The sequence below is a fragment of the Dama dama genome, chromosome 18 (assembly GCF_033118175.1).
Source record: "Dama dama isolate Ldn47 chromosome 18, ASM3311817v1, whole genome shotgun sequence".
Lineage (NCBI taxonomy): Eukaryota > Metazoa > Chordata > Mammalia > Artiodactyla > Cervidae > Dama > Dama dama.
In genome coordinates this window covers 84,767,908-84,839,996 of record NC_083698.1, presented here as the reverse complement: position 1 = coordinate 84,839,996, position 72,089 = coordinate 84,767,908, and the positions used below count along the sequence as shown (strand labels likewise).

General features: G+C 39.7%; 1 protein-coding gene and 1 pseudogene across 1 annotated transcript; one reads left to right on the top strand and one right to left on the bottom strand.

Moving 5' to 3' along the window:
* The first annotated feature begins 13,284 nt into the window (after positions 1-13,284).
* GPR37 (G protein-coupled receptor 37) lies at positions 13,285-31,022 on the top strand. The gene is made up of 2 exons (XM_061166398.1): positions 13,285-15,392; positions 29,720-31,022. Exons 1-2 carry the CDS (start codon positions 14,364-14,366, stop codon positions 30,536-30,538), a joined length of 1,848 nt encoding a protein of 615 aa, XP_061022381.1. The 5' UTR covers positions 13,285-14,363; the 3' UTR covers positions 30,539-31,022.
* A 21,192-nt stretch (positions 31,023-52,214) lies between these two features.
* LOC133073045 (large ribosomal subunit protein uL22-like) lies at positions 52,215-54,788 on the bottom strand (annotated as a pseudogene).
* Between the last annotated feature and the right edge of the window lie 17,301 nt (positions 54,789-72,089).

The window sequence follows — 72,089 nt, the reverse complement described above, 5'->3', positions numbered from 1 at the left end:
AATTGAAAACTAGAATTCGGTGACATGAATAATATTGGTTATATTGCTATATTATTGAAGAAGGCAATGGCAACTCACTCCAGTACTCTTGCCTGGGACGTCCCATGGACGGAGGAGCCTGGTAGGCTACAGTCCACAGGGTCACGAAGAGTCAGGCACAACTAAAATGGCAAAAAAGGATATAAGTGCCATCGGCTGGGTTCTCTTTATTGCTGAAGTCACTCATAACAGTAAACTATTATTATTATTATTTTATTCTGTATATTATTGTTTAATATACTGTACTTAGGGTACATTCAGATTTCTTATATTCCCAACCTCTTGTATATTTACTATATCTTGAGTTTCTTAAAAACGAACACTTCATCTTTGAATGTAACTAATATTGGTAGTTATATATTTTATTCATTCTTTTTTTTCAGGAACAACAGAGTGCACACTTAAAGGTGATTATTCAATTATTAAATTGGTTTTATATGAGCTTTCTCTGTAAGTTCTTCATGTTAGGAATAGCAAACTATACTATTTTTGAATGCAAATCATACATTAGAAAGCCATTCAATTGCATTACATTACAAATGAAACATGTTAAGGTTGTGATAGTGTTTTTACATATACTGCTTTAATATTTTCTTTATATACAATGCCATATTTGTGTTTTCCACAATCTGGATGTAAAACCCTGGTCGCTCATCAGGTAAAGAATCCACCTACAATGCAGTAGGTTTGATTCATGGGTTGGGAAGATCTCCTGCAGAAAGATAGGCTACCCACTCCAGTATTCTTGCCTGGAGAATTCCATGGACAGAGGAGCCTGGCGGGCTACAGTCCATGGGGTCGCAAAGTGTCAGACATGATGAGTGACTAAGCTCAGATATAAAACCACTTTATATTCAACTCCAATTTCTCTTATAATGTAAAGAAACAGTTAAGAAGGACTGTTGTCTGTTGGTAAAATTAGGAAGTGATGAAAGTATAGAATATGAATGCAAATCTGAACATGCCATGCCACTCAAATAGCATGACATCTCACTACCAGCAAATACACAGCACTCATGGACACACACAACTGAAATGTTCCACTGGCTTTATTTATTTATTTATTTGTAATAATTTTCCTCTGCTCTTTATTTGTTTTTTGCTGCATGCAGGATTTTCATTCCCTAACAAGGAATAGAACCTGCAACTCCTGCTTTGTAAGGGTGGAGTCTTAACCAATGGACCACTGGGGAAGTCCTCTGTTGACTTTATATAGCTCTCAGGATAGAGACAAATCTCTTTACTGTGCCTATAGGGATCTTTCGGGATCTGGTTCCATCACAGCTCTTTAGCCCCGTAGCATTCAACAATGCCTTGGCACTGTCAGCTTTAGCCACGGTGACCTCTGTCTAGTGTCTCAACTGATTATACCCTCTCCTGCCCCCATGCCTTTAAGACATGATGTTCTTCTGTCTGAAGCAGACAGAAGAGTTAACTTCTGTGAGTAGTTAACTTCTAGGAATTCTTCACAGTCTCTTTGTAGAAGTTTTCTTTGACCTTCAGGATTTGTAAAAGTACTCCAACCATGGAATCTAAGCATCACACAGCTCACCATCAGATTCATCTCCATGGCAATTTCACATTTGCTTGTGCAAACACCTCAGTGCCTGCCTCTCCATCACCATTAGACTGTGGGGTTGATGAGGGAGAGTCTTTGTCCGTTTCTGTTCACCATTACATCTCCCCAGAGCCCAGCACTGTTTTGGAGTAGTACAAGCTTGATGAAAGTCAAAGTGTTAGTTGCTCAGTTGTGTCCAACTCTTTGCGACCCTATGGACTGTAGCCTGCCAGATCCCTCTGTCCATAGAATTCTCCAGGCAAGAATACTGGAGTGGGTAGCCATGCCCTTCTCCAGGAGATCTTCCTGACCCAGGGATAAAACCTGGGTCTCCCACATTGCAGGCAGATTTTTGCCATCTGAGCCACAAGGGAAGCCCTAGGAGCTTGATAAATACCTGTAAAAAGGGTAAAAAGTAATACAAAGCAGTGAGTGAAAGCATGTAATGTTGGCCAGATTTCAAGCTCATGTATTAGTGCAACTGAATGTCAGAAGATGTTAATAGAGGGTTTATGTTTGGAATATTGAAATGTAAAGATTTCCATGAATGAAGTGCAATTTGTTCCTGCCCCTCTTTTGATTCCTTGGGGAAGCATTTGCCAAGTGCCTTTGATAAAAATATTTGCATTTTGCTCAATTTTTGTTTGTTTTCTTGTTGTCCTCGGGGAGCGGAATGCCTGTCTGACTCCCCCTGACAGATCAGCTGTGGCAGGTCGGCTGTTACAGAAAATTCTCCACCTCAAAGGCTATAGATCTCCTACAGGGAAGACTCTGAGCAAATGCTGTCATTAGCAGCCATGCATTGCTGCAGACATGCAGTGAGAAAAATATGTCAGGCTTTGTTTCAATGTACAGGTTTTAGTAAAAAAAAAAAACAGGAAGAATTTTCAGGATATTGATTACAGATTAAAACAGCAAGCTTTAATTTAAATCCTGAGAATTCCCCTTGTCATTTTTGTTTTCTTATTTTTCTTGCCAATTTTTAAAGTTAATGCATTTGCCCCCCTTATTTTTCAGGGAAAGGTGATTTCATCAGATAAATTTTTTAGCTATATTATTTCATTTCACCTTTTACGTAGTCTATTTCATATTTCTTGGTTTAAAACCACCAAACGCAACCTTTTCTAAACCTAGGACAATAGGCATATTGAGCTTCCATTATATAAAATCTCTTTTTTCTTTTTTTAATGTACATGGAAGCACACTGCACTGTCTTGGGCATAACAATCAGAATATTTGTTGAATTAGTGAGCACTAAAAATAGTTCTGGGCTTCCCAGGTGGCACTAGTGGTAAAGACCCCGCCTGCCAATGCAGGAGACAAAAGGGATGCAGGTTTGATCCCTGGGTTGGAAAGATCCTCTACAGAAGGAAATGGCAACCCACTCCAGTATTCTTGCCTGGAGAATCCCACGGACAGAGGAGCCTGGAGGGCTGAAGTCTGAGGGGTCGCAAAGAGTCAGACCCTACTGAAGCGACTTGGCAAAAATAGTTACACAATCTGTATGTGTGCATGCATGCTAGGTTGCTTCAGTTGTGTCTGACTCTCTGAGACCCCACAGACTGTATTCCGTCAGGCTCTGTCCATGGGATTTCCCAGGCAAGAATACTGGAGAGGACTGCCATTTCTTTCTCCAGGGGATCTTCTTTAGCCAGGGATCAAACCCACATTTGCATTGCAGGTGGATTCTTTTACTGCTGAACCACCGGGTAAGCACCCAGGTATTTGTGGAATCTGTCTGTTTCAGTTTTGGGCATGCCTTCTGACCACATCTGAGAGAGTTGGTATGACTATCTGACCATGTTGGGTCCTTTACTGGAATATTGGAACTAAAAAAGGGAAGTCAATAACTTTCTCCTTCTAAAGATTGACTTATCTAATGTGTAATGAGTCAGCAGGTGCATTTTATACTATATTTAGGTGCAAAAATAGCTGGGATGCTGGAAAGAAAGAAAAAAAATGGTGACTGGTGAAAAGAAGCAGAGACAAAGAATGGGTCAAAGTTCCAATCAGCTTCTGCGGCCTCCAGTCACACCCACTATGCTCTCGGGGCATCCGTAAGGACTCCTTGCAGGGGTCCAACCTCTGAAAATCACTGGCTGTCAAATTTATTCAAAATGCATCCCTTTCTTGTCTCTCTGGCCTGTCTCTCCCCAGTCTACCTTCAACTTTGTTCTCAGCCTCACAGTACTATTGCCACTATTATAAGTCTATTACACTGAATTTTAGTTCTGCCCTAGTTTCTCCTGGATGTCCAACCCACCTCTCCCCTGCGCTCCTTCCTTCCCCACCTCCCCCACATTCACTTGCAGGTCTCAGTGTAGAACTTTCTTCTTCAAAGGCATCTACTTTGACCCCTCCTCCAGTCAGAGTAAAACATCTCTTTATGTTTTCACCCCCTCTTTCCCTATTCTAGAGCTGACTTTGTCATCATATATTCCAATTAAATGCCTGTGTACTTGACTTGACTCTGTTACAGTGTGAGCCCCTTGAGGAAACGATCCTAACTGTTTCATTCACCACTGTATATCTAAAGGTGGCTCAGTGGTAAAGAATCTGCCTGCAAAGCAGGAGACATGGGTTCAATCCCTGGGTTGGGAAGATCCCATGGAGAAGGAAATGGTAACCCACTCCAGTGTTCCTGCCTGGAAAAGCCCATGGACGGGGGAGCCTGGCAGGCTACAGTCCATGGGGTCGCAAAGAGTCGGACATGACTTGGTGACTCAAGAGCAACAACAATACGTCTAGTACACAAAGCACCATTCCTGGTGCAGAGGAGGTAAGCAATAAGTACTGTCTTTTTTGTTTGTTTTAATCTATATTTTTGGTTGTGCTGGGTCTTCGTTGCTGCACGCAAGCTTTTCTCTAGTTGTGGTGAGCGGGGCTACTCTTTCTGGCAGTGCGCAAGCTTCTCACGTGGTGGCTTCTCTTGTTGTGGAGAACAGACTCTAGGGTGTAAGGGCTCAGTAATTGTGTGCATGGGCTTAGTTGCCCTGAGGCATGTGGGATCTTCTCAGACCAGGGATTGAACCCATGTCCCCTGGACTGGCAGGCAAATTTTTATCTGCTGCACCACCAGGGAAGTCCAAGTACTGTTGAATAAATGAAAGATAAATATATATATTTAGATATCACAGAGTAAGTAGATCTCTGAGTCAAATATGCCTAAGTATTGTAATTACACACTCTTCATAAAATAAAATTGACATTGAGCTCTTTTTTCATTATCCCTTGTGGCTCAGACAGTAAAGAATCTGCCTGCAATGCAGGATACCTGGGTTCGATCCCTGGGTTGGGAAGATCTCCTGGAGAAGGGAATGGCAGCCCAATCCAGTATTCTTGCCTGGAGAATTCCATGGATAGAGGAGCCTGACGGGCTATAGTCCATGAGGTTGCAAAGAGTCAGACATGGCTGGGCGACTAATACTTTCACTTTTTTCAAGCTCTTTTTTAAGAACAAAAATCCTCATATTCTGCTCCTAGCAACACTGAACTGCTTGTTCTGTACACTTCATTATTTTTCTCTTCTCCCCATCTTGGCTGGAGTCTGTCCCTCTGCTTACAGCATAGGTTCTTCCTCCTTCACGTCAGTAAATAACTCTTACCATTCTACCTTATAATTATCCACCTCCTTCAGGAAGCCTCTCTGAACCACTGATCTGTGGCCCTTTCTCTTCACTTTCAAAGAACTTGGATTTTAGTCCATAATATAGGGCAAATAACCTCACCCACTTTGGCCACCATTGCCTTATTTCTAAAAATGAAGAGGTTGTATTGGATTATTCATCTTTAAGTTCTTTTTAGCAGTCAAATTCTCTTATTTTTATAAGTAAGATTCTTTTATGAAGTCCAATATATTCATCAATGGAAATCCAGGGAAACTATCCCAGGCTACTTGCCTAAAAGGGATCACCATGAGGAGTCCCTCTTAGACAGATAGTAGACCACTGCAAGGGGCTCGGGTCATATTATCACTTAAATGTCCTTTCTTGATTACAAGAGGAGATAATTGGCTTATTTCTGATCTGAAGTGGAAATGAAAGACTTCCCTTCTCCTAAAAGTGGATGCTCAGAGAAGGAGACTGAGTTCATGAATGGGTGAACCTGGAAATGCAAAATACTAAGGAACTAGTTGGACCATAAGTAAAGCTGAGCACTGAAGAACTGATGCTTCCAAGTTCTGGTGCTGGAGAAGACTCTTGCAAGTCCCTTGGACCGCAAAGAGAATAAACCAGTTAATCCTAAAGGAAATTGTCCTGAATATTCATTGGAAGGACTGATGCTGAAGCTCTAATACTTTGGCCACCTGATGCAAAGAGCTGACTCATTGGAAAAGACCCTGATGCTGGGAAGGGCTGAGGTCAGGAGGAGAAGGGGGAGACAAATGATGACATGGTTGGATGGCACCACCGACTCAATGGATATGAGTTTGAACAAACTCTGGGAGATACTGAAGGATGGGAAAACCTTCTGTGCTGCAGTCCATGGGGGTCACAAAGAGTCTCACATGACTTAGCAACTGAACGACAACAAAGAAATAGTAGCCTCAAATATCCAAGTTTGATGACTTTGGGCCACATCTTAACATTTTATTAATTTGACCATTCAAAATATCTATGTTATCAAGCCAATTTGTTGTAGTGATAATACCCAATCCCACCCTCTCCAAATACTGTTAAAAATAAATATAAAGCAGACCTCCTTCTAAAAAAAGTGAAAAATATCAGAAAGATTGCACTGATAGTCCATTGTTTCTTCTTTGTTGACTAATCTTTGGGGTAGAGTTTTATGACTCTCACAAAGCAAATCTAGTTTTGGCACCACTTGCATTTCAACTACCAGTCAAGAAAATAATGGCTAAAAGTGGCAAGATTCAAGGCTTAGATGAATCCATTGAATCGATTTCTTTGCTGGAGCTAACATTTAATAGCTTGCCAAGAGAGCCAAATCAATGATGCATTCTTTTAAAAAAAAAATCCTTCTAACAATATCAGTGTTTCACTTTTCATATCAAAATGTGTGTTCTTTACTTTGTATAGAAAAATTACATTCTAGTTAGCTAAAAATTCAAATTTCCTAGTATTTTAGCATTTTTATTTTAATTTTAGTTAGAGGATAACCACTTTACAATGTTGTGTTAGTTTCTGCTGAACAACAACATGAATCAGCCATATGTATACATATATACGCTCTTTCCTCAGCCTCCCTCCTATCTACTGCCCATTTCACTCTTCTAGGTCATCACAAAGCTCTGAGCTGAGCTCCCTGTACTATACAGCAAGTTCCCACTAGCTAGCTATTTTATACATGGTAGTGTATATATATTAATGCTACTTTCTCAATTTGTTCTCCTCCATTCTTCCCCTCTGTGTCGACAAGTCCATTCTCTACAATCTGCACCTCTATTCCTGCCCTGCAAACAGGTTCATCTGTATACCATTTTTCTAGATTTCATATTTATGCACTGATAGAGGATATTTATTTTTCTCTTTCTGACTTACTTCACTTACTAGTTTCTTAAAAGGCTAAATCAAGGTTTGACTTGCCTTGTTTTAATATTTGCGTATTATTGAGTATCAATGTTACACAGAAAGCAGATTTAAAGAATAATGCAAGGCCAGAGATGGGGCAAAAGTTGACTGGGGGATGTGATTTGTTTAGAAGAGTCTTAGGAGGAGTCTTATTGATACCAGATACAGTTTGGATCCAAGTAATGGAATAAGGAAGTAAAATATATATCTTTATAATATTACATTTTCTTTAAATAACTGTTGAAATGTTCTGCCTATTGTGATTATTTACAGGATTTAAAACTAGTATGATGTCATTGCTAGGGAAATTGTACTATTTGACAAGTTATGGAGGACCAAAGGAGAAGGCAATGGCACCCCACTCCAGTACTCTTGCCTGGAAAATCCCATGGACGAAGGAGCCTGGTAGGTTGCAGTCCATGGGGTCACTAAGAGTCGGACACGACTGAACGACTTCACCTTCATTTTTCACTTTCATGCATTGGAGAAGGAAATGGCAACCCACTCCAGTGTTCTTGCCTGGAGAATCCCAGGGACGGGGGAGCCTGGTGGGCTCCTGTCTATGGGGCTGCACAGAGTCGGACACGACTGAAGTGACTTAGCAGCAGCAGCAGAGGACAAAAGCCCAAAGCGGTTGGGTCTCCTGCTATTAACATATCACCTTGACTAGGTGCCAGCCAAGAACTTCTGCATCTCAATGGATTTTCACCAAAAGGTGGGACTGAATTTCACAGAGAATTCACCTCTACAGAGCTGAGAAAGGTTAGAGCATTTATTTATATATGTGTCAATGAATCTTCAGTATGATCCTTTTTTACGTTTAAGTTTCTTTCCAATCAAAAAAGACTTGGTCATGCAATATAGAGTAGATTTTTTAAACACATTTTATGTAGCCCAGCGGCTACATTTTTTTCTGTCATAGTTAAAGGACTATTGTTATTATTGTTGATTCATTTAAAATTTAAAAATGTTAACACTGATAGTTGATTTTCAAGATTCTCATTGATTTTCCATCATATTGGTGTTTTATCCCACACAGTACCATTTGTTCCCATTCATCAGATCTAGCTGGGCTCTCAACGGGGCACAGGAACAAGATGGAGCAGGTAGTCGATAGAGGCGTCTAAATGAACAATGTGTAATTTAGGGTCAGAGTTTGCAACAACAAACTGTTTGCAAAAAGACATAGTCTGACTCTCAGAGCATAATCATCTGTTGGTTGCATGTTACAGTTTCTTTTAGAAAGCGGTCCTTTTGAATTGTATGAAGCCAAATAAAAGGAAAGAAAAATTACTAAAGTGCATTGGGTGCTGAGTAAAACTTCTCTTGTTCAGTGATGTATCTTAGAATCTGAAATAGTAATTTCTCTTATTTTGCAATGAGCCTTATTTTAGCACACCAAACACTAAGTGAAGTGTAATAGACAGTACAGAAATGCCGAGGCAGGTGTTAATTTACATGTTCTCTTTTGTATGTAAAGTCAGTATTGTATATTATAAACTCTGTGGGATGCTGACACAGAAAAATCCATGTTCAAATCAGTTCTTGCACAGATAAACTATCTCTGATGTAAACAGACAATGATTAGCCAACATCTTTTCTGATCTATTTTTCTAAAACAGAAATTATAGAAACAGATAAATTGTGACTATTCCCATTTAAAAAATTGTAGTTACAAATGAGATAAGTTTTGGGAAAAAATTGAAAGACATTTTTTTCTTTTTTTGTAGTGAATGCTTTCTAACTTTTAAAAAATATAATAAGCCTATTACTTTAGACCTTTATTTATCAAGTATGACCTCCTTCAAAACTTTTATGTTCTTTGTGGCGTTTATATTTTGCTAATAGCAACAAACAGTTGAACTAATAAAAACAACACAAACATATATTTATAAAGTCTTTTCATACCTTTGCAATCATTATAACAACTTGGGTGGGCAGAGCTGAGAGCACATAGGAGCATCCTTGTTTTGCAGATAAGAAACTTGTGTTTCCCAAAAGATATATGATTGACATTGTTCCAGGTGGTTGAAAGTCTGTGATTTTATTCACGGTCACAGTAAGTCTTTACTTACCTAGCCAATGAATGGCACATCCAAGTTGGAAGGCATCATCCTTCAGGTTAAGTAGGGGCTACTTATGAAGAAGGTATCCTTTCAGACAAGCACAGGAAGCCCCTCCACCAGGATTTTCCTAAACCACTCTCGAAGCTGGCTACCTCAGTTGTTCAGCCTACCACTTTGAGAACAATGCCCATTATGTATTTTCATTGTATTTCTCCTGTCTCTCTAGATATCCTTATTTTATTTTTTCATTTCAAAATGTGTAAAGAAATAGAGAGTGAGAGAATAGAGTAATGGATTAGGAAAGGTCGTCCTTTAAAAAGGATGGTCAGTGAAAGCCTTTCTAATAAGCTGATTTTTGAATACTTATGAGCATATATCCAAGAATCCCAAAGAAAATCTTAACAAATTGAACTCAACACTACCTTTAAAAAAAAAATACTATAGCATAGTATAAGGCTTATCTCAGGAATGCTTAACATTTAGAAAAATTTTAAAATAACTTATGAAACTAAGATAACTAAGGACAAAGATATTTATCTCAATGGATGCAGGAGAAACATTTGATGAAATGTAATCATCATTCATTATTAAAACTGTTAGCAAACTAAAAATAGAAAATAAGCTTCCTTAATATAATAAATATTAACTAATAACAATATAGAAAATACTAATGTCAAAATATCAAAAGTATTCCCTTCAAAATCAAAACAAGACATGGATCACCTCTTTTAGTCAGCATTGTACTGGAAGTACTTAACAATGAAATAAGACAAGGGAAACAAATGGCTGTTTGAAAGGAATAAATTTGGTATTATTTGTAGATTAGTTAAGTCTACATATAAAAGGTGAGGTTACTAACAAATTTTATAGCTATTGCATGGGCTTCCCAGGTGGTGCTAGTGGTAAAAAACCCACCTGCCAATGCAGGAGGCATAGAGAATAGCTACCATACCAGATATTAAGTTATACAACTGTAGAAATAAAAATAGCATGATGTTAGTACAAGGATAGCTAAATAGACCAATGAAACAGAACTGAACACAGGGAAGTGTACATAACTTTATGTGGAGTTTGTTAAATAAGAGGAATTCTCATTACAAATGGTAGGAGTGGGGTGGGCTAGTCAGTAAATGGGACTGAAATTCACAACTCATACGCATGCATGCTCAGTCGCTTCCGTCATGTCTGACTCTTTGTGACCCTATTGACTGTAGCCCACCAGGCTCCTCTGTCCATGGGATAGTCCAGGCAAGAATACTGGAGTGGGTTGCAATGCCTTCCTCCAGGGGATCTTCCCAACCCAGGGAAAGAAACCACGACTCCTCCCTTGCAGGCGAATTCTTACCACTAAGCCGCTGGGGAAGCCCAACAACTCATATAGATAAAAATAAAATTATGTATCTCTCTTCATATTATATATAAAATATATTTCATAATAAAGACCTCAGTATGAAAACTAAATAGTGAAAACTTTGAAAAGCATGTTGGGAAAGATGTGATTATGACATTGGAGTAGGAAAGATTTAATAAGCAAAACTCAAGAAGCAAAAGTATAAAAGACAATAATGGTTAGTATTTCTAAATGTTTTATGTTTCTGAACCAATAAGGACACCATCAGCAAACTAACAATCAAGCCACAAGTTGGAAGCAGACTGTGGTACAGTAGTAGTAAGATCCGTTGTCGTTCTAGGATGGTCTCAGGAATGTCACAAAAGACAAAATCCAGGTACCAGTAAAATGTGGACGATGCTCAACCTCATTAATAAGTACAGGACTGCAAATTATAGTAGCAATGAAATGCATTAAATCTCCACTGGACAGGCAACAATGAGTGAGAAAGACAATATTCAAACAACTTTTTGAGGGGACAGGAAGAAACTGGGGGCTCTCATATCCTTCTCTTGGAGGAGAAAGCTGATGGTGTTAATGTCCTATGAACCTGAAACGTTAAGCTGGCCTAAAAGTTTGTTCGGGTTTTTCTGTAAGATGGCACAGAAAAATCCAAACAAACTTTCTGACCAAACCAATATCATGCCTAAGTATAAACCCTAGAGAAGCTCTTGCATGTGGGCACAAGGAAACTTCTATGCTTATGTTTAAGAGTAAAAAGAATGGAGACAGCACAAATGTTAACCAATATAGGAATGAAAAAATTAATTAGAGCATACTCATAAAAAGGACAAATTAGACTTATATGTATGGATAAGGCTGAATCTCAGAATTATGAATGTAAGAGGAAAAGAGCAAAATTCAATGTCTGAACTGTTCTATGCCGCCATTTATGTAACTCTTAAAAAGCATGCAAAACCATATGTTAATCATATATGATCTATCATAAATGTATAAAATATATGGATGAAAAGATACACATCAACTTCAGAATATTAGTCACCTCAGGTGACAGAGTGATGGGAACAGAGTGGGAGAAATCTTCTACTTTAACTGTAGTACTTCATCAAAAAAAAAATCAGAAGGGGGCAATTCAGGTTGCTTGTGAACAAGAAAAATAAAGTTGCCAAAATAAAGCCAGAGATACTGTCTCCTCTCACATCTCATTAGTTTTAAGTCTGGGTTATACATGTGAGCTATTTCTATATCCTTACTCTAGACCACATTAATGTGTCACTAATTTCTACCTCTACCCATAGCAAGGAATTCAAGTTCAACAAGAAAATATCTTTTTGTACTCTCCCCAAAAACTCCATTGTATTAATAACTGACAGGTGTCTTAAAGTGTTTCCAAAAAACACAAATTCATCATCTTATCATTCTAGAGGTCAGCAGTCTAAAATGATCAGGCAGGGCCTATTTCTTGCTTTTTCCAGTTTCTGGAGATCTCCAGCATTGCTTAAGTTCAGGGTCTCACTTCATTCAGACCCTCCTGCCTCCCTTTTGTATCGGCCCTCATGATTTCAATGGACTCACTTGGATAATCCATGGTCTTCTCCCCATCTCAAGATCTTTAACTGAAGCACATCTGCAAAATTCCTTTTGCCAGGTAAGGTAATATTTTCACAAGTATTAGGAATTAGCATGTGGACATCTTTTGGAGGGCCATTATTCTACCTGCCACCATTGGCATTATTTCTCTTTGTGTTTTTCTCCTGTCTCTCTAGATGTTTTTCTGTCTTCTACTTTTTGGCTTTGTGGGATCTGAGTTTCCTGACCAAGAATGGAACCCTGCACTCACTGCACTGGAAGCAGAGCCTTAACCACTGGACCACCAAGGAAGTCCCTAGATGTTCTTTTCTTTTTTCAAAATGTGTTTATTTCTCCCTCTATCACTTGCTCTCTCTTAATCAAATTGTCTGATATTTGTCTGTTGAATTAGCTATACCCTGACAGCAGTGACCAGAGTGTGGGATTTTATAGTATAAAGGCTGGAAAGGCCTGGTCAGCCAGGCTGAAAGTTCTAAGTTAACTTCCCCCTACCTGTCATCTCCCTCTGCTTCATCAAACATAAGTACTTTCATTGTGCTCTGAGTAGTTCCATTGTCACCCCTGGTAGGATGCCTCCTAAGGTATTAAAATGGTGTTGGTCGCTCAGACGCATCCAACTCTTTGAGATCAGGCAAGAATACTGGAGTGGGTTGCCATGTCCTTCTCCAGGGGATTTCCCCAACCCAGGGACCAAACCTGTATTTCTTCTGTCTTCTGCACTGGCAGGCGGGTTCTTTACCACTAAGGCCACCTGGGAAGCCCAAGATATTAAATGGTAGAATGGTTAAAGGTCATGGGGCATCCTGAGCATCCCCGTTCTGCGTCCCACTCCCCAAACTGCTCATTCTCTGTGATGGAAGCCTCTGAGCATCCTTTCTTTCCCGTCCTCAGTTCTCGGGAATACCTAACGAGGTGAGCGCCTCACCTTACCACTCCCTCGGGGACCCGGTCCTGGACCAGCGCAGGGGCCACAGCCGATTGGAAGCGAACGCACGCGTCTCTCCCCTCTCTCTCCCGCAACCTGGCTCGGGGACCGGTCTGGCTGGTTCCGACATCTGGGGAATTAACATGTCCCGCCCATCCCCAGCCTCGAGCCGCGCAGGCTCCGCGTCTCCGCCCTTGTTCCCTCGCCGCTCCCAGCGCCTACGTGTGAAAGCCGCTACAAAGGGCTTGAATGAAACGTGTGTGGGTTTAGTGAGTCGTAAGCCACCAGGGGATCCCGTCTCCCCACAAACCAGACTCTCTCGCAGGAGGCTGAGGAGGGGGAGGAGGCGAGGAGCGGAGCGCTGGATTTCGCGGGAGCGCGCCGCGGCTGGAGCGGCGGGGAGAGGCCGGGCCACCTCCCCCCTTCCCAGCCATGCACCGCCTCGCCCGCGGCGGTTCCAGGCACCACAGTCTCCGCCCGGGCTGCGCCCGCCGTCGCCGCAACGAGCTCCTGCGGCCACCGGCCCCGTCCACCGAGGAGCAGCGCCAGCCCTCCCCACCCCACCTCCACCGCCGATTCCCTTCTCCGCGGGGACGCGCCGCCCAGCAGCCCGCGCCGCCCCCTGGTCAACTTTGAGCGAGAGGAGAAACAACTTTGGCAGTGGCCGCGGGTTTCCAAACCCTCGCCTCCAGGTCCGCAGCAGCCTCGCGGGTCGCCGGGGTTAGGTGGGGCAGTTTCCCGGGCGCATCTGAGCGTCGTCTGGCAGCTAGCAACCTGTTTCCAGCGAGCGGGATGGGACTGTGGCTTCTAGGCATCCGAAGGAGGGCTACTTGTTTTTCTTTCCCTTGAGCGACCTCGGCTTGCTGCTGGATAGAGCCGCCTCGAAAGGATGTAAATAGGCGGAGCAACTGTTACCGAGAAGGCAACCACCCCAAAGGCAGGGAGGAGCGCGGGGCTTCGTCCGGGCTTCTCCCAGTTGCAACATTAATCATCAAGCAGGTGTTGGTTGCAAGTTTTCAAGGTCAGCCACCCGGAGCAGCGAGTCCCTCCCTGAACCTTGGGGATACGTAGCGCCCGGGTTGGATTTGACTGAGAAATGCTCAGGACGCCAAACAAGGAAGGATCGTAGAGGGGGAGTGTTGTGACCCCAAGACCCATCCCCCAACACCCCCGTAATCTCCCGTTCCCCGCTGCCGGGGCGGGGGTTAGTATGTGACATGTGCCTAACTCTCAGCGGCAACTTAGGCAGCAGGTGTCGGTCCTAAGCGGGAGGCGCTGCTGCTGGGTGCGCCCTCGCCCAGCCATGAGGGCCGCGGGCGCACCTCTCGCCCGCACCTCGCGGCTGCTGCTTCTGCTGTTGCTCAAGGTCTCCGCTTCTCCTGCCCTCGGGTCCGCCCTTGCGCCCAGGGAGGAAAACTGTCTGGGAGAAAGCTGTTCTTCACCTACACTGATCCAGCGTCGCAGCAGGGACGCTTGGGGACCAGGAGATTCTGCAGGAGACCTTCTGCCAACTCGTGCGCCCAGGGAGGAGGAGCAGGAGGCAGTGGAGCGCTCGGCGCCCCCGTGGGACCTACCGGCGGGTCCCGGCGGTGACCCAGGTGTGGGCAGAGGGGCGCAGGCGTCGGCAGCTGAGCCCTCGGGACCTCCGGCTAGGCCACCTGGAGCCTGGAGGTGGAAAGGTGCCCGGGGTCAGGAGCCCCCTGAAACTTTGGGGAGAGGGAACCCCACGGCTCTCCAGTTCTTCCTTCACACCTCGGAGGAGAAGGAGAAGGGTCCCAGAGGCGCTGGCCTTTCTGGGCGTAGCCAGGAGCAGAGTGCGAGGAGGGAACCCGGAGCCAGCGACCTTTATTATTGGCCGAGGAGAGCCGGGAAACGCCAAGGTTCTCCCCACGACCCCCAACCCAAGACGGTCCATGGACCGTCGGGGCACGAAGGGCGGACGATTGCACCCCCTGGCAGGGCGCTGGCTCAGAATGGGTCCTCCCTTGAAGGGGTTCATGAACGCGGGGGTCCCCGGCGGGGGAACAGCACGTACCCACGCTTGCGGCTGAAGAACCCCTTCTACCCACTGACCCAGGAGTCGTACGGAGCCTATGCGGTCATGTGTTTGTCCGTGGTGATCTTCGGGACCGGCATCATTGGCAACCTGGCGGTGATGTGCATCGTGTGCCACAACTACTACATGCGGAGCATCTCCAACTCCCTCTTGGCCAACCTGGCCTTCTGGGACTTTCTCATCATCTTCTTCTGCCTTCCGCTGGTCATCTTTCATGAACTGACCAAGAAGTGGCTGCTGGAGGACTTCTCCTGCAAGATCGTGCCCTATATAGAGGTAATGCCGTCCAGGGGGTCTCGAGCTACTGGCTTTATTCATTGCCGGGATTTATAGCATCAGGACTGCTGCTCCACACACCTACCTGGCCGCTGAACCCCTGCACTTTTCCTGAGTCTCTCCCCCATTTCTCCTGCCAATCATGTATATACATTGGCATTTATACACTGGGTGTGGGGGGCGGACCTGAGCCGGCTTTGTCCAGTCACCTTCAAACTCATCTGCTCCTGAATTGGGAAATAACTATGATCACATTATACATAGGATTGTTTAGGTTTTAAATGTATTTCTCTGAATATGGTGTTTTATGGTGTGTGTGTGTCTATATATATATTGGCGATTGTCAGATTCTAGGGTTAATAAGTAATCAGTCCTTGACTGTCATTATTAGAGCCTAGCAGGGATAAAGCCCTATATCATTTATCTACTAGATTTCTAGTGCTCCAATATGATTTATTCCCCAAGAATATTATTAAATTCTTTCCTTAAATATAAAAAATTGAGTAATATTTTATTTAACTGAGGAAATCTACTTTTCTTTGTCACTTGGTCTTGATACATTAGTAACCTGCCAAATTAGTTTTAGGGTCTGGCTGTCTGCCATGCTATCCCATCTGAATTCTTATATTCTTATGTCATTTCTGTCCCTCTGTTTTCATTCTTCAATTTTGTAACCATTTTATTTACTTTGTATGAATGACCTTAAGGAAAAATAACACTTTGTACCTCATGGCACAGAATTTATTGAACATTCTCAAAATGTATAGTATATATCTGTTATTTGTTAGGGTGTAATGGAGTGACTACTTTTCTAAGACTAGAAAATTTCTTAAGAAGTAGGGGAAACTTAATAGGTTCTGAACTTTGGAAATGAGAATCTTTGAGTAAAATTTTACTGTAACATCCTACAGCTAGTGTCCTTAACCGTTATTATGGTAGTTGGATTTGCTCTTTAAATGGCTTCTCTTTAAACACCAGCTCTTGGATGGAGCCCAAGTGCTTTGTTGCCAGTTGTGTTTTTAGCCAGCTGGCCCTTGATTTCCTCCATTCAGACTGCCCATTTCATTTATGGAAGCAGAAGAAGGGAAACTGTAAATATTCCAGAGCCCCTGATCCTGTCTGGCACCAAGGCCAGTGACACTATGTTCAACATTGTTCCAGGGCCTAGAGCTAGGGGATAAGTAAACAGAAAACAGTACCTACTTAGAAGGACCAAGGCAAGAAGCTGTAAATAAGACCCTCTGCTATCCTGGCAGGAATTAGCTGCAGGATCAATCCATGCTTGCTAAATCAGCTGTTGCTGCTTTACCAAGATCTAGGATTTCTCTTGTTGCCAAGCTCCAAGTAGCTCCGAAACATCTAATTTATTTGGAAGACAGCTCATTTTTGAATTGCAGAGAAGGAAGTTAAATTTATGGAAGAGAATATGTGTCTACCAGTCATCATACAATGTAAGGTTTCTATGATTGTTTAAATAGTGCAGAAGAAATTGACATATGCAAAAAAGAGACAAAAGTAAACTAGTAAGTAAATAGGAGAGTTACTTCCAAGAAGAGGAAAGCAAATTGGCTTGTTTTAATTGTACTGAACAGGATAAAATTTTCATACAGTAGAGGGAAAACAATAAAGAGGACAGAAAAAAGAAACTGGGAAAGAAAATAAAAAACACCAAAGTTCTTAGGAAAAAAAAAACTTTAAAATAATTTCATTCAAAATCAGAAAAGAATAATCAAATTTTGGTGAGTTTTATGAAACCTATGAGTTCCGAGTGATGGTATTATGTATGTGTTTTAATTTTCTTTCTAATTCTGAGGATTTTAGAAAAAATATATATTTTCATTTGTGTTTAGTTTTTAAATTTAATTCTCATCTTCTTAAGAATAGCAATTATTGTTATTTTTTACTCTGTATTTTCTCCTTCTTCATAGCCCTATTTTTTTTAGTTATTGGTACAGAGCTTTTTTTCCCTCTAGAGAATCAAAGGCTTGAAGAAAAGATTCACTCATTTTTATTTCTTGAAAAATTAAACTATAATATACATTTTTACTTTTAGAGTAATGAATAAGTAGTGTTTCTATACTCATACTTAATCTTGTTCTTCTGAAATAATTTGATAATATTTCATAATTTTCTGTGAAAATGATCACTACTGTGATCAGACAGTAGTATTAGCTCCACAGTTTCTGATTATGAGTGCAAGAAATATGCCTCAAATTTCAGAATAAAGCATTTCTGCCTCCAGGAGGCATTGCTATTTTCACAGAAGAGGGATCTAATGCCTATTCCATGTTGGGTTTCTGGGAGAAAAAACTGGGAAGTTGAACTGTGATGCAAATGTCACAAAGACTTCAGCAGACAACACAGGAGCTCTAGGGCTGGGGTGCTTCTACAGGGTTGTCCTGAATGGAGGCAAGAGGACTCAGCCCTTACATAACCCCTTGATGGACCTGTCACTGGATTCAAGTTGCTCCCAGGAAGGGGGCATAACCTTAAGCTGGGTGGATCTCTTTGGTCAAGGGCAATCCTATAGAGGAATGCAGCTAAGAGCCATCAACCACAATAGTCCCAGCAGGTAGGGAAGTCAGCATTTCATTCCTTAAAGGACTTTTGGGGGGGGAAGCCATCTGTGTGGGGAACAACATCATCCACTACAGTGACGTTTGAATTATCATGTTGAATTAGAACCAGGTAACCTTCTAAGTGAATCCCCTCATTTTAAAGATGAAACATGACACTCAGAGAAGAGAAATGACCCTCCTAAGTATGTACACTAGTCAATGGCAACCAGACCCTTTGTCTCAACACTTGATGTTGATATTTGGTTATTAGCAAACATCTATAAGGCAAAACAGTGTCCAGTGACTCTTTTCTTTTTCTGCTCCTTGTTATCTTTTAAAAAGACTTTTGAATCCAACAGGCAGGAAAAAAACAGTAAACCTAGTTGACATCGTTTGTTTTATGATAAAATTTATAGCTTTTTATATTTTTAAATTTCATCTTCCTTCCCATAAACTGACAGTAAATTCCCTAGTTGGTAGCTCATTAAATTTTAAAAAGTTGTAGTAATTTGGGACAACTACACTTTTTTTTTTTTACAACTGCACTTTTTAACGTGCCAAAGGTGATTATCTTAATAATCAAATACAGATATATAGGTTGTACTTTATGTTCTTAACAACTACAAAGTGTCTTAGATTGGGGAGCACATTACAGATGTTTTTAAAAACCTTTTCCACAATTTTTCCTCATTCTGAATCTTTTTCTTCTTGGCTGCAAGACTCTGAAAATTATTTGACATTTCATCTCCTTTTATTATCTAGATTTGATCCTTTCTTTACTTTTTACTTTTTTTATATTTATCTTATTAGTTGGCTATTCTTCCCTTTTTTTTTTCCCATCACACACTCTCTATTGATTTATAATGTCTGAGCTACCATTTTTCTAGTAGTTGTTTTTGCCTTTTTCGATGTATTTATTTTAAAATTTTAACCACAATTCACTTTGATTGATCTTTACAGATTTTCTCTATCTTCTCTTTTGCCTTCATTTCCTTCTCTACTATAGTTCTTTCTTCTTCAGCTTGAGTATTAGCATCATCTTAAGGAGGTATAAGAATTTAGGGGAGAGTTCTGTTTGTATAGAAAAATAGGTGTTTCTTCAACAGAAAGGATAGGTCTTCACAATTTGCATTCAACTCTTCTTTTTTATTTCAAAGTGTTGACATAAAATTTAAGGAGAACACTGAGCTTCCAGAGTCTATCTCTAGAAAGGGAGTTCTATTATATTTAATGTTACTGTGAGTGGGATCATAGTGGGAACATTTGTAGTTGATAATTTCTCTCTTTCTGTTCCAGGATTATGAAGTCTCTGTGGTCTAGTGATAAGTCCCATAAAGATGCAATGGTAGGAAAGGGGGACAGGAGAGAAGGAAGTCTGGGTGGATGGTGGCCACCCTAACACATACATCATTTTAAACTGGTTTATCAGAGAGTCACCAGAAAATAAAAAAACAAAAAACTATACACCAAGCAATAGTTTGTGGAGAGAGAGTGTATGTGCGGCTTGCATATGGAGGTCTGGGTGTGGATTGCAATAGGAGGATGGCAGAAGAGTTCCCTACTGTACCATTCTCTAGGGATCTAACAAATGCTTCAGTTCAGTTCAGTCACTCACTCGTGTCCAATTCTTTGCCACCCCATGGACTGCAGCACACCAGGCTTCCCTGTCCATCACCAACTCAATGGAGTTTGAGCAATGAAGCTTGCTCAAACTCATGTCCATCGAGCTGGTGATGCCATCCAACCATCTCATCCTCTGTCATCCCCAGTATTCTTGCCTTGAGAGAACATCATGAACAGTATGAAAAGGCAAAAAAGATATAACAAATGCTTAAAGCCAAATAACTCAGGCATTGAATGGTGCAACTGGAACAGCTCTTTGCTCATTACTTGATGAAAGCCGACCAGAGTGAAGTGTTAGATCTGATCCAGATCCACTGCTAAATGTATATTTCTCTTGAGATGTCAGTGGGAGGTCTTGAATATGTTCTTGTTTTTTAGTTGCTAAGTTGTGTCTGACTCTTTTGCCAGGCTTCTCTGTCCATGGGATTACTAGAGTGGGTTGCCATCTCCTTCTCCAGGGGATCTTCCCAACCCAGGGATGGAACCTTCCTCTCCTGCATTGGCAGACAGATTCTTTACCACTGAGCCACCATGGAAGCCATGAGAGAATCCTTGTTGTTGTTCAGTTGCTAAGTCCTGTCTGACTCTTTGTGACCCCATGGACTGTAGCCTGCCAGGCTGATCTGTCCTTGGAATTCTGCGGGCAAGAATACAGTGAGTTTGCTATGCCCTTGTCCAGAGGATCTTCCTGACCCAGGGATCGAACTCCCATCTCTTATGTCTGCTGCATTGGCAGGCCTGTTCTTTAAAACTAGTGCCACCTGGGAAGCCCTTATATTGCCATACAGGTATGCTATTCTACACAGATTTCCCTAGAACTCCTACATTCAAGTGCTAACACGCTGATCACAACGGATAGTAACTTTGCTTGAGGAGTGGATTAGATATTGGTTTGTTTAGTCGCTAGGTTGTTTCTGACTCTTTGCGATCCCATGGACTGTAGCCCACTGGGCTCCTCTGTCCTTGGGATTTCCCAGGAAAGAGTACTGGAGCGGGTTGCCAATGGGCTTCTGTGGTGGCTCTGAGGTAAAGAATCTGCCTGCAGGAGACACAGGTTAGATCTCTGGGTAGGGAAAATCCCCTGGAGAAGAATTAGGTATACTGATGGACTTTTAAGTGGAAGAATACAGTTTTGAGAGCCATTTGAAAGTTACTAATAATATTCTCAGGGAAAATAAACACACTGAGTTAGAATGGTACTTAACGCATATTGTATGACTTCCTATTAATCCTTTATAATAATTTTCACATTCCCATGCAAGAGAAATAATTGGCTGATAACTCCGAAGAGTTAACCAGAAAAGAAAAAAAAAAAAAAAAGTGTGTGCCTATGTATAACTCTATTCATGAACAGTGTATGATGAAGTTTATTGAACTTGGGTTCCACCGGAGAAATGTTGTTGTTCAGTTGCTAAGTCATGTCTGACTCTTTGTGACCCCATGGACTGCAGCACTCCAGGCTTTCCTGTCCTTCACTATCTCCCAGAGTTTGCTCAAACTTATGTCCGTTGAGTCTGTGATGCCATCCAAACATCTCATTCTCAGTTGTCCCCTTCTCCTCCTGCCTTCCATCTTTCCCAGCATCAGGGTATTTTCCAATAAGTCAGTTTTTCACATCAGGTAGCCAAAGTATTGGAGCTTCAGCTTCAGCTTCAGCATCAGTCCTTCCAATGACTATTCAAGGTTGATTTCTTTAGGACTGACTGGTTGGATCTCCTTGCAGTCCAAGGGACTCTCAAGAATCTTTAGCACTACAGTTCAAAAACATCAATTCTTCAGGTCTCAACCTTCCATATGGTCCAACCCTCACATCTGTACATGTCTACATACCTGACATGTCATAGCTTTGACTATATGTACCTTTGTTGGCAAAGTGATGTCTCTGCTTTTTAATACACACGAGGAATGAAAGTTTTATAATAATCAAATGTGAAATTCAAATACTTTCCTTAACTATTGATTATAAGAATGCTCTCCTTTTGTAAAGCTTGCCAATGAAGTAGAAACAAGAATATGGGTTTTTCTTTACTTGTCTCCTAGAGATATCAGTTGGCTTTCAGCTTTTAAGAATTGTACACAAAACACCAGCACCCAATAAGGACTAAAGAGCAGCTTGAATAATTCATTATTTTCTATAGTCCTTTTCCATAGATGTCATTATTCACTCATTTATTTACTATCCATTCATTCATTAAACATTTATTGGGCTTTTCTTCTATGCTAGGCACTAAGTTAGGAGAGAACAGGAGGGAGAGAGAAGAAAAAGCTTCCAGAGTTCAGTAACATAGATGTGTTTATACTGTGTGTTTATAGATGTGTGTTACTGCTATTATAGACAAGTGAAACCACGTGCTATATAGTGTGATAATACTATAAGAGGGGCTTAAACAAGCTGTCATGGAGGTTCAGGAATGGCCCTGGAATCAGTCATCTCACAATCGTTCTTCCTCTCTCCAAAGAGAATTCAAGAATTCTCCAAAGAAAAAATTCAAGTGAAAACTATGTTCCCTTTCATTCTTTTTCAATAATATTCTTGCTATTAGTTTTCACAAATATGTACAGCCTAGAGCCATGGTGAAAAGCTACAACTATTAATTCTTGCTTTCTTGTTTTTTCAATTTGTCCTAGGATATGAGGTGTATGAGACATTTCAGCAGATGTGACTGTCCTAGACATTTCATTTAGAATACAGAATTATTCCAAATATTGTTAAATGTTAAATTATTATTTAGAATACAATGCCTGAGATAACCATTTCCGAGTTGGAATTAGTCATCCTTATTAGTCATAAAGACATTAAGTAAATCGAGTTTTAAAATTGTACTTAAATGAATGGTTTATTTAGCAGTGCAATAGCAGAATGTTAAATGATGTCCTTTTCTTCTGAAAATCTCATAAACATACCAATTGTTTAATTTGACCTTAGAGGACCTGGGAAGAAAGGCTGATAAGAGAGATACTTCACACCTTATTATAGAGCCAGGGAAAATGGAAGCATGGAGAATTGGAGTCATCCCTCAAGCCCACAGTCAACTTTAGAACTTACCCTCAGTTTTTGAGGGCTTTCAAAGTATCTGGTTAAATCAACAAAATATCCCTCAACAGTGAAAAATAAGTTATGCAAAAACAAAATAGATCTGAGCTTCTGAGCCTACCCAAGGCTGAGAATGTAAGGTTCTACCTTGTACTACATGGGCCATGAGAGAAGGGTCCCACCTTTAATAGCTCCTCCTGTGAATTGTAGGGTTTCCCCAGTGGCTCCGTGGTAATGAACCCACCTCCAATGCAGGAGACTTGGGTTAGATCCCTGGGTTGGGAAGATCCCTTGAAGAAGGAAATAGCAACCCACTCCAGTATTCTTGCCTGAGAAATCCCATGGACAAATGAGCCTGGCAGACTACAGTCCTAGGTTTAATGGTATCCCATTGGAAGCACAGGGCTCTGAGTCTGGGATATGGACCATGTGGGGAGAAGAATGCGTAGACCGCTATGCACTGAGGTTTGTCCCTGACACTGCACTTCTGCACCCATCCTTCAGGGATCCTCTGTCATTTTTCTTACCACAAATTGACCTGCCAGAGTCCCATAATTAACTCAACCTTGTTGCCAAGACTAACTCTTAGGTATCCTTATGAGAATGGTATTCTTTGTGCCAGAAGAGATGATCTCTTCTAGAATTTCAAGGTGGAGTGGAGAATGGAATTACTACCACCTCAAATATGGGCTCTTTCTATTTGCAAAGTCGGTACAGACACTTTCCATAAAACTTCCATAAAAACAGGATATAATCACAGTTCCAGACTTATTCTTGAGATAGAATAGTTTCAGCTTGTGAATTTATGATGGTTTTCAATGTGATCTATCAGCACACTTGAATGGTTCACAGCATGAATGAGGCCAAGGTCACTGATTTGATCCTAGCCTAGAATGAGTCATTTCAATTAGGTCTATGACTGTACTCAGGGCTGCCATTTTTCACTCCCTTCTCATCACTTCCTGCCTTCAGGGAACTTTCCTCCTACCTCTATTACTTCTCCTTGGTTCAAATTTCTCTCATATAGGAAATGCATCTGTTAACTAATTCACAGTAAGATGTGACATTTAGAGATACATGCCTTTTGTAAGAAGGATGAATAAAGAGAGGGTACTACTTCCTTAACCTATTACCCAGAATGGGATTTTGGTTAAGAACAGAGAAATTTTATCTTCAAATATGGTCTCTCAATGTCATTCAAATCATAATTACCTAACAACAATTGGATGAGGCCAGTTCTGATTTTGTCTTTAGTTTAGGTTCACCACCATGTTCAAGGGACTACTTGCTGTCCAAGGAGTCCCGTGGACAGCAAGCAGATCCAACCAGTCCATCCTAAAGGAGATCAGCCTTGAATATTCATTGGAAGGACTGAAGCTGAAACTGAAGCTCCAGTACTTTGGCCACCTGATGCGAAGAGCTGACTCCTTGGAAAAGACCCTGATGCTGGGAAAGATTGAGGGCAGGAGAAGAAGGGAGCAACAGAGGATGAGATGGTTGGATGGCATCCCGGACTCAATGGACATGAGTTTGAGAAAACTCTGAGATAGTGAAGGACAGGGAAGCCTGGCATGCTGCAGTCCATGGGCTCACAAAGAGTCAGACACCACTTAGCAACTGAACAAAAACAACATGACCACATGCAATGGTGCAGTGTCATTAGTCACAAGAAAAAACAGGTGAAAATTTGTTACTGGTCTTTGGAAACTCATCGGAACCCCTAGGTGAAAAACAGAAATTCCAATTCATTTTAAGATTGATTAGAAACAACATCATAATATTAAGAGTTGAAATCTAGACTTTGGGCTTGTGGGAAATACTGCCTTTTGAAATGAATTTCTAATTATTGAGAACAAATTTGTAATGATTAAATTCCTTAAGATCTGTTGATTCCAATAGATGGCTTGCATTTTAGGACAAATGATGTTAATCTTGCTTCAGTTGTTGTTGTTTTTTTTTTTAACCAATAAGCATTGGCATATTTATATTTAAATTATAACATTTTAGATAAGTTGTAGCGAAATTATTTTTTTTTAACTGCAAAGGAATGTACTTCTACAGAAGTCAGAAGTCTCAATTGTTAGGAATGTCAAGGTGAGAATGATAAAAGTAAAAGGATAAATACAAATTTTACGGTGATACATTGACTTTTAAATAGTCTCCTTTTTTTTTTCTAACTTAGTAAGAACATGTTACCAAGTTTAAAAATGAGGGAGTAGAGTTGAGAAGGCAGCAATAGCTGATACCTTGAAACTTGTCTTTCCCTGACCCTGGAAATCATGTAAAGATGAAATAGGCTGGGTACAGTTTAAATAAATAGATATGTATGATATGCAGTTGTATCAGATTAAATCTCAGTGATTTTGATAAAAGTAAGAAGCCCTCTTTTTGACTGTGGAAGAATTGTTTTAGTGCCTGTGAAGGGCTTCCTTTCATTTCCGAGGCCTGTGCGTCCTCACCAGGGTTGAGACACATCTCTCCTACTCATTCTGTATTTTGGTTTGGAAACACTAATACAAGTATGTTACTGCCACAGGATCGTGATTAGCATGTGCTCCAAGATGAAGACCTTTTGATAAAAGCCATCGCATTGACAGTGATGAATAAAGTGGCTTTGATAAACAGTGATGATAAACAGTGGCTTTGAAAAACATGGTTCCTACACTGTTGCTCAAAAAAGTGTCTCTGGTGGGGAAGTTGCCCTGAAGAGTTTCGAGGAGATGTGTCATGGGAAATGCAAGAGGAAGCCAGGGACACAAGCTCAAGCCATTTAGAGTTTCACAGGAAACTCTACCCTGTGCTCCTCCTGCTTTTTTCCTGGCTGATTGTTAGGTCTCTAACCATGGACTTATAATGGGTTATCATTCATGGCCCAAATGAATGGGTTTTCTTAACAATGATGCCCTTGTTTTGAGGGTTACTTGTGTACAAAGGACAGCCCATAAATAGATGCACTTGTCTTTCTGAGGTAAAATATAAGTTAAGCGAGAGTACAGTTGTCATGACTTTGGTTAGAAATTTTCCTGTTTTATAAAAATCAATGTATTCCAGTTGCTTCACTGTAGTTAAGCATGTGGGTTCAATGTCATATGAAAGAATTTTTGCTTGGAAGTACATCAGTCTTTTCTTTCCCCATCAGTGTTATCACTGATGTCTATCAGAGAGTTCAGCAAAATATACTATTTATTTGGTATGAGTTAAACTTTCATAGCTTGACCTCATTCATAAAGGTTTCTTATTTGCCCGTCTGCAGGAAGCTTCTGAGAAATGGAACTGTAGCTACCACAGAATTTTTGTAGATGACTGTTTTTCACAACACATCCATGTGCTCTTTCTTCACATCATTTTGAATGAACAGGGATTTGAAATAGTACTAGCTGAAGACAGTACTTTCCTCCAGCTGGATGTTTGTACCGAGTTAGAACCTTAAATGGTAGGGAGAACTCTTGTGCATTGGAACTGCTGCTTCCCCACGTGAGGGTATCCACTGGCCCTGTGCCTCTACGGGCCCTTGAAGCAACATTGCAGGTGACCGCAGGTGACCACAGCTGCCCGCAGCCTCACTGTTCTAGATGTTGACTGGGCAGCAACGTTTACTGTTGTTCTTCTTCCAGGACACAAAGAAGAGCAGAACATTGCTGATGGAAGATTTCAGAGTTGTTCATTTTGATTCTCTAGTGCCTGTATTTTGATGCCAGTCCCCTCAAAATGCTATATTATTTTCCCAAATAGTTAAAGATTTCTGCTTCCATCTTTCCTTTGATCTTGATTCTCAGAATTAACCATCTTGTCCATTCAAAGTGTTTACATTTCTGCTTTTGTTGATGTTAATTATTCCTCCGGTTGCAGTTTAATTAATAAGAGATTGCATCTCACGCATTCCATCTCTCAGAATATTGCTTCAAAAAACTAACCATCTAAGCTAACGCTTAAAGCTTTACTCCCAAGAGCATATTTCTAGTGATATGGAATTTTAGCAATCAGATATGGTCATTAAATGCAGAAAGATCCAGCCTTCATGATACAGTTTTATAATTGTATATAATTGCACCATTCATCTTGGTAGAATTTCTAATGAGCTGTATGTAAACAAGTATATTTAAAAATTGTGATAGAAATCTTCTCATGGCCAAATGTTACCCCAACATTTAGCAATTCTAATTACATGGATAGATTCCATATATGAGTAAACAGAAATTAGCCCACCACTCCTTGTCCAGCTGATCCATGCATTTCTGTAGCATGCAGTTAATTCTCTACAAAGGTTTACAGTCTCCTGTAAATAACCTGGGGAAGTACTGAGTGGGGACCTTGTGCCTTTCTTGCTGTTTCACGTCATGTTTCAAGTGCATAAGTGAATTTATAGAAAAATATCTGGAGTAATAACACTGCAGGCAGTGGCAACAGGAGAGAGTAGCTATCTAGGACTGGCATTTGGGATGCAGTTGCTCCTGGCAACTGCGTGGTAAGTTCTGTCTGTATTTGGGGAGCTGTTTGTCTCAGTGGTTCTTTTAACTCTCTCTAGCTCTTGTGACCTTCCTGGATGGTTTACCTCGTTTCAGTTTACTTCTGCAACCCTAATCGCAGAGAATTTTATCAGAGAGAAGAACAATTTGAAAGTAGGAAGCTAGACGCAGGAGTTTCCTGAAATTTGTGTATGACAACTGAGAAGTTTCCCGTAATCCATGGTTTGTCAAGAGCACTACAGGTCAAATGTGTTTGAAGTCCTTAGTACTGCAGCTCTCAGGAGTATGGTTGAAGAACTGAGCATCTTCAAATAAAATAAAATGTAGAAGGATTCCTCAGTAAAAAAATCAAGGCACATGTAAATCCTGCTTAAAATTTGTCCTAATTTTTTCTTTTTTAATCTTATGAGATGAGTTATACAGAATCTAGAAACACACCCCCCCCTTTTTTTTTTGCTTTTTGAAGCAGTGAACATCTTTTCATTAAGAATGAAGATGCAGCAAAGTTTATGGTATCCAAGGAGCTGATAATCTAACACACCTGTTTTAGTACCTGTCCACCTACATTCATTTGCTCTTTGCTGTTACCTCACATTAAATGCTTTGTAACAGATTTGAGATAGGTACGCAAATGCTAGCTCCTGTAGTAATTGGTTCAGATTTTAAATCTCTAGATTTAAAATGATGGAGATCAATTGGGGAGAAGGTACTATCACTTATGCGTTGTGTGTTCTCTGTAAGTAATGATAGAAAATTACCAAGCAAACAGATTTTGTGAGCCTCTAAGAGACTGCTTCTTCTCAGAGTCTAGTATTTTCATATTGCCAAGCTGTCCTTTTAATAGAAATGTTATTCATAATTTAAAAAGGCTGCAGAGTATAAACTTTTGTAGCTTAGTATTTTTGGACTGACTGTGGAAACAGGGTGACAAGGAAATATGCACGTGATTTGCCTCAGTGAAGATGGTGCAGAAAGTCTTGCTGAGGACTCTTGTACATTTGATAGCCTGAGAATTTTTTTTTTGTTTGTGCTTTACAATCTTATAGAGAGATGACTCAAAACACTTGCAAAGCTAATATATACATACAAACTTCCAAAAATCTGTATAATACAGCAATTTCCAAATAATCCTGTTTGATGCAGACCTTTAGAAAATGACACATTCTTCTTCGATTTCCAAAAGGTGATATTACAAAAATTATTGACATAAAACCCAATCTGATCTTAGGACAGTTGCACAGTGTGGACTTCAATTGTAGAATTATTTTGAGTCTCTAGCATAAATGAAAAATATATTTCTATTAAGGTGAACAACTCATTAAGTTGAAAATTAATTTTAAAAAGGTAAATGTAGAGATGGCTCAGGCATATTAGATTAATATTTTCTATGCTGATGTTTATGGAAAACTTCATGAAGATTTTGTAGTAAAAGAACTGTGGTTATAAGTTTAACCATGACCTCTTGATTTGCTCTGATGTAGACTCTGTTATTCCTATTTTTCTTCATTTTTGCTTTTCATACAGCTAACCCCTCATTTTATCTCACTTCAGACTGTCTCCAGCAATAGTTACGAGAGTAATCAGGACACGCATGCAGTATCCTTATTTTCCATATGAGAACTAGTAGACACTAACTAATATGTAGTGTATAAGAAGCAAGACTGTTTGCCATTGGAATTCATAGAATCCACAAGGCAAGTTTCTATTTTTCTAGGGAGAGTGACAGCTTAAACGTAGTAGGTAAACAGTTAATGTTTTGAGTGCTGAAATTGTTAGGACAAATGGTTTTCCTTTTGTCAACATGGTCCTTTAGAGTCCTAAAAATTTAGACATTAATGTATATTCATTATACATATATACACATATATATATATATACATGCGTGTGTGCATGCATGCTAAATCACTTCAGTTGTGTTTGACTCTTTGCGACCCTGTGGATCGTAGCCCTCCAGGCTCCTCTGTCCCTAGGGTTCTCCAGGCAAGAATACAATACTGGAGTGGGTTGCCTTGCCCACCTCCAGGGGATCTTCCCAACCCAGGGATGGAACCTCATCTCCTACATTGACAGGTGGGTTCTTTACTATTAGTGCCACCTGGGAAGCCCATATGAAGTAGGTATTTGGGGTATACCCCAAAGCAGCCCATTCACTTCAGGGTTTTCTGTTAGTCTCCTGTTTTATCTGAACCTTCAGGTACATTTTACCTCCTATCCATTGTCCTTGTTTAAATATATAGATAATGACTTCATTTATTAAACATTAAATGACTTTTAATTTTAACCCAAACCGTGGAGTATATTTGGTGCTCTCAGATGATTACTCTGCTTATCTTGTGACTTTGAGAACCACCTTACCTCTCTTGGTTGACTATGACCTAGCTGATCTTTATGCATCCTTCCAGCTTTAATATTTTTTGGCTCCATGACCCAGAAGCACTATATTTCTTCTCTCTTTTTCCTTCTATTTTTATTTGTTGTCCTTACTATGATTCATCAGAAGTCACCAACAACAGTTACCCATGCCTGATTCCAGGAAATTGTTCTTTTCTTTTGGGGGGTACTTCCCGTCCATCTGTATTTATTGCCTAATGTTTTTGATCTTTCAGAGATGACCCAGGATAAATATATTCTATGTTCCTCGCGCAGGTTGCTTCTCTGGGAGTCACTACCTTCACTTTATGCGCTCTGTGTATAGACCGCTTCCGGGCGGCCACCAACGTCCAGATGTACTATGAAATGATAGAAAACTGTTCTTCCACAACCGCCAAACTTGCTGTGATATGGGTGGGCGCTCTCCTGCTAGCCCTGCCGGAAGTGGTGCTCCGCCAGTTGAGTAAGGAGGACCTAGGCTTGAGCGGCCGAGCGCCTGCCGAGCGCTGCGTCATCAAGATCTCCCCCGACCTTCCCGACACCATCTATGTCTTAGCCCTCACCTACGACAGCGCTCGACTCTGGTGGTATTTCGGCTGTTACTTCTGTTTGCCCACGCTTTTCACCATCACCTGCTCTCTAGTGACTGCAAGGAAAATCCGCAAAGCCGAGAAAGCCTGTACCCGGGGGAATAAGCGACAGATCCAGCTAGAAAGCCAGATGAACTGTACAGTCGTGGCTTTGACCATCTTATACGGATTTTGCATTATTCCTGAAAACATTTGCAACATCGTGACTGCTTACATGGCCACAGGGGTTTCCCAGCAGACAATGGACCTTCTTAACATCATCAGCCAGTTCCTTCTGTTCTTCAAGTCCTGTGTCACCCCCGTCCTCCTCTTCTGTCTCTGCAAACCCTTCAGTCGGGCCTTTATGGACTGCTGCTGCTGCTGCTGTGACGAGTGCATTCAGAAGTCGTCCACGGTGACCAGCGATGACAACGACAACGAGTACACCACGGAACTGGAGCTGTCGCCCTTCAGCACCATACGTCGGGAAATGTCCACGTTTGCTTCTGTTGGAACTCACTGCTGAAGGAGTGAGCACAGCCTTGGGTTGGCTTCGCTTTCTTTCTTTTGTTTGTTTGATTTTCATACCCTGTGAAAGTTTTTACTCCTATTTTTCCTTACTGGGAAAAAATGCAGAAGAAAAAAAAAAAAGGAGAGAAATATTAACTACTGGTAGAACTGATTTTGCAAATTAATATTTGTGCTTTGAAAAAGAAGTTTATATTTAGTTATTTAAGAAGTATGGGAGGCCCATAGTTTTAGATCATTTTATCTGGTATGGTGCTAATATTTTATTTGAAAAAAAGTGACTGCACCTTAATTAATTGCTAACTTACTTTCGTTCTTTTAAAAAATATAATCACTGTATATTGGTTATAGCCATGTGATTTTGTAGGCTATTTTCTGTTTGAGTTGTGATTGAAAGTATATTGTATGTGGTTTCGTGAGATGAGTTGTAGTTAAGAAGCATTCACCAAGTAGCACCAAATAAATGACACTTTATTCTTTAACCTCATTGTCAATCTACTTTTAACCAAGATTCAATAAATATTTTAATTGCCTTAAATACACAATTACTGGTTTTATGCACGATTTCAAATCGGCCTTATTGTTTTATAAATTCTATTTTCCCTTAAGGCTTCTCTGATAGCTCAGTTGGTAAAGAATCCGCCTGCAATGCAGGAGACCTGGATTCAGTTCCTGGGTTGGGAAGATCTCCTGGAGAAGGGAAAGGCTAGCCACTCCAGTATTCTGGTCTAGAGAATTCCATGGACTGCATAGTCCATGGGCTTGCAAAGTGTTGGGCATGACTGAGTGACTTTCACTCAGTTGACTATTTTCCTTTAAGATGGGAAACCACTATGTTACAAAGAAGTTTTCCTAACAGTACTATTTATATGTATGATCCATAAAACTATATTGTATGTTTCAAAAATGTATGTTTAATATTCAGATAGAGATGCAAATTACTTCCAAATATTTAAAAAATATGAATAAATAGACAGCAGAGTAGGAAGAAACTATCTTTTTTTAAAAAAAAAAATTCACCTCTTAACCAGCATATAGAGCTACAGGTTTTCCCATGAGGAATTATAAGTGGAACCAAAGATGAAAAAACAATGCATTTGTCATCTATTTCATCTAAACACTGACCTCTGAAGCACCATGAATTCTATGTGAAGTACTATGAATTCTTATTTTTCTCCTTTTAAAAAATGAACTTGGTTTAATCTGTGTGACTTAATTTCTTTAATAAATTACAGTATAGTGGAATAATAAAATATTTATACATCTTGATTAAAACACTTAAATATTCAAGTACTACCTTTAAATTGATATTCTGTAAACTCCCAACAAAAAAACTAGTCCTCTCCATTTGAATTATATGAATCCCTGAAGGAGTTCACGTAAAAGCAATTGTATGGGATGCCTGCCACGTGGGACACACCCCTAATCAGATGGCAGAGGCCGTGACCTAGGTGACTCAGTGTGATTTTCATGTTGCTGTCCTCAGAAAAATCATATAGGGGAACCCAACTTTCTGGCTGGAAACTGCCCTGTGTATTTTCTTCTTGTCAATTTCTGTACTATTTAATATAACTGAGTAGCACATTTTTTTCTTCCTGACTAAATGTTATTTAAATCATTAAACTTTAGTGCTAGAAAAATTAAAAGTACTTAATTCAGACCACTTGTTTTCTGCATGAAACCCAGAATAACTAGATGACAGTGCCCAGAATATCTCCTTTTCCCCAGTCCAGTACTCCTCAAAGGGATTCCCCCCCTACTGCCTGTATTTCAAAGAACTTGAGGAGGAATAAAAACAAGGCAGCATTGTTCCTCTTACAGATCCCTGTAATAGGTCTTTGGAAATGAGGATGCCTGAACTAGGTTTTGGCTGCTGAGCAGATCAACAATTATCATTCCACAGTGTGTCTCATGATATTTAGTTGAAGAACTGACTTACTGGAAAAGACCTGATGCTGGAAAAGATTGAAGACAGGAGGAAAAGGGGACGACAGAGGATGAGATGGTAGGATGACATCACCGACTCAACACATATAAGTTTGAGCAGACTCCTGGAGATGGTGGAGGGCAGGGAAGCCTGGCGTGCTGCAGGGCATGGGGTTGCAAAGGGTCGGACACGACTTAGTGATTGAACACAGCAACAATAAATCAAGAAACTGATTGAGCACGTGGGATGGAAAAGATTCTGTGCTATAATCTGCAATAAATAAATGTAAATAAAGCTGAGTGTCAGACCTTATAAAAGCAGGTAGGGGTGGGCTGAGAAGAGAGGAATAAGACACATATATAAACAGGTATGACATCTGCTGGGACTGGTGAGGAAGGTGTAAAGTTCTAGGATACTTTAGAGAGAGCGCCTCAGATGAGAGGAAATCACGAATGACTGTAGGATGACTGGAGGGGTGGGCTTTCAGAAGGAGCTGATGAAAGGCGGTGGGAGAAGTGAACACTTCAGGAGGAGAGAGACAACCGAGGAACAGAGGAAGGCGTCCTGGCCTGTGACTGAAGAACAGATAAACAGTCCAGTTAGGTTCCTATACTATGTGTGAACAGAAGCCTCGTGGGAAATCCTGGTGAAAATATGTGTTTAAAACACATTATAAAAGGGTAATAGCTTTATGGTTTTGGCATCCCAAATGTTCTGTGTTCACGTGAGAGGCCCTGCCCGCCCCTCCCCCTCCCCGTCCCCCACGTTGTTGTTCAGTCTCTAAGTCGTGTCCGGCTCTTCCGCGACCCTGTGGACTGTATGTAGCCTGCCAGGCTCCTCTGTCCATGGGATTGCCCTGGCAGAAATGCTGGAGTGGGTTGCCATTTCCTTCTCCAGGGGATCTTCCAGGCCCAGGGATCAAAGCCACACCTCCTGCATTGGCAGGCGTATTCTTTGCCCCTGAACCACCGGGGAAGCCGCTCTTCCCCATAGTCTCATGTGAATATAATATGTACATTAGCAGTGGGAAATAGGAACTTCCTCTCCCCACATTCACACCGGTCCTGAACTAAACATTGTTTGGTGGAAGCTTGATTCCTCTGAGAAATACTTAAGATATTTCTATCAAGACATTTTATTCTCTGACCCTTCACCATCATTTAAAAAATGGATGGACTTTTCCCAGTTTTCAAGGATTCTCCAAGATAATACGTGGAGGTTTCTCCCTAGTAATTTGAATTCATCTTACATTTTAAAGTACTCTGATTACTTTGTGAGTTAGGCTTTCTCTGTTCTCTTTCTGGGCAGCATACCCCCAGTGTACCTGATTATGGCTAACCCTCCTCATAAAGAAAGAGGAAGGAAAAATATTACAAGTTTCTATAATTTCAAACTCATGTTTTATGAGAGTTCTCTCCTTGTTTCTTGGGAGTAAGAAAATATATGCTGTATTTCTTGGTCCCTGTCTTTTAGTGAAAGCAAGTGAGAAGTATTTACTGAACCCCAGTTTGCTTTGATGCATTAAAAATTTAAATTTTTAAAAATTTTTTTAAAAATTAAAAATTTGATGCATTAAAAATGTTAGTTTTTGAATTCAAAGCAATCGGCATGGTACCTGTAATAGATTGGAATTACATTACTTCAGAGCTTAAAGTGATCTCAAAGTCTTAGAATATTAATTACTCAGCTCTTTCTTTGTATGTACAAAACTGATTTTCTGAGAAGTTAACTGAGTTACACAAAATCACATAATTGGACCCTGGTTGAATATTGACTTAAAGAGTTCTAAGAATAGATAGAAGACTTCCTTCCAGGGATTATAAATAATAATTCTTTTCAACTTAACCAGTAGGCTCACAGCAATCTATGAAACACTCTTGATTAAGAGAGGGGACAGTGAATGTTCAGTAACTACTTGCTCAATGAAACAATAAACAAATCTTTAAATGAAAGAACTCTCAGAAAACACAGTTTAGCAAAAATACAGACGGAATACCATGACTGTGGTTAAGAAGCAGTGACATAGAAAAAAAAAACAAGAAAATACGGTTTTTGTGTAAATGTGTCCAGCACTAATCAAATGATGTAAATATGCATGTATATATACACATATATAAACATATATATATATATATATATATATATATATATGTTCTAGACAAATTATAAAGACTGGGTGCTACAACTGACTCTTCAAACCTCTCTATCCCAAATTTATTAAGTCCAGGTATCCTAAAATCCACTTTAGTTCTTTGCACATATTATGCTTTCTGTCATTCAGTTAAACACCTATCACTGGCTTTGCGCAGTGGCAGCATCTTAGCCAATGATGTTTATCTGTGGCACAATTATTGGTAATTGAGAACACCTACATGTTAGACACTATGCTAAATCCCAGGGACAGAATAGTGTGTGATTTAGATACAATTTAGTCCCTTTTGGAGTTTGCATAATGTGTGGTGCCTAAACATAATTCCCTACACATAGATTATTCCCTCTATTGAGTATTTAGTGAAAATGTGAGTAGTGCTGAAGAAGAAAAGTTCAGGAAGAAAAGTTCTCTGAGAGTTTGTTATAGGGGATCCTGACCTAGTGATGGTGTCAGAGAAAATTCCCTTGGTGAAAAGCTCAGGGAGAGGAAGGAAGTACATTAAGGCTCTGTATGGACACAGACAGGTTTCCAGGTGGTGCTAGTGGTAAGGAATCTGCCTGCCAAGTAGGAGACACATGGATTTGATACCTGGGTGGGGAACACACCCTGTGTAGGAAATGGCAACCCACTCCAGTATTCTTGCCTGAAAAATCCCAAGAACAGAGGAGCCCGGCGGGCTGCAGTCCGTGGAGTTGCAAAGAGTTGGACACCACTGAGCAACTGAGTGTGTGTGTGCGCACGTGCGCTCACACACACACACACACACGGACACAGACAGAGCAAGCCCAGAAACCAAGAAGAACCAAGAAGCCTGGCATGCAAAAAGCAAAGGCAAGTATGAGACCAGAGTTTGTATGAAACAAATTGCTGTTCATCTACAAAGGGTTTTGGTTATGTGTAGGTAAAATAACTTCACTTCATCAATGTTAGACTGCCCTTCTGTGGTTCATGGGGGACTATTTATCATTGTGATTAGAAAACTGACTTCCTTTCATATTTAACATAACAGTCTCACAATTCTGAGTCTTGATTTTTCATTATATTTCACTGAATTGTGTTTCCACACTTTCACCCCAAATATTGCAATATGAAATAGGATAATTACTCATTAATTGAAGAAATCTTATTGATATAAGTAGGAGATCATTGTTATTTGCTATCAAGTTATGAGATCTTTGATTCCTACAAAGATCAAAGGAAACACTGATTCCTCTGGTGCTAAATCAATAATTGTTCATTGTATTTATAAACTTACAGAGAATTAGCGATCTTTTGGCTCCAGTGCTTGAATTTAAAAATTGATTTTAAACAATAGTATGGTAATCAGTCTCAAAGTGATCATTCTCTTGAACCAGTAATACTTTAATCAATTGCATAACTGTGAAATGACATTTTCATTTCCTATTGCTTCAACTGCTGTCAATTCCACAAACTGAATTTAATATTTTTCTTCAAGTTTTAAGAGATATAAATAATTCATGTGAAATACATTCTGTGAAATCCATAGAAACCTGAGTTGAATGCCTTGCTATACAGACAGAGATGTGACTGGTTTGTTTTACTCTTTAGATATTTACACCAAATTTAAGTATGGGTGTGCTTGTGTGTGTGTAGCGTGTGTGCTGGGTTGTGTCCAACTCTTTGTGACCCCATGGACTGTAGTTTGTCAGGCTCTTCTGCCCATGGAATATTACAGTCAGAAATACTGGAGCAGGTTGCCATTTCCTCCTGCAGGGAATTTTCCCAACCCAGGGCTTGAACCTGGGCCTCTAGTGGTTCCTGCATTGGCAGGTGGATTCTTTACCACTGTACCACTTGGGAAGTGGTAACTTTTGTAATTTTATTCCTTTTATTTGTCTTTGAATTGATACTGTTTTTAGACACTTAGGTCTGTTAGGATTTCTTTTCCCTAATCAAATAAAATATGATGAGCTTGATAAAATTTGAAAGTTCGCTACAGACAGAATTTGGAAATTTAAGGGAACAGTATCTCTGAAGAGAAGAAGAAAGGGAGAGAGAAAAAGAGTGAGAGAAAAAGAGAGGAGAGGACATTTGGAGTGTCTAGAATAAACTGGGATGGTTATGAGGGATGCTTTCAAAGGAGTTCATGAAAATACCATAGTCATATTTTTCTTATTCCTCTTCTTCCACTAATGACTTTTATTTCTGATTTTGTTATTGTTTCTAATTCTGTTCACCGAGAAGAGTGGGCTCTAATCACCAATGCTTTTGAGGCAATGGAACAGTGACCTAAATCAGGAGGCATTTCAATAATGGGGAAGTTATGTTAGGAGGTATGATTATGTGCTTTAGTCATTCAAAAATACACCCATGGTTTTGTTTAAAAACATGTTTTAAACATGTAACTACATTTAAAAACTCTCTATAGCTTGCTTCTATCACATGGACATTTCATGATTCAGATTTAAAGCTATTACAAAAGAAAGTGCTAAGTTGTGTCTGACTCATGTGACCTCATGGACTGTAGCCTGCCGGGCTCCTTTCTCCATGGAATTCTCCAGGCAAGAATACTGGAGTGGGTTGCCATTTCCTTCTCCAGGGGATCTTCCCAACCCAGGAATAGAACCCAGGTCTCCAGCATTGCAGGCAGATTCTTTACTGAATGAGCTACATGGGAGGCCCAAAGCTATTAAGAACAGTTTGTAAAGACAAATATGTTCTTTTGTGAATTGTCCATGTATGAACAGGAAGGACATCAAGAATCACACTTAAATCCCTGAAAGTAATGTGGGTCATGTTTTCTTTCATTTTGAGACTATGTTCTTGCCCTGTGGGCAGAATTCCCTTATATTAAATTTTAATCCTGCCTTCACTACTTTGGCCACCTGATGCGAAGAGCTGACTCATTGGAAAAGACCCTGATGCTGGGAAAGATTGAGAGCAAGAGAAGAAAGGGGTGACAAAGGATGAGATGGTTGGATGGCATTCCCAACTCAATGGACATGAGTCTGAGCAAACTTCATGTGAAAGGGAAGGACAGGGAAGCTGGGTGTGCTGTTGTCCATGGGGTCACAAAGAGTGGGACAAAGAGTATCAGGTGTAAAATAGGTAGTGAGAAGTTACTGTGTAACACAGGGAGCTCAGGCTACACTCTGTGATGACCAAGAAGGGTGGGTTGGGTGGAGCGGAGGCAGGCTCAGGAGGGAAGGGATATATCTATAATCATGGCTGATTTGTGTTGTTGTATGGCAGAAACCAACACAACATTGTAAAGCAATTGTCCTCCAATTAAGAAATAAATAAAATTTGAAAAGCTAACTAGACCGTTTATAATTTAGCGACTGAAAAACAACAGCAACAATCGCTACTCCTGGAAAGAAGACTTCTTTTTGGTTTGTTTCCCTATGTTTGGCTTAGCCATGATGACTTGGTGTTGGGGCAGCATTTGGTCTTGGTTTACGCTGAATTCCAAATTGATTGCACAAACCCCACATCACAGGTTGGCATTATTCTACGGGCATAATACAATGATTGTTGAAGAAGTGTGCTTGAAAGTCCACCCAGAGTGTCAGAGAGTAAATGGACCTTTTGTTAGGTTTGGGGGATGGAATATTTTTCTTTGTCTTGCTGATTTTGAGGTTTCTGGACAGAAATTTAACTTTTTCTTTTTTTTTTTTCTTTTGGAAAGAGATGAAAAAATATCACTAGTGTTTCTTCAAAAGGCTTCATTGACTTCCATAAAACTTTGTTTCTGACTTAACTTTTATCTCCTGAAAACCTGTGGGCAGGACAAGTCAGGCATATACAGGGCATCTGCAACAATTAGAAAGTTCACTGGTTGGAACTGATCTTTGGTCACCGAGTTTAAAAAGATGGGATGTTGTCATGCCCACTGATTGTGTGATTGTTCAAACCTCACTCATAAAGGATTTTCGCTGAAGAGTCTTTGTGTGGGGTAGGCCTGTGAGATGCAGCTGCAGCAGTCCTGGAATGAATGCCTTTGTTTCAATGGCTAGCTCCCTCTGATATCTGATCAGCCCCTATTTGTACGGCGACCTATTTCTACATCGCAAAGTGTGCATATAATGCTGGACTTTGTAATCTGGTTGAGAAAATGCATGGGGGTTCAGAGGTTTCCCCTAAACTGTCACCTCTGAGGATTAAGTCAAAAAGTGTGGAAAGAAGTGTTCTGTGAACAATGAGAAACACAGAATGACTGACTCAGATGAAGTTGAGCTAAAACCGTGACTTTGCTTGCAGGGCTGCAATTTCCTGTGGTCAAGATAAGTTATCTGATTTGGTCGCTTTGATTTATCAAAAGTTGTAGTAGATGACCAAGAAGGCTGGGTTGGGTGGAGCGGAGGCAGGCTCAGGAGGGAAGGGATATATCTATAATCATGGCTGATTTGTGTTGTTGTCTGGCAGACACCAACACAACATCGTAAAGCAATTGTCCTCCAATTAACAAATAAATAAAATTTAAAAAGCTAACTAGAAAGTTCACAAGATCTTCATTTCCTCCAGACCCAAGGACTACGTCATCAGTCTCTAGTCACTGAAAAATGAGAGAAACTAATTTCTATTGTTAGAGTCGTTTAGAGAGTAAAGAAACTCACACAAAACCAGCCCCCCAACCGCCCCCCCCCACCACATATAGTTATATACAACGATACAGAAATGGAAACTGAAACTGCTCATATCGTTTCCTGATCTAGCTGAAGTAAATGCATCTAAACCCCTAGTGTCTTTTTGTTTTAAATCATAATCTCAGAAGATCTCCAGTAGTCCTTACATCATAAGCGACTAGGAGCACTGTTTCTCTACAGAAATACAATTGCATTTAGGACAAGACAGTTCTTTGTTCTTTGTTGTGTGTGACTTTCCCAATATTGCAGCATGTGTAGTATACCTGACCCCTCAGGACCTAGATACCAGGAATGTCTCCTAGTAGTTGTGACAAGAGAAAGCTCCTTTCTTGTTATCCCCACTCCCTGTATTTCCAAGTGTCCCAGGGAAGCCCTGGAGTGGTGCCAGATAAGCAGATTGAGAACCTCAGTGCAGCATTATTTCTGAAATAGTTTGAAAAATACAGAGACATAACCACTATCCATAGTTTACCATGTTTTGTGAAATTTGGAATATAAAAAGAAACATTCAATCCTAAAATTACAGAATACATGCAGACAACTCTCAACTAAAAATGTTATCCCAGGGGAGTTTTTATTTTTTCAATGTTTTTATAAAATTAAAAAAAAATTTTTTTTACAATGTTGTGTTGGTCTCTGTCATACAACAATGCGTATAACCATAATTATACATACATCCTCTCCCTCTGGCGCTTCCCTTCTCCCCCATCCCATCCCTCCAGGTCATCACAAGGGCTAGACTGGGCTCCCTGTGCTACTTATACCTGATAGGATATATATTTTTTAATTAGCTATTTATCTAACTTTATACACACTTTTCCATAGGCTATATCTCCAAAATTTATTTAGCAAACTGTAGACCTTGTTTTGTTATTTTTTGAGTGCCATCCAGTAAGAGGCCCTATAGAGATGAATTTCCCAAAGTGCAAAGTCTGTTTCATGGCCTGAACTTTCTCACCATAAAGCAGGGACAATGTGACCTGGGTTGAGATGTGATAGAGTATCCATTAATTTGTATATTTCAGGGTGTATACACAAGGTCCCTGATGCTGTGTTCTACTATTAAAGACCTGAGAATTTACATTAGTAACCACCGTGTGGCTGCTTGGTAGGTGAGGGGAAATGATAGACCTGGATGGCTAGTCTCTCTAGGTCATGGCAATGTCTGGGCAAAGTCATTTCACAACTGAGATGCCCATGTCTCTCAGATTCTTTCCTTTGGAAAGTGATCGATAATCTACAAAAGTTTACTTGTGTTTTCATTTCATCCATTCAATTGAATGCTGTTTCTAGCCAAGCTTTCTGTTCCTGCATGTCTAAGAAATGATCTATTACTTTCTGTTTAGGGTTGACATTAATTTTACCTTCAGGATAGGTCTTCTCTATACCTCAGGGTTACTCTGGAAGAAACTCTGAACCATCCCATATACTGGAGATACTCATTATAGAGATAAAATAGCATCAATAACAGCAAATATTTATAGTATTTACTGTATTCCAGAAACGAAAAAGTTGGAAAACAGGTCTTTGTTAATACACATAAGGAAGTCTTGAAAGACCTCAGTGAACTAAGGATTATATGATACATTTAAATGGATTGCTACAACACTTTTTCATGAGTTTATGATTCTATATTATGCTCTAGCCAGGTAATAAAAACATCATACCTCCATAAACAGTTGGTTGTACTTTTGTCTTGGCCTTATTTTTCTTCCTTCCACTGAATCATTTTTTCCTCCATTAGGCACTGGGTGAGCATTTTCCAAGCATTAAACATCACTCACCTCATTTCAGGCAGGTCCTGTGACAAATTACAATCTCCTTAGACATTAAAAATACATTGATCAAGAGAAGTTGTGAGACATGGAAGAAAAATTAATCCATATCCCTCTTAGAAAGAAAAGAAGAAATCACATTTTTGAGTAATCTTGGAGCTGAACAGACCTTGGAGTCTTAAAGGAATCTCCCAGTTTCACAGCCCTGCTGAGGTCAGTGCACTATAGTACATGTTGTAGACAGCCCACACATATTCTGTTCTCCATTGTGGGACAGCTATGGATCATGTAGATCACTTCTCCCAGCTCTAAAGTTTCATTGTCTATCTTTTTTATTTTTTAAATGATAAAAGTAGGATAACACAATTACAGGAGATTTGGAAAACAGAAAAAGTTGCATATAGTTCCACTGTATATTACAATTCTGTTTTAAGTAGAAAAAATTAAGGTTTTTAGTTGGAGTTTCAGTATAAAACTCTCAAAAACTAGTAGAATGAATATACAGAGAAGTAGAAGGACATAGTAGACCGGAAAAGCACTATGAACCAATTCAAAATAATTAAGATTTATACAATTTTCACGCAAGGGTAGGATACAAATCCTATTCAAGTTCCCATAGACTATAAACTAGGAGACAATGGAACATACCCAGGGATATAAAACACTGTGTAAAAATTTCATGGTCCAGAGGCATTGAAATCCTACAGTCTGTTGTGTTATCACTGTGGAATTATATTAGAAATCAATATCAAAAGATATTTGAAAACAACCCACATATTTTCAAGTGCAACATGACATTTAAAGTAGGCTTATTGATTCTTCTTTTTTAAATCTTATCCTATCTTTCTCTTCAGAATAGTTTGTTTGGTTACTTAATTCATGCCTCAGTCAATGAGCTCATGGTATTTCCCTCATCCCTGTCACGTTCAGCAGCGGATCTAAATCTGTCCAATCTACATGTCCTAACTCAGTGTGTTAGTTCACGGCTACTGTAACAAAATTACCATGAATTTAACAGCTTATGCAATATGAGTTTATTCGGTTACAGGTCTGTAGGTCAGAAATCAGACACCTGTATCGTTGGGCTGGTGGATACCATTGAATGGCAGAAGGAGAAGAGGGCAACAGAGGATGAGATGGTAGGGTGACATCATCAATGCAATGGACATGAACTTGGTCAAACTCTGCGAGATGGTGAGGGACAGGGAAGCCTGGTGTGCTGCAGTCCATGGGGTTGTGAAGAGTAGGTCATGACTTGGTAACTCAACAGCAATATCATTGGGCTAAGGTCAAAGTGTTGGCAGGGCTGAACTCCTTTCTGGGGATTCTCAGGGAGAATTCCTTTCCTTGTCTTTTCCAGTTCCTGATGGCTGAGTGCATTCTTCGGCTTGTGACACCTGCTTTCCTCAGTCTTCAAAGACAGGAGGCCTGCAGAAGAACTCTGACCGTTCCTCTGTGGTCACATCTTCCTCTGAGTACAGCTGGGAAAGCTTCTTTGCTTTTAAGGACACAAGTTATTAGACTGGGTCCATTTGAACAATCCAGGATAATTTCCCATTTTAACATCCTTAACTTTAAACACATTTGCAAAGTCTCTCTACCACATAAGATAACATTCGCAGATTCTAAAGATGAGAACACAGACATGATTGGAGAAGGTCAGTATTTTGCCTATGACACCCAGATTTTTGTTCTACAGTGAGTAAAATGACTTTATTCTGGATAGTTTTATTTGTGAGTTATAACCGGAACCTACTGCAGCTATCCTAAAGAAGGCCAACCTGAGTATAAAGTTAATATGAGGCAGCAGCAGGGCTGGGATACAAAGCAGAGAAATTGTGTAATACTCATTTAAGTGTACACACTTTCTCTAGACTTTGCAGTAACGTGAGCCACTTTAGCTCCCTTTGTGTATCAGCTGGTTGTAGTTGAATATTACATTATTTTTACCTGAAGAATCCTAACAATATATACCCAGGTGGTTCATTTTAGTTTAAGTTATATCATGATTTTTGAAATATGTAGGGAATAAATTTGTCCAACTTTCTAGCAGCACACGAAGGATTGTCACAAAGACAAGCCTAAATAGTATTATTGATGCAGCAGAAGTACACCCCCACTGAATTGGCCCAACATAAACTTTCCCAGGAAGGATAATCCAGAGTTGAATAGGGCAACTGGGACCCAATCGAATCTTTCATGTTGCTATGTATTTTCTGGGTAAATAAATGGATGGTCTGGTCACTGAAGCTCAGATCATTGTACAAGCTCATTGTCCATCAGAGTTTTTGTGAACATCAATACTCAGAAAAATTCTGGGCTCATGAAGCTGTTCTATCTTCCTGCAGAATACAACATGCAATCAATTTCCCTCCTCGCAGGTGACCTAACTGCATTTTCTTACTAATAAGTGTAAGAAAACTCACTAACACATTTCTCAAGACTTTTCATGTAAATTGATTGTTTACTGTTGCTCTTGGTGTGGACCAGACTCGGTGTGAAATGCTTCTGTTTTCCAAATGGTCTCATTCTCCCACCCTCTCTCATTTTAGAGTAATAGCACCTAAGTCAATTCCTGTAACATAACAAAGTTTACATAGTGGCTCATGACTATGATTGCTGTTTATAAATCTAGCTTTTGGATTAGGTAGAAGGGGTCCACTAAACCTATTTCATCGCATTTACCATCCTATTCAGCTTCTCCTATTTTATTATCTGCAATTTAAAATTTTATAAACTTTTAAATCTTTATAAATCTTAAAATGTAGATATTTCCAGAAGAGGTTAATATATAATATTTAAGTTTACAGATATTTTCTCAGAAACAGATTTGGTAAGAGAGGAAATTAAAAAAAAATACAAAGATAGTGAATTCCTAGACTTAGACATTAGGAGTTTATTTCCAAATGTAAGGAAATGGTACCAAAAGCAAAATAAACTTTGCTGTTGTTCAGTTGCTAAGTCACGTTCGACTCTTTGTGACTACATGAACTGCAGCACAACAGGCTTCCCTGTCCTCCACTATCTCCCAGAGCTTGCTCAATCTCAGGTCCATTGAGTCAGTGATGACATCTAACCATCTCATCCTCTGCTGCCCCCTTCTCCTTTTGCCCTCAGTCTTACCCAGCATCAGAGTCTTTTCTAATGAGTCAGCCCTTCACATCAAGTGGTCAAAGTACTGGAGTTTCAGCTTCAGCATCAGTCCTTCCAATGAATATTCAGGGTTGATTTCCTTGAGGATTGACTAGCTTGATCTCCTTGCTGTCCAAGGGACTATCGAGAGTCTTCTCCAGTACCACAATTTCAAAAGCATCAATTCTTTGGTGCTCAGCCTTCTTTATGGTCCAACTCTCACATCCATACATGACTACTGGAAAAACCATATCTTTGACTATATGGGCCTTTGTCAGCAAAGCGATGTCTTTTTTTTTTTTTTTAATATGCTTAAATCAAAATTCTGCCAGGACCAACTCAGAAGAATGAGAGTTGATTAAATAAAATTTATGGTATTTGTCATATTATACAACCTCAGGTAGAAGGATATTCTTTTCACCACCAGTATGAGAAAAAAAGAGCCCCAGAGAAAACACATTACCAAAGTCAAAGGAGAGAAAAATGGATACCAGACAAAAGATATTGACATAGACACTTTTCTAAGAATGGTGACTATGTTTCTACTCATAGAGTCACCCTCAGTATCTACAGGAGATGATTCCAGGACCCCTCAGGTATCAATATCTCAGAATGCTCAAGTCCCTTATGTAAATACTGCATCATTATATTTAAAGGATTATTTGCTTATAACCTGTGTATATACTACCATATATTTTAAATCATCACTAGATTACTTACAATACCTGTACTGTGCTATGCTTAGTCACTCAGTTGTGTCCGACTCTTTGTGACCCCATGGACTGTAGCCTGCCAGGCTCCTCTGTTCACTGGGATTCTCCAGGCAAGAATTCTGGAGTGGGTTGCCAAGCCCTCCTCCAGGGGATCTTCCCAACCCAGGGATCGAACCCAGGTCTCCCACATTGCAGGCAGATTCTTTACTGTCTGAGCCACCAGGAAAGCCCAAGAATACTGACTCCAGTAGGGTAGCCTATCCCTTCTCCAGGGGATCATCTTGTCCCAGGAATCAAACCGGAGTCTCCTGCATTGTAGGTGGATTCTTTACCACCTGACCTACCAGAGAAGCCCCCTTACAAAACCTAATAGAATGTAAATACTGGGTGCTGTACTATGCTCAGTCATGACCGACTGTTCGTGATCCAATGGACTGTGACCTGCTAGGCTCCTCTGTCTATGAAATTTTTCAGGCAAGATTACCAGAGTGGGCTGCCATTTCTTACTGCAGGAGATCTCAACACAAGGATAGAACCCACATCTCTTGTGTCTCCTACATTGGCAGGCAAATTCTTTATCACCGTGTCACCTGAGAAGCTCAAATGCTATGTTAATAATTGTAAATACAACATAAATGCTATGTAAACAGTTACTGGTGTGAGACAAATTCAAGTTTTTCTTGAACCATCTTGCTTTTCTGAACCATCTGGAATTAAAAAAAAATCTTTTTGATCTGCAAATTCATGGATACAGAGCCTGCAGATATGGAGGGTCCACTGTACAACCATTTTTAATGTTTGATTTAACTAAAGCAATCAAATAGATTATTAGATATAATTCATAAAGAATGCAGTGCCATAAACAAAAGTTTCAGTGTATTTCCTTCTGATATTTCAGGAAACTAAGGAATTTGTTTTTGTTATAATTTTCAAAGTGGGTATAATAAAACTAGGTCAACATCATTTGTGAAAAGAAGACCAAAAAATTATACTTTCCAGTTAAATTCTTCCTCCTCTTTGTTTCATTTTCCTTAGGGAAAAACTTTTAAACCATAAAAACTGATAATTAACAAGGCAGTAAGGAAATAATGAGAAGAAAACATTACTTAGGAATAAAAGGGATTATTATTAACATCAGAGATCACTGGTTTCCAAATGTTTTTAATCAAGTGAGAGGACAGAAATTGTAATCATATATTTAAAGGAGTAAAGAGGAAGTCCAGATATTTTAAAAATCTTCAATAACAAAAGTATATAATCAACTCCAACATATTTCACAAAAAACACAAGTAAAATATTGCGAAAAATACTCATTAGTTTCTGTAGTTTTTGTTTCCTCATGCAAATTATACATTCATCTACGTTCTGTAATAATTTTCTGTTGACTATGATTTTAAGCTTAATTTTAAACTGCTTTTGCTACTTACAATCCAATATTGATATTTTATGAGCTGGCTGAGGAAGATTAAAAATTATCAAAAGTTTTACCGGCTGGAATCTTACTTTATGATGCAAACAAAATTTTAAAAATATTGAAGTTATGTATTGCTTAGAGTTAAATTAGGTTTTAACACTTAATATTTTAAAATTCATCATTTTTCCCCTCAAAAAAACAAGTTAAAGTATGATAATTTAAAAATAAATATTCTGAAAATAATGACCATAAAGGTAGGCATTTAAACCTTCAATCTGTTGTCCAGGAAGTACATTTTTTTATGTTCTTTTAGAATAACGTGTCTGCTTCTAATTAGATGTCTGAGAAAAATTATGTGTTGTTTTGATTTATTAACAGGAAAGTAAACCTTGCCACAGTAGTCAATATCAATTACATAGAAGAGAATAAACATCAAATCTCTCAAACTGAATAAATTTTTTTTCCCATTGGAGTTCAACGTGTTGCTTAAAAAAAATCAGCAGAGCAGCAGGGCAACCTCGGTATAGAATTTTTATTAAGTCTGGGTAAATTTAAAACCAAACTGAAACTGTATGAAAGAGTCCCATTTTGTCCTAATTCTCTAGAAATGCTCTTGTCAGGCATTGTAAAGGAGACTACTTTATTGAATGACCTAAAATTTTGCTACTTGAGTTGTTGCTCCCAAACAGCTCCTGACACTTCAGAACCCCATGTGGAGCTCACAGAGGCAATGGGCTTCAATGTGTAGTTTCCGATCCTTCATTCATTTTCTAACCTTCCTGTTATTTCTTCGAGCAGCTGAAATGGAGGTGGTCAGGATAAATTTATGTTTGAAATGGATACAAAAGAGTTAGGAAAAGAATTGCAAATCTGAGCAATTTGATGCTTCTGAAGACTTAATATCAGGGTTCATCTTAATGTTGAAATTTCTTTCTGTGTATTCCTTTAAATGTGGCTTGTCTCTGTTGCAGGATGTCTGAGCTTCAGCTGGAAGAACCAAAGGGTGGGGGCAGACGTGGTCTGGAGGATCACTCATTCACACATCAGGTGTTCACACATCAGCTGGTTGACGCCGGCTGTTGGCTAAGATGTCAGCTAGGGCTGTGGGCTGAGCACCGACTTGTGGCCTCTTTATGTGATGTGAGCTTCTTCACAATGGAAAGTCTGGTTTCTGAGGGCCACTGCCCCAAGTGGAGCTGAATAGAAGGGGTGTGTGTGTGTGTGCGGGCATACACACATCACATCCGACTGTTTGTGACCCTATGGACTGCAGTCTGCCAGGCTCCCCTCTGTCCATAGAATTTTCCAGGCTAAGATGCTGAAGTGTGTTGCCATTTCCTCCTTCAGGGATCTTCACGGCCCAGGGATGGAACCCAAGTCTCCTGCTTTGCAGGCGGATTTGATTTTTTAACTGCTGAGTCACCGGGGAAGCCTGATGGAAGATACATCTTTTTTATAATCCAGCCTCAGAAATCAGTGTAACTTTCTGGACTGGAGCGGCCACAAGTCTGCCCAAATTCAAGGACTGGGGAAATAGACTCCATCTCCTGATGGGAAATCAACCCTAAACATTCATTGGAAGGACTCTTGAAGCTCCAATACTTTGGCCACCTGATGCAAAGAGCCAACTCATTGGAAAAGACCCTGATGCTGGGAAAGATTGAAGGCAAAAGGAGAAGAGAGTGGCAGAGGTTGAGATGGTTAGATAGCATCACCGACTCAAAGGACATGAATTTGAGCAAACTCCGGGAAATAGTGGAGGACGGAGGAGCCAGACAGGACTTAGCAACTGAACAGCAGCAACAGCCTGATGGGGAGTGGAAGGTCTGCGCCAGAATATGGGTTTTGGGAATAAAGGAGACCAGAAATATTACTGTGGTTATTTTGGAAAATACAGTCTTTCACACTGTGTAAAAAGGCAGATCTAATCACTTAACTATTTTGTCATAGAAAGTATAAACCTGCTTTGAAGCAGCCCATTCATTCACTCTAACACTACTCGCCGCATGTGAATAGTGTAAACAGTGTTACATGACAGCTCTTCATACTCTTGAACTCTGTCACTTTGAATCCCTCTTTTCTTTATTTATAATTCCTATGGATACACTCTGACTTATCAGTGTATTTTAAATGTGATATCCCCAAATGAACACAATATCCCAACATTTCAGGCTAGGTTTTAGTAAATAAAATAAATTGTAAGCCTTTTTAATTCACATTTTATACCTTAGATAGTGTGGTGGTGGTTTAGTCGCTAAGTTGCGTCCGACTCTTGCCACCCATAGACTGTAGCCAGCCATAGACTGTAGCTCCTCTGTCCATAGGATTTCCCAGGCAAGAAAACTGAATTGGGTTGCCATTTCCTTCTCAAGGGGGTCTTCCTGACTCAGGGATTGAACCCAGGTCTCCTGCATTGTAGGCAGATTCTTTACCAACTGAGCCACCAGGGAAGCTACTAAAGTAGCCTAAAGGAGCTAGCTTTTTAAAGTAAGTCACACTATTATCTTAAATTCGGTACATTGCTAACTAAATCATATTCTCTTCTGTTGTGAAAGTTTCACCTTAAGTGATTCCTATTTTATTTTTTTCTCTTCACTCCCTTCCTTCCTGCCTTCTTCCCTTCCTTCATTACTTCTCTTCCCTCTTTATTCATTGTTCCCTGAGTTTAAAATGTGAACAAATATTATTTTCTCCTACAAATGTTCTTTATATCAAATTTAGAACAAAACTGACTAATTTAGCCTACCAATTTCTTTATGAAATTATAACACTGTTCTACTCTCAGTAAACCATTCTCTCAGTTCAAATACTTACTGGCTCAGTTCTATATAGATGGCAGATATAAAACTTCATGACCATGAAAATTAGCAATGAGAAAAGAAAGAAAAAAGTGTTCTATCACTCAAGGAAGAAAATACATAATGAAAACTTAGTAGTAAACACTAGTTTAAATCCTTTTGAAAAAGCCTGCCAGGGCTTGATCTATTTAGATGAATCTTCAAATAATGAAAGTAATGATAAGAACATAAATGAAAATAGGTGAGAAAAGGGATGTGAAATGCAAAAGAGGGAAGGAAAAATATACCCAACTGAGTGCAGAGTTTTAGAGACTAGCAAGGAGAGAGAAGAAAGCCTTCTTAAGTAAACAATGCAAAGAAATAGAGGAAAACAATAGAATGAGAAAGAGTAGAGAACTCTTCAATAAAATTTGAGATATTAAGGGAACACTTCATGCAAATAGGTACAACAAACGACAGAAATGGCAAGGACCTAACAGAAGGAGAACAGTTGAAGAAAAGGTGGCAAGAATACACAACTAATACGACAGTCATTTAGAAGTACTCATCATGTGTGTATTATAGAAATGACTTCTTGCAACAATGAGCATTGCAGTATTACTATCCCCATTTTAAACTGTTAAAACTGAGCTTCAAGGAAATGAAATAACTTGTTCATGATGAAAACAGCTAGTAAGTGGCCAGACTTGGTATTCAGCTGTTGACAGTTTTAATCGTATATTGTATACCTTTCTAACTATGTCATGGATTTGCCCTTCTAAAGAATGCAACTGATTTTTTTTTTGCAAATCAGTTGTCTTATAATAATGCAAAGGCTTACATCAATGGAAGGATTCTCCAGTTAATTTACATGAAAAAAGAAATTTACTGAAAGAATAGAGGTGCTTACATCTGAAAATAAAGGTCCCATGGTAGCTCTGGGATCCAGATGTTTTGTTGTTGTTGTTGAGTCCCTAAGTTGTGTCCAACTCTTTTGAGACCCCATGCACAGTAGACCATGAAGCTCCTCTAATCATGGGATTTCCCAGGCAAAAATACTGGAATTGGCTGCCATTTCCTTTTCCAGGGGATCTTCAGGACCCAGGAATCAAATTTGTGTCTCCTGCATTGGCAGGCAGATTCTTTACTGCTGTTTCATTTGGGAAGCTTGGGATCCAGATTAGGAACTAATATAAGGTCTTTTCCGAAGGGGAACACCATCAAGATGACTCTGAGCAAACTCCATTCTGCTAAGATTCAAAATCTTCAAGAGAGCTTCACTGACTCTGGCTGGATAATATGCCCACTTTGTGGCTTATGGGAGAATACTGTGATTGACGGGGCTTCCCAGGTGGCACAGTCATAAATAAACTGCCTGCTAATTCAGAAGATGCAAGAAACATGGGTTCCTTGGGTCAGGAAGATTCCATGGAGTAGGAACTGGCAACCTACTCAAGTATTCTTGCCTGGAAAATTCCAAAGGCAGAGGAGATGGGTGGGCTACTGTCCATGGTGTCGAAAGAGTCAGAAAAGCCTGAGCAATTGAACACACATATATACCATGATTGACAGCTCTCCTAAGATTGCCGTAATAGGTTCTGGAAAATGGTGGGCAATTTTCTCAAAGGAAGCAGAATATTATTACCAAGTGAAGGCAGAAGGGCAGTGGGCAGTTAAAAATAAAAGATATTCACTATATAACCTTCTAGGTTTGTTGGGGAAATTAAATGAGATAAAAAGTATGAGATGGTTGGGACCTAGTGCTCAAAAAGTAGTCATTGCTATTATAATAGTCATCACTTAAATAAAACTCAACCATCAGTGCCTGACACATCAAACATTAACCAGGCTTTTGTATGGGAGAAAGACTTACCCCATGGGAGGCTGATCCACATACACCTGAACATTCAGAGTTTTAAGCCAACCAGCTAAGCACTTCATGTGTGGTTAAAAGTGAAAGTGTTAGTCGCTCAGTGGTGTTCTACCCTTTGCGAGCCCATGGACTGTAGCCTGCCAGGCTCCTCTGTCCATGGGATTCTCCAGGCAAGAACACCGGAGTGGGTAGCCATCACGTGCAGAAACACCAGTAACTGTTTCTCTCATTCTTTCCCAAGCTAGTGCCTAGACAAGAACAAGCCCTACCACTCGGGAGGTTAGTCCAAGTAGGCAGTGACGATAGGTTTAGAACCAGTGTTACTTTCAAGATACTCGAGTGAGACAGTAGTTGGTTCACTGGATGTTGCTCAAAGGCACATAAGGTTCCCATTGGGCAGCTTAATCTCAAATACCTTCAAGTGCTAGAAAAGTGGTCCATGGCCATGAAACCAATAAGAAGAATTGCTGGCAGCAATTTGGGGAGAATGTGACTCACCCCAGGAGGGCATTGATACTTTGTTCCAGCCAATGTAGTGAGGAGGGGAAATGTAGGCGGGTGATCAGACCACGTGATTTTTTGAAAGAACTAGAAATCTTGATCCTTAGATGAAGTTAGTTTGCAGAGAACTCAAAAAGTTTGTGTGTGTGTGCTAAGTTATTTTAATCGTGTCTGGCTCTGTATAACCCTAAGGACTGCAGCTCACCAGGCTTTTCTGTCCATGGGATTCTCCAGGCAAGATTACTGGAGTTTTTGCTGTTCATGTGCTCAGTTGTGTCCAACCCTTTGAGACCCCATGGACTGCAGCATGCCGGGCTTCCTTGTCCTTCACCATTTCCAATACTGGAGTGGTTGCCATTTCCATTTCCGGGGCATCTTCCCAATTCAGGGATTGAACCTGGGTCTCTTATGTCTACCTGCATGGCAGGTGGGTTCTTTACCACTAGGGCCACAAAAGGTTTGAAAAAATACTTTGTAATTTAACACTGGGCAGGTCAAATAAAACCCATTTGTTGATTAAATTTGCCACATGGTGGTCTGTTTGCCATTTCTATTCGAAAAAGGTTATCAGCCCATAACCATGTGGTCAGTAAGTAAGTTCTCTTTGCTCACAGTTGTGCACTACATGGGTTGCTGCAATTTCTACACTAATTTCTCCCCCATGCCGCCATTCATAGCTGTTCATATTAGCAGCATGGACTCAATTATAGAGGAGAGGTATTGGGGAGAAGGCAAGAAGAGCTTTGGGAAGAATTTTCTTCAGGCAATGACTGACACTACTGTACCTATTCCTCAGGCTTAGGCTAGGAAGCTAAACTACCTCCAGACACCCAGGCTGAAGAGGGTGGCTGCACGTGGCTCTGGGAAAAAGGAGAAAAACAGAACGTTCTCTCCATTCCCCAAGACTCTTCACATGATCACGCCACAAAATATTTCTTGAGTTGACAACTGGGATAAGAGACACATTATTATGCTTGGTTTTTCTTTTATGACATTTCCTTCCTTCCTTCTTTGTTGGGCTTCTCTCTGTGAAGCTATTCTGGGGAACTTCTGATTTATGAATAAGATCTCTGCTGGATTTTTATACGGTGATAAACACCAAAGGCTTAGATTTTTGCAAGTGGCAAGATTTAGCTTCTGGGCAATTTTCTTCCAGCAGCTGGGCATTCCCAAATGACACTGCAGTATCTAGATGGGTCAAAGAAAATTAGACATCTTTTTCAGCAGAGCTTTATCTTATGCTGTGTTGTTTCACAGAACCTAGCTTACTACTGGTCACAGAATACATGCTTCTTGATTTATAATAAGAGTGACCTTAAATAAAGCAGAAATATAAGACCATGTCAATAGGGTACCTTGAAAATTCATAAAGATATCTACTTGTAAATATCTTCTCATCAAATTATTAAGGTACTTAAAATTTACATCATTAGTCACCCTTTTGGACTTTCTTATGAAGACACAGTGTAATTATCACCAAGAGAAATGTGCTTTATTCTATGAGTTGCCATTACTATTAAACAATAAAATAATTGTAAAATAATGAGTAAAATTAAAAATGGAGACCAAAGACCCACTCAGGACAATGGCTGCTTAAGGCATGAGAAGGACCCTGGGACTCTAAAGGGTAGGTGATGTTTACCAAGAGACAGGATGAAGCTGTCTGGAGGGAAATCGTGTTGGTGAACATTTTTCTTCTATTGAATGTTTGTCAAGATTTTTGGTCCTAGTATAGTTTCCATTTGTGGTGCTGGAGAAGACTCTTGAGAGGCCCTTGGACTGCAGAGAGATCAAACCAGTCAGTCCTAAAGGAAATCAACCCTGAATATTCATTGGGAGGACTGATGCTGAAACTGAAGCTCCAATACTTTGGCCACCTGATGCCAAGAGCCAACTCTTTGGAAAAGACTCTGGTGCTGGGAAAGATTGAAGGCAAAAGGAGAAGGGGGAGACAGAGGATGAGACGGTTAGACAGCATGGACCAACTCAACGGACATGAGTTTGAGTAAACTCTGGGAGATAGCGGAGAACAGAGAAGCCTGGCGTGCTGCAGCCCGTGGAGTCTCAAAGAGTCAGACATGACTTAGTTACTGAATAGCAACAACAACATAGTTTCCAGTGGACCTCAAAGCTTCAGAAAACTTACCAAGTTTCAGGTTATATCTCCAATTACTTCAAGGACAACAATTTGCAACCTTTGGGGTAGATGAGAAAGAAAGTGTATTAAAATATGTTGCATCCTCTAGTTCGTAATCAGTGTAGGATTGAAACTGTTGAGGTTTTCAGCCTCTTTCACTGATATCACCTTCAGTAAACTCCACATATAAAAGAAGAGAAGGGTCAAGTGTACTTCCAAACTTAAATGGGTGTCTTGAGTGCTCTTAATTTAATAGAGTATCTAAAGAACGTTTTGAGAAATCTGAGTAGGAGGTGCACTGCAGCCACATAAATACACTTGTCATATTGCAATGGAAGCTGATTGCTTAAGTGGTTTAATAGTACTCGTAAACATTATCAGCAAATCTGTCACATCTCATTATGAATTATGTTTTGTTTCTCCAGTTCTAAAATTACCCATTTGAAGTTCCCTAATAACCCCAGAGCCTTAGTGACCATTTTCTGCTGTTAGGCTTCTGTCTTCTCCCTGTGTGAACACTCAACTCTCACCCTGGATTTATTCAGTCTTTTGAGAACAAATCAAATGAATAACTGACCAAAACTCTCAGGTTTTATAATACTGTAAACATACACATTTAGTTAAAGAGTTCAATAACTTTATGGATGTGTTTTTTTTTTTTTTTAATTTGCATTTATTCTTTGCAGCCTTTTTTCCTGGGCCATTAGTTTTTGTTTCTTCAGTTTCTCCTGGGGTATCTTTTTCTTCCGTTCAGCCTCTTCTGGTTTAGGAACAATCTGTTCTTTTTCAATAAGGAAAGTCTCAATGTGGCAGGGAGAGCTCATGTAGGGGCTGATCCGACCATGAGCTCTGTAAGTCCTGCGGTGCATCTTGGGGGCTTTGTTCACCAGGAGGTGGTCAGTGCCCAGAGAATCTATATCTAAGCCCTTAAATTCAGCATTACTGTCTGCATTTTTGAGCATGTGCAGTAAAAAATTCAGCACTCTCTCTGGGCCACCAGCCCTTTATCCAGCACCAGTTTGGCCTGGGCTTACCTAACAACTGCACCACTGTAATGATGAAATAGTACACATTGCTTCTTTAAAGTGACATCCTTCAGATACTTGGTAGCTTTCTGGATATGCATACCCTTAATGGCCGGGATGGTTTCACAAGTGTTCTTCAGGTGAACATGAAGATTTGAACCTCTTGAATTGCATGATTTTGTGGGTTTTTTGGGGTCAAATGAATAGCACACCATTTTTAGAGGTCACCTCGGGCTGCTTCCCAGGTGGTGCTAGTGGTAAAGAACCTGCCTACCAATGAGTCAGACATAGAGATGTGGGTTCAATTCCTGGGTCAGGCAGATCCTCTGAAGGAGGGTATGGCATCCCACTCCAGTGCTCTTGCCTGGAGAATCCCATGGACAGAGGAGTCTGGTGGGTTCGCAAAGTGTTAAACACAACTGAAGTGACTTAGCACACGTATCACGTTGCTTACTGGAAAAGCTATGGATGTGTATTTTTTAAGCAAACATATTTTGAGTATTTCAGAGCTGCACCATTGGGCTTCACTGGAGCATATGCGTATAGAAGATACAAGATACAAGTCTATTTCAAGTCATAGTGGAGCTCTGCTCTACACCTGGATGCTTGTTGATGGACATGGAGGTCACAAGTAAGATTGTTGGAACATCTTGATGGAATTTGCCAATATCATCATACTACCATACTACCTTTGTATGAAAGGTAGCCTGGAGTAAGATAGGTATCAAATATGCGCACTAAGACTCTATGTCAGCAGAGCACATTGTTGGACAGAATGTGTCCAACCCGATGTCACGACTATTGGCAAATGGTCTATGCGTGATGAAGTAAACTTTAGGATCCCAAGATAAGTACACATGACTGAATAAATTACTGTTTGGTGCAATTTGTATTTCTTTAATGACAAATGTTAAATGATCAACTATTAATTGCCTATATAAATCAATGAATTAAAATGGTAAATTGTAATTATCATTAAATAATACCTTATAGTCAATAATTTTACTCAGAAGAATAAAAAAAATTATAAATGCATTTATACTATATCTAGAAGTTTATAGAAACATTTCATTTGATCACAGCCATAGAATGACGTAGCCACAGATCTTGAGTCATGAAATTGTCAATTTCATAGATGAAGACAGTCAAATGTTGGCAGTTTCATCTAGTTCAGCCTAAGAGTTGGGAAGGCCAAAACTCTGAATGATTAAACGATTTGTACAAGCTCATATAGTTTGCACTGACAGAGCCAGCTTTGATCCAGTTTGTCTATGTGCACCTCTCTTGGCCATTCGACTTCCAGCGTTCAGTCCTGTCCAGTGTCTCTGCGACAGCTCCAGTTACCTGGCAGTTATATCGCAGTCAAAAACACCTGAACACAGAAGCACGTTCTGGTGGGACACAGGGATGCACTGCAATCTATTTCACGCCTGAATCACTCCAGTCGGCATCAATCAATTTTCCTCCCTTTCAAAAAGGTCTTGTCCTTGGTTATACATCCCGAGTGAACAATGAAGCAGTCAAGAGGAGAACTTACCCCACTTTCTTTGGAAACTAACTGACCAGTATATTAAGGAGTATATATAGGAGCAAACTAACCGAGTCCATTGAAAGACAGAGCTCGTACATACATCTTTTATAAGCCAATAAAATTGATTTTAATTAGTGTTCTAGATGTGCTCATCGAAACATTGAACTATTGTACGAGATATATATCTCCCCCCTATGCCATGGTATTTGAAGCAGGGAACAAAAATAGCCTTGGGTCTTATCACAATTCATTTCCTTATTTTATTATAGGTTTGAATTCATTTGCCATAGTCTTCCTTGTTTTCTTCTTTTCCCTAGCAGTTCAAAAATGCATGATATTAAAATAAATTAATTTGAGACTGATATTAAAAAGGGTAAAATTGTTTTGTTTTCCTTCTAGGAGATCCAGGTATATATGTATTATAATTTCTTTCTCTTCTTTTTCTTTCCAACAGTCTCCTGTATATGCAACATTTTAGTGATTTTTTATTTTGAACTAATAAACAAAGACCTAATTTGGCACAGGTTAGTGTCTCCCTGGTGGGGAGATGTTAGATCATATCAGTCATGATTTCATTTTCTGAAAACAACTTTATGGATCCATTTCTATTCTGCAGTGGCTACTATCATCATTTTCTTTCCTTTATCTCACTAAGATTTTTATCTCTTGGTATTTGTAAGGAATAAAAAATAAATGTTTCCATTAAAAAAATTCATTTCAACTGTAACATGGGGAAATAATAGGCTTTTGAAAATCCTACAAAGATATAACTTTTATTTTAGTTCTCCTTTCATTTTTACATCTAGCCCTACAGAACTAGTATTGTAGAGCTAGATGTAAAAAAGAAATAAGAAACTAAAATAAATGTTTTTTTTTTTTAAAAGGATATTAAGCCCAGAACCTAAATAGGGTACGTATTTAATTTCATGATTGTAAGAACATCAGATAAGTTGTCAGATGGAATGTTGATTTCATTAATATAGTTCCCAAATTAATATAGTCATGCTATCATGATAGCTGATAATATGAAATTACATGGATGTGACTTGAATTGGAAATAATATCTAAAGCAAGATTTGACAAACTACGGCCGACGGGTAAAAATCAGCCTCCTGCTTGTATTTGTAAAGAGACACACTTATTGGTTTGTGTGTATTGTCTATGGAAGCTTTCGTGCTACAACTGAATTGAGGAGTTGCAACAGAGATCATATGACCCACAAAGCTGAAAATATTTGCTATCTCATCTATTTATCCTCTTAACTCCAGATCTATAGCAAAAGTATTTCAAAAGAAATCCTATGAAATGACTTCAAGGCAGAAGATAAAGATGCAATCCTATTTTACATCTAAATTAAAAGGCAGGTAAGAAATCTTCCTAAGGTCATGGCTAAAGTGGCATTCCTTTAAAATATTTGCAATTCAAAGAAAAACTGCTAAGAAGAAACGGGTGAGTGTATGAAATGATGCAGTCAGTAGAGCATTGCTTTATAAATAATCTTATTGGACACACTCATCTTTCAGTCAATAGTTGCAAGGAGTGGTACGCTTTACTGAAAATATTAAGCTAATAAAAATTGTAAAATTTGATGATAAAGTTGCGAATTCCTTTATTCTAATGTAAAGCTCCCTGCTATATTAATTGTGCATTGATTTTGATGCCAAAATATTAAGGCATTTGTTTTGTTCATTCCAAGTCTTCAGGGAAATTGGAGCTTGTTTTAGTCAAGATAGACTAGGTTATGGTGCAGCAAAAAACAACTTACTTCCAAATGTTAGTGGTCTCAAAACAAAGGTTTAAATCCTGTTCAAAGTGTACTATACATCTAGTGACCCCCCCAGGTTCTTTTCCTCCATGTGATGATTCAGCGTTCCATCTCCATATCAACACATGCTACCATGATTACAGCAGCCAAGGAAGAAGGTTCTGAAACGTCTCCAATGGCAATTAAATGTGTCTGCCCAGAGAAGACACACGTCACCTGTCAGTTCAGTTCAATCATTCAGTCATGTCCAGAGTCAAATCTGCGACCCCATGGACCGCAGCATGCCAGGCCTCCCTGTCCATCACCAACTCCTGGAGTTTACCCAAACCCATGTCCATTGAGTCGGTGATGCCATCCAACCATCTCATTCTCTGTTGTCCCCTTCTCCTCCCGCTGTCAATCTTTCCCACCATCAGGGTCTTTTCAAATGAGTCAGCTCTTTGCATCAGGTGGCCAAAGTATTGGAGTTTCAGCTTCAACATCAGTCCTTCCAATGAACACTCAGGACTAATATCCTTTAGGGTGGACTGGTTGGATCTCCTTGCAGTCCAAAGGACTCTCAAGAGTCTTCTCCAACACCACAGTTCAAAAGCATCAATTCTTTGGCACTCAGCTTTCTTTATAGTCCAACTCTCACATCCATACATGACCACTGGAAAAACCATAGCCTTGACTAGATGGAACTTTGTTGGCAAAGTAATGTCTCTGCTTTTTAATATGCCGTCTAACCTGGTCATAACTTTCCTTCCAAGAAGTAGCGTCTTTTAATTTCATGGATGTAATCACCATCTGCAGTGATTTTGGAGCCCCAAAAAATAGTCTCTCACTGTTTTCATTGTTTCCCCATCTATTTTCCATGAAGTGATGGGACCAGATGCCATGATCTTCGCTTTCTGAATGTTGAGCTTTACGCCAACTTTTTCACTCTCCTCTTTCACTTTCATCAAGAGGCTCTTTAGTTCTTCACTTTCTGCCATAAGGGTGGTGTCATCTGAATATCAGAGGTTATTGATATTTCTCCCGGCAATCTTGATTCCAACTTGTGCTTCATCCAGCCCAGCGTTTCTCATGATGTACTCTGCATATAAGTTAAATAAGCAGGGTGACAATATACAGCCTTGACGTACTCCTTTTCGTATTTGGAAACAGTCTGTTGTTCCATGTCCACTTCTAACTGTTGCTTCCTGACCTGCATACAGATTTCTCAAGAAGCAGGTCATGTGGTCTGGCTTTTCCATCTCTTGAAGAATTTTCCACAGTTTGTTGTGATCCACAGTCAAAGGCTTTGGCATAGTCAATAAAGCAGAAATAGATGTTTTTCTGGAAATCTCTTTCTTTTTTGATGATCCAGCAGATGTTGGCAATTTGATCTCTGGTTCCTCTGCCTTTTCTAAAACCAGCTTGCACATCTGGAAGTTCATGGTTCACATATTGTTGAAGCCTGGCTTGAATACATCACCCATATTCATATTCTATTTTCAAAAATAAGTCATATAGCCATTTATAACCTTAAGGTGAAAATGAAAGTGAAAGTGTTAGTTGCTCAGTCATGTCCAACTCTTTGTGACCCCATGGACTGCAGCCCGCCAGGCTCCTCTGTCCATAGAATTCTCCAGGCAAGAATACTAAAGTGGGTAGTCCCTTCTTCAGGGGATCTTCCTGACCCAGGGATCGAACTCATGAAAGGCTAAATATACTCCTAAGGAGTATAATTACCCCACATATCCAGAATGAAGATAGGAAATTTTGAGAAGCAGCACAATAGTAGTTTTCCATATTTTCCCTCAACTTCCTCTCATCAACTCCCAGGAGTGTCTTCAGAATATCACATATTTAGCCTTTCATGAATAAGAGTGAGTTGGTGGGGAACCTGTTGGTATTCAAAGTATCTGCATGTAGGTTGATGGTACTGTTGCAGAGGTTAAACTAGATTTCTGAATTCTTGGTTGTTATGAATTTCATTCTCATCCCACTAGTCTGCTTCCTTTAGTAACCAGTGTTTGATAGAAAGCAAAGGCCTTTTTCTGACTGGGTTCCCAGTGCAACAACTAATTTGAAATAAAACTATTATTTGTACACCTACAAACCCAGCGTCAATGAAGAGCAAAACAAAACAAAACTGAACTAATTGCTTCTCACTCTGAATTCCACACAAAGAACATTCCAAATCAGTTTTTCCCTTGTCCTTCAACCCAGGGTCAACTCTAAAAGCTATTTCTCCATTTCCTTCTTGGCTAACTCAATTCCTTCTTATCCTCTGTATGTAAGAACATAGGTCAAAATTTTTGTTCCAGTGGCTTTGTTGTAATTCATATTTTTCTTTTGATTTCTCTCTTTGAACATTTTTGTCTCTGTTTTTCTCATAGATCAACAGTTGTGTTACAGACCGCATATCCACACTCTAATGCTTCCCAGCTGGCTCGGTGGTAAAGAATCTGCCTGCTGATGCAAGAGATGTAGAGTCTTGAGTTCGATCCCTGGGTGGGGAAGATCCCCTGGAGAAGGAAATGGAAACCCATTCTTGCCTGGAAAATCCCATGGACAGAGGAGCCTGTTGGGCTACAGTCCATAGGGTCACAAAGAGTCGGACACGACTGAGCATAGCACAGCACAACCCTTACCCCAGTGTGATGGTGTTTGGAGGTGGGGGCCATTGCAAGATACCTAGGTCATGAGAGTGAAGCTCTCATGAATGGAACTAGTGTTCTCATAAGAAGGGGCCAGAGAGAAAGCTCACTTATCCTTCTACTATGTGAGGGTACAGTGAGAAGTCAGCCATCTGCAACGGAGGTGAACACACTCACCAGAACCTGACCACGCTGGCACCATAATCCCAGACTTACAACCTCCAGAACTGTGAGAAATAAACCTTTGTTGTTTAAGTTACCCAGTCTATGATTATTTGTTCTGGCAGCATGAACTGACTAAGGCTGCTTTATCACAAATGTGATGAACTTCCCTGTAGCTTATAAGGTAAAGAATCTGCTTGCAATGCAGGAGACCTGGGTTCTATCCCTGGATGAGGAAGATCCTCTGGAGAAGGGAATGCAACCCACTCCAGTATTCTTGCCTGGAGAATTCCATGGACAGAGGAGCCTGGTGGGCTACAGTCCACGGGGTCACAGAGTTGGATATAACTGAGCAACTAGGCACACACACATATCATAAACGTATAGCATCATATAATATTCATGAGATAACGTTAGTCCCCTCACACACAAAGGAGAAAAGCTATTCATGATGGTCATTATATTTATGACATCAATTTTAGTAAGATTTTGTTAGAACAATGGGTGATTTTATTTTTGGAGTTTTTTTTCCTTTTCTATAGTACAGATGGAAATAATGGATGGTGGGCTCTGTGTTCCAAACTTTGTAAACCTCTCTGTGCCTATCCCTACCCATTCATACATGTTTGTCGTGCTCATAAAACTTTCCTGTCCCCAAATCTCATATGTTTTTCTCTAATGTGATGAATTTTTGTTTGATTCTCTTCATGTATACACATTGTAAAATGGTCCTCAGTTTCCTTCACATTAAATTTCTTTTCCTAAAAATAGCAAATGAAAATGCTGACTTAAAAATAATCATTGCCATGTATGGACTAAAGGTTAATTCTGGAAATTTCACAGCATATACAATTCCCCATGCTTTAAATTGAGATCTCTCAGAAAAAAAGACATTCGAGTTCTTTTGGTCAGTAGGGTCCTCAGTTGTTGGTAAGTCTTACTATATTCAGCTTGTATTTCTCACTTTAGGGATTATACATGGGACAGAGCCCACAGTAACTGTATCTCTATTCTGCTGTTTAGTTCTCAGCACTTCAGTATCAACTGAGGTCCTGCATTAATCTCATATATCCCTTTCCCAGTATCCAATTTGGAAAGGACTAGCCCATCTGAAACTAAAAATAGCTATCAATTGATTAATATCTTGCAGGTGTCTGAAGGAGTAGTAAGTAGAGCCCAGCTTCAAAATGGTGTCCAGAATTCATAAGTCTTTGTCTTGCCATTAGAGCAGATCAATGACCATCACGTGGGCAACTGAGCATAGGCCTGACAGTTTCTATTAACACTGGGTGTTATAGATGATGCCCTCTCGCACCCAAATATTCATGTGATTCACAGTTGGCATCTTGCTGAAGATTAATGGCGCAATGTGAAATGATGGGTTTCTGATGGATTTCACTGATGACTGTTTTTTGACTATTTCACTTAACATTCTTCTTCAGCTGGAAATTCACCAGCTTGAATCACTGAACTCATTCAGTACAAGTTTCAATTTTCACACATTTACCAGCCATATCTTTTTAAAACTTTCTTTCCTCTAAAACTGTGAATCAAAGAAATAATTTTTCCCCCTCATCCAGCCAATGGAAATTGTTCTTTTGTAGGTATAAATTGTTGGCTGTTTCAAGTTTCAATTCACTATAGGGTATACTTTACAATGTAACAAATTTGTATAACATACTAGTTATAGGCTAGTCATAAAGTCCCATTCTTAATCATTCGAAGGACTATAAAAGAAAACAAGACAACAATGAGAAAAAGAACATTTTCGACATTGGAATTGAGTGTTCAACAAAAATAAAAATAGAAGTTTAAAATTAAACCAAACCGTTTAGTAAAACTTGAAGATTTTAGTTCTGGCTTACTTTTACAATACTCTTTGTATTATGATGCTTCTTGGCTAATTTCAATTTAACCACATATTATATTCTGGCCTCTCATTTCCTTGACTCTCAGTAATGTCCTTCATACAATCTCAGTCACTTACTCCCATATTTACACCTGGATAATGAACTCTCTCTCTCCTGGATGATTACTTCTTACCCTCACCTCTTTTTCACATGGCCAACTCTGATTCCACTACCCTCACTTTGCAATAAAAACCTTGATTCTTATTTTATGAATTACAGAAACAAACAAAAAAACACTTTCCCCAAACTACATGATTCTCTCTACTCATGTGCATCATCACAGCCTACCTCCTCTGTCTTCCCATCATCACTATGGATCCATCATCCCCATCATCACTGTGGATCCAGTGTTCTGGCTCCTAATTGAACAGATATTTCTGTTGAGCACTACCTCTCTCTCCTAGTTAGTTGCTTTGACTGTCACGTCCTCTCTCTCCCATCCATTTTCCCTCTCTGCTATATCATTACTTTAAATATAAAATATGTTGTTATTTCTCCTTGTTAACAGAAACAACCATGTCTTAACCCTACTTCCTCTCTAATGACTGTCTTTTTAAAGCAAAGCTTTTCAGAAGTGTCATCTATAATCTAATCCATTTCTTCCACAGTTCTCTTAAACCCACTATAAATAGGCATTTTTTCCTTCCATGTTACTAAAAGTTTTCTTGTTATGGTCACCAATAACCTCCCCATCCGCTCAATCAGCAAATCTCGTTGGGTCTAGCCTCATGGTATATCCAAAATTTCATCACTTTATATCACTTCTATTGCTATCACCCTGGTTAGGTCACCTGGACTGTAAACCACCTGGATTACTGTAATAGTCTCTCAACATGTCTCCCTGCTTCAACCTCCCATGACAGCCTCTCTCTTATAACACCTGTTTTCAGCACAACAGCATGATTTGTTAAAAAGTAAGGTCAGCTCAGCACCATTTAAAATGTTCCAGTGTTTCCTGTCTTCAAAGTAAAAGTTGTTGTCCATATAATAGCTGGTGGGATTGGATTCCCCTCCTTGACCGCATTCTGCTACTAATCTCTCCTTTGTTCATTTTACACCAGCCTCTTGGATGTTCCTTGAACATTCCAGAGCACTTATGCCTTTCAGTTTTTGCCCTTGTTTTCTTTTTGAATTTTCTTAACATATATATTTCATTGAAGTCTAGTTGCTTTACAAGGTTTCAGGTGGACAGTAGGTGATTCAGTTATACATATACATGTATATTATTTTTCAGATTATTTTCTGTTATCAGATATTACAATACATTAACTATAGTTCCTTGTGCTATACAGTAAACCTTTGTTACTTGCTGCGTATCTATTTTTAAATTAGAAATATATATATAAATACTATGTATAATACATATATTTTAGAAAACATGAATTTTTGAAAAACTTCTGATATTTTGGTTCCAGTTGTTCGATTTGGTATGACTAGAATGCTAGATTCCTAATGCCCTTTTTTTCTTTCTTTTTGCCTGGAATGCATGCCCCTATGTCGTTCACTGGGCTCACTGGCTTGCTTTCTTCAGGCCTTGGATTAAATATCTCCTTCTTGTTAGAGTCTTTCTTGACCATTGTTTAAATTTGCCCCCACCCCTGCCATTCTCCCCACCTCCCTCTCTGGCCTAATTTTCTCAACATTTATCATGATCTGGAATACTGTGTATTTTACCTTATTAACATTTGGACTCATGTTCCACCATTGCGGTGTTAGCTCAAGGAGGGCAGGAACTCCAGTCATTTGCCTTTGTTACTGTAGCCCAGCCAGACAGTGCCTGGCACAGGGTAGGACTTTAGTAAAATGTCTTAAATCATAAATGAATGGTACTTCACACTATGCTTGGTTGGAATTACATGGCTGAAATGACAAAATGACTAAGGCATTTCTTTAAAAGTGTTTCCCTCCACACTCCAATAGGAAACTCTGTTACAAAACTGATTTGTCAGTTTTGTCAATCATCTAGGAATGATTTGGTTTCGTGAGGGCACATATGGTGATTTTAAGTTTTATGTTTTTACCACCTGGAAAAAGGGTGTATGCAATAAACGTTTTTTGACTGAGTCAATATGTTACGGACAGAGGATACTTCGGTGGACAGCAAAGACCTAGCTCTTTCTGTGTTCTGTAAGCCGAAGCCCTGCCTGAAGATCAAGGCTCTAACATCCTTTTCAATAGCGTTGTGAGGATGCTAATACCTCAAATTACTCTCTGAGAGTAAAAAATAATTCTATACTTCTTTGAAACTAGTTCAGAAATGAACATTGTGGATAATTTCAGTTGCCCTAGGAATCAGATTCCCCAAATGAATTAGATTTTAAAATAAGTAAAAACAGAATTAGCTTTCAAGGCTACCTTTAGCTTCCTTACTTTGTCACAACTGCTAATGGCTGATTTCCTAACATCATGATCATTGTCATTGTCATTTACACATACCAGTCAGAAGCTTCTCAAATTCTTTAGCAAGTATTGGGCATTTGCTACCCTGGCCTTTTAGACTTTACGTTGATTATGAATTACTACTATGATACAGAATGGGGTATTTTTTAAATTAAAGAAAAAAGCTTTATTGAGATATAATTTCCCATACTATGATGCTCACCATTTTAAAGTATACATTTCAGTGTTTTTTTTTTTTTTTTTTTTTTTTTTTTAGTATAGTCACAGAGTTATACAACCACTTCCAGAATTTGAGACTATTTTGACATTCCCCCCAAAGTCCAGCACCCAGCCACTCCTCAATCTCTACTTTCCTTATCCCCAGGAAAACACTAACCTTTGTGCTTCTGTGGATTTGTCTACTGTAAACACTTCATATAAATGGAATCAGCCTATATGTTGTCTTTGTGACTGGCTTTCATCATTTATTACAATGTTTTCAAGGATAATTTATATTTCGACATGTATCAGTGCTTTATTTCTTCCTATTGCAGAATAATATTCCATTGTAAGGATATATTGTATTTTGTTTAACTGTTCATCAGTTGTTACACATTGGATTGTTAACAATTTTTGGTTGCTGTGAGCATTCACATACAGGTTTTCGTGTGGACATAAATTTTCCATTTTTTGTGTGTTTATACCTAACAGTGGAATTGCTGCATCACGTGGTAACTCTAAGTTTAACATTTTGCAAAACTGTCGAATTGTTTTCCAAAGTGGCTGCATCATTTTCAATCCCACCAGCAATATATAAGGGTTCCAACTTCTCTGCATCCTTGCTAATATTTGTTATTGTCTGTTTTTCATTTTCACCTTCCCAGTGAGTATACAATGGTGTATAATTGTGGTTATGATTTGCATTTTTCTGATGACTAAAAATATTGAGCATCTTTTTGTTTGCTTATTGGCTATTAAGAATGGTATATTCTGAGAAAATGTGTTTTCAGGGAAAGCCTTTCTGAGAACAAGTTATTTTAATAAATATGAATATAAGTAGGATTCAGCTGGAATGAGGATGACAGAAAAAATTCTTCATGCTGGGAGCACAGCTGTTCCAAAGATCCTGAGGTTCAAGGCACTTGACTTTTGGAGGAACTTAAAGAAGTTTAGTGTGACTGGCCAGTAGTGAGTGAGGCAAAAGGTGGCAGTGAAAGGTTTAGAGAGATCAGCAAGAAGGAAAGAATTACAAACACTTCAGAGGACATAATTCAGCAAATTAGTTATCAGCATATAGATTTTTAAGCAGAGAAATTAAAGAAACTGATTTATGTTGTTAAAGTAATAGTGGATGCTACACAGCACCTAGCATATTGTAGGCACCATTCAAAGTGCTTCATTTGTACAAGTATCTGTTATTTTCATGAAAGTGTCAGTGTCTCAGCCATTGCCATTTTTGCGATCTCACGGACTGTAGCCCGCCAGGTTCCTCTGTCCATGGAATTCTCCAGGCAAGAACACTGGAGTGGGTAGCAATTCCCTTCTCCAAGGGATCCTTCCAACCCAGGGATCAAACCCTGGTCTCCCACAATGCAGGCAGATTCTTTACATTTGTGCCACCAGGGAAGCCCCATAACTCTATAAGGTAATGTATTATTTTCTTTTTGCTGCTATAACAAATTGCCATAAACTTAGTGGCTTAAAACAGCATGGCTTATTGAATCTAAAGGAAAATCAAGGTGTCAACAGTACGGTGTATCTCCTAGAAGCCCTAGCGGAGAATCTATTTTCTTGCTTTCTTTCTGTCTGGAGGCTTGACATTTTTGTTTCAGAAGACATATTTCTAGGCTCAGGAACCTGCATCACTCTGACCTGGGCTTCTGTCTTCACATCTTCCCCTCTTCTAGGGAGAAATTATTCTTCTATCAAGGTACGTGCTATTATTTTCTACAAAGTAATATCAATAACCTCAGATATGCAGATGACACCACCCTTATGGCAGAAAGTGAAGAAGAACTAAAGAGCCTCTTGATGAAAGTGAAAGAGGAGAGTGAAAAAGTTGGCTTAAAGCTCAACATTCAGAAAACAAAGATCATGGCAACTGGTCCCATCACTTCATGGCAAATAGATGCAGAAACAGTGGAAACAGTAGCTGACTTTTTTGGACTCCAAAATCACTGCAGATGGTGACTGCAGCCATGAAATTAAAAAATGTTTACTCCTTGGAAGGAAAGTTATGACCAACCTAGACAGCATATTAAAAAGCAGAGACATTACTTTGCCAAGAAAGGTCCATCTAGTCAAGGCTGTGGTTTTTCCAGTGGTCATGTATGGATGTGAGAGTTGGACTATAAAGAAAACTGAGTGCTGAAAAATTGATGCTTTTGAACTGTGGTGTTGGAGAAGACTCTTGAGAGTCCCTTGGACTGCAAGGAGATCCAACCAGTCCATCCTAAAAGAAATCAGTCCTGGGTGTTCCTTGGAAAGACTGATGTTGAAGCTGAAACTCCAATATTTTGGCCACCTGATGCGAAGAGCCAACTCATTGGAAAAGACCCTGATGCTGGGAAAGATTGACGGCAGGAGGAGAAAGGGACGACAGAGGATGAGATGATTGGATGGCATCACCAACTCAATGGACATGGGTTTGGGTAAACTCCAGGAGTTGGTGATGGACAGGGAGGCCTGGCATGCTGCGGTTCATGGGGTCGCAAAGAGTCGGACACGACTGGGTGATTGAACTGAACTGAACTGAACTGAACTTGTTTACAGTCCCATAAATAGTGAGAGCACCAGGATTTAAACTAGAGGTCTGATTCTGGAGAACACTTAGGGTCTCATAGTTACTAGATTTTCACCAATGTATGACTATTTCTTTCCAATGCTAATACCCTATTGAACTCTGCATCAGGATATAGTTAATATAATTGATGTGATTCTTCTGTGTTCTTGTGGGTGAAGCTCAATATATCTGGTTCCTTTTAAACTTATGGGCTTTTATTTTCTGGTTTTTATAAATGCTCTCCTATGTGTTAACGTTGGTATTTTTCTTTCACCTTTTCAAAAAGCTACCTATTCCATCGAAAACCCTAAATGATAGATTGCTGCCTGTTATTACAGAAAAGAAAATTTGACCTTTGTGAGAGTCAGCTGTTATGAATATCCTAATATAATTATCAGTCTGCACAAATTAGTATAGTGAGGAAATGTCCAGGATAGTTCTGTCATCTTTGGCCACTTAAAACTCTCCAAAACTAAATAGTGATGAATAATTTCTGCCTCTGAGGGTTTTTTTGTGTGGAGGATTTAATGGAGAGAAAAGTATATAAAATCATTTTATTAGAATAAGAGGTATACATATTTAGTACAGGTATGGAAAGACATCCTATCACTTGTCTGTTAAACCCTGAATATGGTAAATAATAGCAGTTTTAAAGTTTTCAGTTTAAGTATTGTCAGTTATCCCATAAAATGAATAGAAAATGTAGCTTACAATGTAAAGTTTAATATCTTAAACTTGTTGTATGCTTTCAATTAACTGCTGTTGGTAGAACAATTACGTTTGTCTTTTGGGGAAAAATTTGCCACAATTTTCCTTCATCTGCAATTCAGGCTTTCTAATTTATGTTTTCTAATATAAATAGAATAATAATTTCTAATAATCATGTTCAAAATAAATACAACTTTTTATCCTTTGGGGGAAGCCCAAGTCTTGGAAAAGACCCTGAGGCTGGGAAAGATTGAGGGCAGGAAGAGAAGGGATCGACAGAGGGTGAGATGGTTGGATGGCAACAGCAACTCAATGGACATGAGTTTGAGCAAACTGGGGGAGATAGTGAAGGACAGTGAAGCCTGGTGTGCTGCAGTCCATGAGGTCAGAAAGAGTCAGACATGACTTAGCAACCGAATAACAACAAGGATTAGATCCAGCAAATATGTTCTTCATTAATACACAATGTCTTATATCATACTGGAACAAATTTTTGCCTTATGAATTGTTAACTAGAACTCTCCTAAGTTGTACATATATTAAGCTGTGTTCTGAAAATAAGAGTTTTCTGTGAAATGAAACATATATCTTTAGCACTGAACATGTTGATCATACTGTGAATAAAAAGTCTTTGTCCGTAATGGGAAAATGTACCCTTAATAACAGCAAAAGTGTTTACACATATAGATTCACATCTAACTCTTGCAAGTATGTAAAATGATTTAAAATATGACTGAGATCTTGGTGAAAAAGAGGATGACTGAAGCTTCTTAACTGTTATATTTCTATCTTTTTAATTGGGCTTCCCAGGTGGCTCAGTGGTAAAAAATCCATCTGCCAATGCAAGAGATGCAAAAAGACTCAAGCTAGATCCCTGGAGGAGGAAATGGTAACCTGCTCCAATGTTCTTGCCTAGAAAATTCAATGGACAGAGGAGCCTGGAGGGCTACAGTTCATGGGGTTGCCAAGAGTTGGACACAACTGAGTGACTGAGTACAACATACTATCTTTTTTATCAGTTTCCTTGTAAGCAAAAAGGCCATACTGATGACACACCAGCTTATGCCATCTTGTCTGGTTCATTTCTAAGACACAGGATGGGGCAGGGGTACTTTTAGGGGTTTCCTGTATGTGTGGTTCTCTCGTCTTTCCTCTGCCTCATTTCATGCTTGCTGCTGCTGCTGCTGCTGCTGCCAAGTCACTTCAGTCGTGTCCGACTCTGTGCGACCCCACAGACGGCAGCCCACCAGGCTCCCCCGTCCCAGGGATTCTCCAGGCAAGAACACTGGAGTGGGTTGCCGTTTCCTTCTCTAATGCATGAAAGTGAAAAGTGAAAGTGAAGTCGCTCAGTCTTGCCCAACTCTTAGCGACCCCACGGACTGCAGCCCACCAGGGATCCATCCATGGAATTTTCCAGGCAAGAGTACTGGAGTGGGGTGCCATTGTCTTTGCATGCTTGAGTGGAGCACAATTCAGAGGTTTTTGATATTGTAGCACCAGCTGGGACTGAGCGTGGAAAACCAGATTTCAGACTCAGCTCTGCCTTAACTATGACCTAGGGCCAATCATATGGGCTTCCCTAGTGGCTCAGACAATAAAGAATCTGCCTGCAATGCAGGATACCTGGGTTCGAACCCTGGGTTGGGAAGATCCCCTGGAGGAGGGTATGGCAACCCACTCCAGTATTCTTGCCTGGAAAATCCCATGGACAAAGGAGCCTGGTGAGCTATAGTCCATGAGGTTGCAAAAGAGTTGGATGTGACTCTGAGACTAAACAACAAGGACCAATCATGGAGCCTTTGGGGAACTAATTTGCTAAATTACAACCTGGAAGAACTGGACGGGGTGATTCTGAATGTATCTTCCTGCACAAAGTGTCCATATTATAAAAGTAATAAATAAACAGCAACATAATTTTCTAGGAATTGATGATGTAACACAGATTGACACTGTCCAGGGATGGCCAGCACAGGGCCATTTCTACTTTGCATTCTTAGGCTTGGAAAGCCTCTGCCCAGACACTGAAGCCTTACCTCTCCCCAGCTGAAACCCATGTTTTCTTTCTTTTTTTAAAAAAAAATTTTGGCTGTGCTGGGTCGTTGCTGTGCTCAGGCTTTCTCTAGATGCGATGAATGGGGGTGGCGGTACATGGGCTTCTCATTGTGGTGGCTTCTCTTGTGGATCATGGGCTCTAGGGCAGGGGGCTTCGGTAATTGTGGCGCATGGGCTTAGTTGCCCTGTGGCATGTGCGATCTTCCCGCACCAGGGATTGAACTTGTATTCCTGCATTGGCTGTAAGATTCCCTGGACTACCAGGGAAGTCCATGTTTTCTTTGAACTATGTTTTCTCAGATCCTCTTTGTTTTATCTTCAAACCAAATTTAAGCTCTTCCTGGTCACTGAACAAATCAGCCTTCTTCCCATTGGTTTTTTTTTTTTTTAATTTCTGTAAGATGGAGAAAGTAGAATAAACAAGGTCTTAAATCCCTACATTTCTTACATGCACAACTATGTGGACCCCATAAAGCTAGAAAACCCCAGTTTGTTTTTTTTATTTTACTGACTCTGCTTTTTGGCTTATTTTGTTCATGATTCCTCGTTTTTTCCCTACCTTTCTATGACCATGTGTAGGGTATGCCTCTCTTCTCTCTCTCTTGCTATTCATTTTCTGTATCAGCCAGTTAACCCAGTCAAGTGTATTACCCTTTTGCAAATTAGCACATTTCAGCAGCTTCTTCTCTGAAGAAGACATATTTGTGTAATGACTACTAGCAAATTTAAGGGCATAAAAAGGGCCTACACTCACTCATTTCTACATATTTTATGGATTTTGCTATTAAGATTATTACAGCTTAGACTTGAGAGGCTTAATGGTCAAGTTCCTTGTATTTCTTTAATGAATTCTAATTAAACATCTCATCTGAAATAGCAAGAGTAATCATCTTTTTCATATTCAGTGCCAGAAAAATTTAAGTCAGTTGAAAATACCATGTTTGTAAAGTTTAGAAACTTTCCTAAGACTAGAATGTGTCTGTTTCTGCTATGTTAACATAACCTCAAGTCTGTTCCAATGATAATTCACAATTCATAAATACAAAATTTAAACTAAAAAAGAATATTTTTCTTTGGTGAATACCTGTCTTGGCACTTAAGAGGTACATTGTAGACAAAGCCTTGTTGCTTAGCGTGGCTCTTGAACGTATGCATCATTCAAGAGCTTATCAGAAATGAACAATTAAAGACTAATAAATCAGATTCTGCATTTTAGAAATATCCCTAAACAATTCTTATGCACACTAACATTTGAGAAACATTGCTGTAGAAAGGATTAATATGAAAAAAGACTAGAATAAAATATCCATATAGGTATGAAAATATAAATATGTGTGTTTCATTGGCTGACTTCCCAAACTTCCAGGGAAATTAGACTTATGTTAAAGTGTCTGCCTGCAATGTGGGAGACCTGGGTTTGATCCCTGAGTTGGGAAGATCCCCTGGAGAAGGAAATGGCAACCCACTCCAGTACTCTTGCCTGGAAAATTCCATGTATGGTGGAGCCTGGTGGGCTACAGTCCATGGGGTTGCAAAGAGTCGGACACAACTGTGATTTCACTTTGACTTTACATATATAAAGAGCACACAGTTAAACACA

Bases quoted from the DNA above. Each gene is read 5' to 3' on its own strand.
- GPR37 (XM_061166398.1), top strand. From the start codon at position 14,364: ATGAGGGCCGCGGGCGCACCTCTCGCCCGCACCTCGCGGCTGCTGCTT. The intron at 15,393-29,719 runs GTAATGCCGTCC...TTCCTCGCGCAG, and splicing joins AGATCGTGCCCTATATAGAG to GTTGCTTCTCTGGGAGTCAC.